The following is a 62,757-nucleotide window of genomic DNA, read 5'->3' on the forward strand; positions in this document are numbered from 1 at the left end:
CTAGGCATGTCTGCAGATCTAGGAAACTCTGCCATTAGCCACTTTGAAAGTATTGGAACAGTGTGCCCACCTGCACTCCAAATTGGAGTATTCACAACATCAGCAGTCGACAACATTGACCATGACCCGACAGCAACAAGTGCGCATGGATCTTTCCATGGAACGGGCATCTCCTTGTGTCAGCACCCCGACACTGAAAATTGTGGGACTGAGCAAATGCGCATACCTTTCACAAAATCTGGCAAGAAGGTCATGAACTATGTACGGAGGCAATTCACAGGCTCTGTTTGCCGTGTTGATGTGGTATTTGATGTATACAGAGAAGATAGTCTGAAGGCCACCACAAGAAAGAAGAGAGGGAAGGGCATACGGATAAGAGTGGAAGGAAACAAGAAGCTGCCTGGAAACTGGTCACAATTCCTACGGGAAGATGGTAACAAGACAGAACTTTTTAATCTCCTGAGTCAACGAGTGACAAATGAAACATTTCCTGATATAGTGGTCATGACTCACAGAGAAGAGCTGCGTTGTTCAGAGACAATTGACTCAGACTGGTTGTCCCCTTCTACACAGGAGGAAGGAGACACAAGAATGCTGCTGCATGCAGCAGATGGGGCCAGGCAAGGTTGCAAGAACATCTTGCTTAGAACTGTTGACACAGATGTAGTTGTACTAGCCGTCAGTCTTGCTCACAAGCTTGACAGTGCACAGCTAACTGTAGCATTTGGAATGGGAAAATCGTTCCGTTACCTAGACTCAACTCACATGGCACAGACGCTGGGAAATGATAAGTGCAATGCAATACTTGCTTTTCATGCACTTACAGGGTGTGACACCACATCCAGTTTCACCGGCATAGGAAAAAGAACAGCCTGGTCATAATGGAATGCGTTTGTTGATGTCACGCCAGACTTGTGCAGACTTGCACAGACTCCAACAACAGCTAGCATAACCCAGCTTCTCCCAAACATCGAGAGGTACATTGTGCTTATGTACGACCGTGGAAGCTCTGATGATAATGTGAACATGGCATGGAAGACTCTGTTCACACAGAAAGGCAGGAGCATTGAAAACATACCTCCGACTCAAGATGTTCTCTATCAGCATCTACTTCGAGTTGGTTATCAGGCTGGCCATTTATGGGGTCAGGCCCTGTTAAAAGCACCTCACCTGCCCAGCCCAGCAGAGTTTGGATGGATGCGAAAGAACAATTTGGCCGAATGGGAAGTGATGTGGAGGAACCTGCCCCCTGCTGGTGCAGCATGCCGTGCTGTTATTAAGTGTGGCTGTATTAAAGGCTGCAGAGGAAGATGTAAATGTGCGGAAGAAAATCTACCCTGTACATTACTCTGCAAGTGCGGTGGTTGTGAGCGAGAAGGGTGACAAGAGAACGGTTGACATTGAAACATGAGTGTTCTTGGACGTTATTGTTCTATCTCATGCACACCAAAAAACTTTTGTACTACTACAGTGTAATTTTCTGAAGTGTTTTCCTAAATGAAAGGAAAATAACACTTTGTACAAATAAACTAGTTTATCGAAACCAGTTTGTGTTACTTTATTCCTGGAATTTTGCATTTTTCCCCTCCAAATGCCCTTAAAGTGACACATAGAGGTCCCCAAAACAATCAAAAATGAATATTTATGTTATCATATATAATCCTTGGTGATACTTTAGTGTGCAGATGATATTAAAATAACAATTTGATATTTTCTGATGTAATATAAATTTATTCGAGCTAAATAATGATTCTGACTAGCGGCCATTTTTAAAATGGCCGCCACGGGTGACACAGGACAGATCCAGAATGCCTCCAATCTTTAAAATGTTCCCCATAATGTCTAGTATTAGTGTACCAAGTTTCATGCTTTAATCATAAAATGCACGATTATTCACCTATCCGCTGGACTACCATCACCATGGCATCAGTAGGTTAGGTAGTTGGTAGTAGGTAGGTAGGTAGTTGGTAGTAGGTAGGTAGGTAGTTGGTAGTAGGTAGTTGTAGTAGGTACCGTACCTGGTAAGACTTGGTAAAAGAGAACAGCAGACAGTCCTCCCCAATGGCAATACCTGCTTGCAATACAATGAATGTCACAAGAAGCTTAAGGAAATAACTATACGATGTGCTAGCTTAAGGCCTATTTTTAACTGGGCTTAACATACGTTTTCACAGTAAGTGTGTAGTCTTCTAACTTCAGTCGCTGTCAGGCGCCAGGGCTGGTTCTCTGACTCTCCGGGCACGGCAGCTTCGTCCACCAGAAGACGTTAGCTTGCAGTGATTAATTCGGTGAATTCCATCTCAACTTCGGATATTTCCGGCCGTGAAAAACTATCCGTATTTCTAAACTAAATATGTAAACCGCTTATACCATATTTCTGGCCGTGAAAAACTATCCCGTACGGCCGCGGGATTTCTAAAAAATAATTCTTCGTCAATTTTAGAATATTTGACGCCATTTTCACCGTCCGAAACGCGTAATAATAATTGGTTCTGGTGTTTGATGACGATTTTCGTTGAAGATAACGAGGTTGGTCTTAACGTATTTTAATTACTAATGAGAGGTTTCATTAGATTATGCATCAAAGAACGACGGGTGAAACAAGCTCCGATTGAACTTTTTCGCAATTGTTTTATGCAAACTTCCGCATCCGGTCGATGGCGCCCATCATTGAGTGCTTTCATTTTAGACATATTTTTGCAAATGCTCGACTCTCATTGGGTCCGGTGTTTGGTGACGCGTTTTGTTGAAGATAACCAGGCCCGTGCGGGCCGATGTTGGTCTTAAATTATTTTATTAATACATCGGAGGTGCATAAGATTGTGAATCAAACGACGACGGGTGAAAGAAACTCCTAATGAACGTTTTAAATTTGTTATGCATACTTCCGCCCACGCAAGATGGCTGCGCCCACGGCGCTTCGGATTATCGAGCCAAGGCATAATCAGGTTTTCAACATAATACGTACTCGTTTATTGACAACACCGGCTTCGCCGGCTATAAGTATTATTACATATGTGTTGTTTTATTACGAAAAAGTAACTTTAAAAAAAATTGACCCCGTTTCACTCGTCGTCACCCGACACAATCCAAGATGGCTGCCCCCACGCTCGCGCTGGAAGATAGGTAATTCACAGTCTCACTCAGCACACGGTCGATTTTCCTGGCTCCCATAGATCGCATACTAGTACCCGACTGCAAAGCCGCAATGAGCCGGCGAAGCCAAAGCCTCTTGCCTCTATTTTACCCATCACTATGGCATAAATAGGTTAGGTAGTTGGTAGTAGGTAGGTGTAGTAGGTACTGGAGGGCAACGGGGGGCATGAGGCTCCACCACATTGTAAATCTTGAAGGTAAATATAATGCATTTACAATGTAGTGGAGCCTAATTCCCCCTGGAGCTTAATGCCCCCCTTTGTCCTACCTGGTAAGACTTGGTAAAAGAGAAGAGCAGACAGTCCTCCCCAATACCTACATACAATAAATGTCACAAGAAGCTTAAGGAAGTAACTATACGATGTGCTAGCTTAAGGCCTATTTTAAGAAATTTTAACTGGGCTTAACATACGTTTTCACAGTATGTGTGTAGTCTTCTAACTTCAGTCGCTGTCAGGGCTGGTTCTCTCTGGGCACTGCGGCTTCCTCCACCAGAAGAAGTTAGCTTGCAGTAAGATCAGTGCCGACAGATCAGACGATAGTGCCGTTTCAATGGCAATGTGTGACTCGTTAATCAAACCGAGCTTTCTTTCTTTATGTAAACCGCTTATACCGTTAGGTGCAGGACAACATCAAAAATCAGACAAACCTACTGAGCATGGGAGCATGGGATTGAAGCCGAATTCGGCTTTTTAGGTCCACCACTAAAGAAGAGAAAAATTTCGAAAATTCCCCAGAGTCGCGACTGTTGTCGCGAAGGGTGCTCTAACCGGAGGTTACGTAGTTCCGCTGGCGCCTATTGAACTATTTCGCAATTTTTTATGCATACTTCCGCATCCGCAAGATGGCGACCTCCATGGAGTGATTTGGTGCGTCAAAGCTTCGAAATTATCAAAGGATCCAGCAAAATCTGGCTTTTCAACACAAGATTGTGAATCAAAAAAAGACGGGTGAAACAAACTCCTATTGAACTTTTTCGCAATTTTTTATGCATACTTCCGCATCTGCAAAATGGCGGCCTCCATGGAGCGATTTGGTGCGTCAAAGCTCTGAAATTCTCAAAGGATCCAGCAAGATCTGGCTTTTCAACATAAGATTGTGAATCAAAAAAAGACGGGTGAAACAAACTCCTATTGAACTTTTTCGCAATTTTTTATGCATACTTCCGCATCCGCAAGATGGCGGCCTCCGTGGAGCGATTTGGTGCATCAAAGCTTCGAAATTCTCAAAGGATCCAGCAAAATCTGGCTTTTCAACATAAGATTGTGAATCAAAAAAGAGACGGCTGAAACAAACTCCGATTGAACTTTTTCGCAATTTTTTATGCATACTTCCGCAACCGCAAGATGGCGGCCTCCATGGAGCGATTTGGTGCGTCAAAGCTTCGAAATTCTCAAAGGATCCAGCAAAATCTGGCTTTTCAACATAAGATTGTGAATCAAAAAAAGACGGGTGAAACAAACTCCTCTTGAACTTTTTCGCAATTTTTTATGCACACTTCCACATCCGCAAGATGGCGGCCTCCATGGAGCCATTTGGTGCGTCAAAGCTTCGAAATTCTCAAAGGATCCAGCAAAATCTGGCTTTTCAACATAAGATTGTGAATCAAAAAAAGACGGGTGAAACAAACTCCTATTGAACTTTTTCGCAATTTTTTATGCATACTTCCGCATCCGCAAGATGGCGGCCTCCGTGGAGCGATTTGGTGCATCAAAGCTTCGAAATTCTCAAAGGATCCAGCAAAATCTGGCTTTTCAACATAAGATTGTGAATCAAAAAAGAGACGGCTGAAACAAACTCCGATTGAACTTTTTCGCAATTTTTTATGCATACTTCCGCAACCGCAAGATGGCGGCCTCCATGGAGCGATTTGGTGCGTCAAAGCTTCGAAATTCTCAAAGGATCCAGCAAAATCTGGCTTTTCAACATAAGATTGTGAATCAAAAAAAGACGGGTGAAACAAACTCCTCTTGAACTTTTTCGCAATTTTTTATGCACACTTCCACATCCGCAAGATGGCGGCCTCCATGGAGCCATTTGGTGCGTCAAAGCTTCGAAATTCTCAAAGGATCCAGCAAAATCTGGCTTTTCAACATAAGATTGTGAATCAAAAAAAGACGGGTGAAACAAACTCCTCTTGAACTTTTTCGCAATTTTTTATGCACACTTCCACATCCGCAAGATGGCGGCCTCCATGGAGTGATTTGGTGCGTCAAAGCTTCGAAATTCTCAAAGGATCCTGCAAAATCTGGCTTTTCAACATAATACGTACGCGTTCATTCACAACACCGGCTTTGCCGGCTATTAACGGGTTCCGAGTGTACCTCCGCCTGGTTTGCCCATATCTCCCAATGGTGAAGAATCACTTAAAAAATTATAGCAGCCGGATCCAGATCTTCACCAAAATTGAATAGATTCTTCTTTGTCACACACACAACCTGTCCAAGAAGTTTCGTCCAAATCCATCCATAACTTTTTGAGATATCCTGCTACATATCGTTTTTGGCCCAATCTCCCAATGGTGAAGAATGACTAAAAATCTAAAATCTATCTACCAAAATCTAATCATTTCGTCCTTGTCACATCCACTATCTCTCTGCCAAATTTCGTCTGAATCCGTCCGCAATTTTTTGAGATATCTTGTTCACAAACAAACGAACAAACAAACGGACAGACAGGGGTGGCGGAGGTAACTATATGTCAATAAAACTCAATTACAAAGCAATTGCCAAGGGTAAGCCTCCTCCAGCCTTACCTTTGGCCTAAATCCAATAATGCTTATTTTGTTTGGACTGCCACATGACCTTGGTCTTCAACATTTTGGTATAAAATGCAAATTAGGAGAATGTGTTCCCATCCACAATCTATCCATAAAACTTAACGTCGTGAAAAATCAGAGGAAAATTATTCAAGTTATGATCAAAAAGGTGTTTTTGTTAATTAGTTCACAATCCGTTATGCCCGCACACTGGCACGTTATGTCGGTGCTTTGAATTAATGTTTTCTTGACTACGATGATGTATTACGGCACCCAGACATTTTGGTCGGGAGATAACCGACGTTATGTGGATGACTAAAGCAGTCACTCAACACTCATCTATGCGGTCATGCCCCTTCTTCAACACAACATTTGGCAACGACGATGAGGGATGGTCTGGATTTTTCTCTCCTGTCAACTCCTCCCTTCCTCGCTTTGCCATGGACTCCCCAGATTCAGTCCTTTGAAACATATTAATATTATCACGCTTGGCTTGGAAGACCGGACCAATGCAAGCAAGAAATAGTCCAGTCAAATGGTCCCTTGACCCACCACTCATTGGAAAAGATTGTTTCTCTGTTGGATTCTCCTCTGATATACCCCAGGAATACCATATCAAAAATAGAGATGGGTGGGAGAGGTGGAAGGGGTCTATATATGCTAATTTATGTTAATTAGGTCCGAACATCAAAGGAACAAGATAAACAAGAAGAAATCTTGCATTTGTCTCAAGAATAATCAATTTAATGCTACCCAATTTCATCAATAGTGTTGTTAGAAATGATAGAAACTCAAATTAGGTACCTACTTGGATTATGACCTGATTATGTAATCATAATTATGCTAATTAAGTGTCGCCATTAATGAAAAACCTTCTTTTAAAAGAGTGAACCAAAAATTATTAGAATGGTGTCAAAACATGGGTTTTCATGGTCAAGGTGTTCAATGGTACAGGCCAGAACTTCATAAAGTTATTATTATTATGCAAGTTTTCCAAGTTATGCAAATAAGGCCCTCACCAAGAAACATTACAATAAAAGGTAATTGCTCATACCGGGTAAGACAAATGGAGGAGACAAACCTACATGTAAGTATCTAAAACACTTGTTTAGCTGTGTGGTCGTTCAGTCATCAATTTCAGCCTCAATAACTTGTGGGTCCATTGAATTAGTGCAACTTGTACCTTTGCACTCACCACAAGCAAATGTGCATTCAAGACCCCGCCTCCGACAAGTGCATTTCAGAGTGTTGCAGCCAGTTTTACAGTTACAGTGAATAACTTCAAGTAGGTAGTCAGGAGCCGGAGGCAGGTCTGTTTGTTCTGGAATGAATTTGCCATCCTTCGCCTTCCATCCCCAGTCAATGGCATTTAGTCTGGAACTTTCTGCTTTCCATTCATTGATTTGGTAAAAAAAACACGTCGGGAAGGGTACTTTGCCGCAGCTGAGGTTGGAGGCAAAACCTGTGCCTGAACCGCCTTTGAACACCTGACAACTTTTTCTTTAAACCGCTGGCAGCTACAACAACAACAACAACAACAACATGCATTTTAAGGCCATTTTCCCTGCAAGAGCGGGGGTTAGCCTTGCGGTCCCCATGACAATCTTCTCCATCTTGCCCTATTTTCTGCATCTCTCCTTGTTAACCCCCTTGCCCGCATTTCTTCTTCCACCATCTTTGGCCAAGTCTTTCTCGGTCTTCCCCGTCCTCTACTTCCTTCTGCATTCATTTCCATCACTCTTCTCAACCAGTCACTTTCATCCTTCCTCAACACATGACCAAACCATCTCAACCTGTTCCTCTTCACAACATCAATCACAGGCTCTATTCCCATCATTTTTCGCAATTCATTTGTCTTCCTCTCTCTCAACTATACTCCGCACATCCATCGAACCATTCGCATTTCCACCCTTTCCACAGTTCCAACTTTCGTTGCTGCTCTACGTTCATTACCCATGTCTCGCTCCCATAAATCATAACACTTCTCACACATGCAGCATACACCTTTCCCTCCAGCTTCAACGACACTCCCCTCCTCATCAGCATGCCACTCAGTTCCCGAAACTTCTTCCATGCACATCTCACTCTAGCAACCGTTGCCGAGTCTGATCCACCTTCTCCATTCAGCATGTCTCCGAGGTAGCAAAATGTTTTCACACCTTCCAGCTTCACGCCGTCTCCAAGGTCCAACTCAAAATTTCCTCCATCTGCAGGTCCCTCTGTGCACACCTTACATTTTAATGTAGCTGCCACACTGGTTAATGACCCTCTCAGACCACTACATTTTTGATGAACCCACTCAGCGCACATTGTACATTGAATGGAGTTCACTCCAACACCCTTCCTGCACACAGTACAGGGCCACTTTCCAATTCTTTCCACCTCACCACATGCTTTACCACTTGCCATCACCTTCGTCTTTCCGATATTAACCTTCAGACCTTTTGTCTCCATACATTCCTTCCACTTGTTCATCTTTTCCTTTAGTCCATCCATACTTTCCGCAATCAACACCAGATCATCTGCATACAACAACTCCCACGGTAAACCCTCCTTTACGTTCTGAGCCAGCACCTCCATCACAGCTACAAATAGTAGTGGACTTAGTACCGACACCTGATGCACTCCCACCTTCACTTCAAACTCACCACTGTTCCCGTCCTTCGTCCTTACAGCTGTGTGCGCTGTTTTGTACATTGCCATCACTGCTCTGATCAACCATTCCTCCACTCCTAACTTCCTCATTGCCCATGTCAATACTTTGCGTGGAACCCTATCGAATGCTTTCTCCAGATCAACAAACCCAAGAAACAACTTCATCCTCTTCTCCATGTACTTCTCCTGCAACTGCCTCACAATAAAAAGCGTGTCTGTCGTGCCTCTTCCTGGCATAAATCCAAACTGCATTTCGTCGATCTTCACTTTCTTCCTTAACCTCCTCTCCAACACCCTTTCCAATACCTTCATTCCATGCTCCAATAACTTTATCGCTCGGTACGAGCCACACTCTAGAGGGTCACCTTTCCCCTTGTATAGAGGGACGAGGGTACTCCGTTCCCAATCCACTGGAATGCGGCGTTCTTTCACCGCCAGATTACAGATCTCTGCCATTCTCTTCACACCCCAACTTCCTGCTGCCTTCAACATATCTCCCACAACTCCCGTCGGCCCTCCCGCTTTTCTACTCTTCATTGCTTTTATCGCTTCCTCAACTTCCTTCTCAGTTATCTTCTCTGCCGGTCCTAAAACTGGGTTACTCTCTATGTTGCCATCCCATTCATTCTCTGTATTCAACAGCATTTCCATATATCTTTTCCATCTTCCTTTAATTCCATCTGGGTCCACAACGATTTGTCCCACTTCATCCTTCAAGCAACTCACCCCCATCACATCACACCTCTCTTTCGCTATCTGCTTTGCAATCCTGAATACTGCTCTCTGACCCTCTTCCGAATCCAAGCGTTCTCCGAACATTTTCCTACATGCCTCCTGCGCCTTTGCTACCTATTTCTTTGCAGCCTTCTTGGCTGCCTTATAACTTTCATGCTCTGCTGTTTCTGCTCCCGTACCCTTCGCCTTCTGCCACACCTTGAACTTCTTCCTCTTCTCGTCAATCCTCTTTCCAACTTCATCATCCCACCCCATGTTTCCGAGTGCCTCGGTGGTCCTTTTGTCCATCCACATACCTCACCAACGGCTCCCAACAGACTAGCTTTCATTGACATCCAACCACTTTCAAGCTCAACCACATCAGCCTCTACCCTACTCAGCCTCTCTTTTAATGCCTCCCTTACTGTCACCTCTTTCAACCTCCACACCTTCATTCTCGGTTGGTACTTCACCCGCCGAGCTCTCCTCGCACCTTTCACCCTTATGTCGCAGACAACCAAGTGCTGCTGTGAAACAGCCTCCTCCCCCGGGATCACCTTTGTGTCCCGGAGGTGCCCCCTATCTCGCCTACGCACCATCAGGTCGTCAACGGTTGTCGTCGACCCACCTGACGTGTATGTAACAAACTTATTATCCTCTTTCTGGAACTGAGTATTACAAATCAACAAATCAGCTCCATCAGCAAACTCCAAAATCCTTTCACCTTCTCCATTTCTCACACCATATCCGTAACCCCCATGAACTCCCTCAAAACCATCCATACTCCTTCCCACATGTCCATTTAGGTCTCCTCCTACCACAACAACTTCCTCATCTTTCACGTTTTCCATCAGCTTCTCTATCGCACACCAGAACTTGTCCTTCTCTTCATCGCTCCGACCAACCTGCGGAGCATATCCCGAGATGACGTTCACCAAGAGCTTTCCAATCATCATTTTCACCATCATCAACCTATCAATCACTCTTGTCACACTCACCACACTGTCTACAAGCTCCTCAGAAAACAGGAACACCAACACCATTCACGCCCTCCAGGCACCCTTGCCACACAAACTTGTATTTCTGTCCCTGCCTACCCTTCACCATTCTCACACCACTTCCCTTCCATCTCGTCTCTTGCACACAACATATGTCCACTCTTCTTCTGACCAATACTTCCACCACTTCTCCTTATCTCCCTGTCATTGTCCCTACATTCCATATCCCAAACCTCAGAAACCGATCTCTACTTCGGGCTGTACCCTGCCCATATGTAGTTGTAATTGCCATGGTTATCTTTTTGAGGCAATGTTTTTATGGCCGGATGCCCTTCCTGACGCCAACCCATTAGTCGTCTCTTACGACACGCAGGGATACGGTGTACCTATTCTAATCCAGGGTAAACACTGGGAAACGTTTAAAACATGGAAATTCGGGGGGGGGGGGGGGGGGGGGGCATCACGGCTGCGGGGGCCTGGTCAGCACCACGGCGGCCCGGTCAGCACCACACCCTTGGAAAGGACTTCGATGCATGTCGGCCCGGTCGGCCCAGAGCCTGGCGCGTAGTCCAAGGACATCTACAGTCACATAGGACATCCTGTAGGACATCTACAGGCATCGACAGTCACGTGAAAAAGTAAGTACACCCCCTGTAAAGTTTTGACTTTTTCAACATATTTCAACATCCAGCTATTCGATCTTCATTTCCACAATATTGATAGATAAAGTTGATATAATATAACAAATATAATGAAACATTTACATTTTGTAGTCCATTGTATAATTTAAATAAACATAAATGCAAATTTCGCATGTGGAAAAAGTAAGTACACCCTACATTTATCACTACTTCAAACACCTAAAATTAGAATCAGGTGCACCAGCTCAGGTGCAATTGATTAGTACATCGTTAGAGAGGACCTTGGAGGAACCTGTCTTATTTAAACCTCAGACATTTAGTTTGGTTTGCTCTTTGTTGTTGAAGTGTGCGGCATCACCATGCCTAGATCAAAAGAGCTCTCTGAGGCCTTCAGAAAGAAGGTTATAGATGCCTACGAGTCTGGGAAGGGATTTAAAAAGATCTCCAAACAATTTGAAATCGATCATTCGACTGTCCAGAAGATCATCTACAAGTGGAGAAGAATCCAAACAACTGCCAACTTGTTCAGGTCAGGCGGCCCCAGCAAGTTCAGCCCAAAAGCAGACCGCAAGATGCTGAAAGAAGTCTTTAAGAACCCCAGAATGTCATCACGTGACCCACAGGTAGCTCTTGCCACTGTTGATGTCAAAGTGCACGATTTTAGAAAGAGGCTGCGCAAATTTGATCTACATGGGAGGTGTGCCAGGAGGAAACCTTTGCTGTCCAGAAAGAACATCAGGGCAAGACTAAAGCTTGCCAATGAACACCTCGGCAAAGACCAGCACTTCTGGAACAATGTGCTCTGGACAGATGAGTCAAATGTAGAGCTATTTGGCCACAGTACCAGAAGACATGTTTGGCTAAAACCAAAGACAGCATTTGACCACAACAACCTGATACCAACTCTAAAGCATGGTGGTGGAAATATTATGGTTTGGGGCAGCTTTGCTGCATCAGGGCCTGGGCAGCTCACCATCATAGAATCCACTATGAATTCTTCATTGTACCAGAGGGTGCTTGAGGATAATGTGAGGCTATCTGTCGGAAAGTTGAAGCTCAACCAAAGGTGTTCCTTGCAACATGACAATGACCCTAAACATACCAGTAAATCCACCAAGGAATCGCTGAAAAGAAAGAAATAGAGGGTTCTGGAATGGTCAAGTCAAAGTCCAGATCTAAATCCCATCGACATGTTGTGGGGGGGGGGGGGGGGGGGGATTTGAAAGGAGCTGTGCATGCAAGAAACCCCTCAAACCGCACAGCTGAAAGAATTCTGCATGGAGAAGTGGGCAAAAATTTCTCCCAGTCGATGTCAGAGACTGTTAGACAGTTATAAGAAACGCCTACTTGAGGTTGTTTCTGCCAGAGGGGGCAATACCACCGATTAGAGCCAAGGGTGTACTTACTTTTTCCACATGCAAAATTTGCATTTATGTTTATTTAAATTATACAATGGACTACAAAATGTAAATGTTTCATGATATTTGTTATATTATATCACCTTTATCTATCAATATTGTTGAAATGAAGATAAAATAGCTGTATGTTGAAATATGTTGCAAAAGTCAAAACTTTACATGGGGTGTACTTACTTTTTCACGTGACTGTAAGTGTGTCCTGGCTGTCATTTTCCCCTCCATTGTAGAGGCACACAAGTGCATTCTCACCAGCTTCAATAATTTGATTATGCGGGGTATCTGGACCAGCCAAAAAGATTTCTGCGTGCTTCCTGAACTTCTAATTGTTAAGCAGCTTTTTGAACGCAAGTGGTTTTCCAACCCCAAACAGTCCAGAAGTTGTGTCGCAACCTGAAATGGCATATTCCTGCTTCGTCTTCGGTGTGCCATCATCAAAATCTGAGATCTTCTTGTCTTGACACACCAGAGGAATTTAATAAAAAGTGCACAAACCGTGTCCGCTTTTTATTTCGGCCAGCAGGGCCAGCTTAGGTGGTCCGACTGCATGGCATCGTGGCACATAAACACAGTGGTCCGCAGGGCAAGGTAATGTTTGCCGCGATTGTCTGCCCAGCAAAGGTGCCAGGCCACAGAATGTGTGGTCCATATGGTGTACCGGTGCAGGCAGCAGGCAGCAGGGTGCAGCCCAAAGGTGCAGCCGCACCGCTCAGGACACCTGCACACTCCCCTCAACAAAAGGTAATGGGTCCGTGGGTGGGGAGGAAAGACAAGCAGAGGTTGGCAGGGGCAAGGGCACAAGGGTACACACAATGCAATGTAATGCGACATGAGGGGCGCGGGGGAGCGAGCGGAGAAAGCTCGTCCCTAGCCGTACGTGACCCCCCATATCAATCTACACTACCCTTGCCCTTCCCCGTATTTACACAATTTACAAATTCCGTCGACCGTCTTGTCTCCCATATCTCCCCCGAAACCAAATTCGTCATCCAATCCCTCTAGAAGGAAGAGATGGAATCACACACAATGTCTCACCCACGTCATGATGCGTCTTTCATTCCAAATCATTTGCAAAAACCTGGTGTGGAGACCTGTCACCTTGGTGAGTGGACGTGGATGGTGCGAAGAGATTTCATCCGAGATATCCTCGAATTGACATTAACTCTTAAACTACCCGGAGTCTTGCCCTGCCAATCCAATTGGCCACTTTACACAATGTGGTTCTAAAAACCAATTCCCATTGACCATCCTGTGGTGCTCTTCCAATTTGGGGTCTCACTCCCCCCATTTTTCAATCTGTGCCTTCGCACAATTTCGGGGCTGGGTCGTGTGGCTCTACCAGCAGGTCTACCTACCTGCGCACCTCCGCCACTGACGTCGCCACCCGAGCTTGCCTAGCTCCTCAACTACCCTAACCTGGGGAAGGCACTCCTTGCTCTCTCACCCCACTAATGCCCTCTCTGGCATTGGGCTACCCGGGTCCTCTCCTCGGATCCTCGGGCCCCACTGAACTCTACACTGACCCTAACTGGCTCCCATAGCCTACCTGCGGCCTCACCTGGCCGACAGACTACCAGTGGCGGAGTGCTCATTTAACCATACTTACCAATTAAGCCCACACGCCCAGCCGTCTCCACAGACTCATGCACCCCTCAAAGCAACAACTTGCTACTACTCGCACCACAGATGTCAATATCCAAATAATTTACCTGCTCCCTCTACCTAACTTTAAACTACCCTCCCCGGGTATTCGTGAAGGGGTCCATCTTCCCCCATCCACTCCTTCACACCATTTATTCCACACCACTCGGTATTCTCACTTGCACCCCATGCAAGCCAATCACTCAATACACTTACACTTGTCCACAATACACTACTCATACACCACGCACACACACACACACACACACACACACACACACACACACACACACACACACACACACACACACACACACACATCATTCTCGACCATTGCCTCATTTGCTCACTCTCACCACAAAGACTCTCATTCTCAATTCCTCATTTTTCGCCTAAAGCGCATCCTTATACTCACACACATAGCATCATCTAACTAACTCCTTCCCTCTAATACTGGTGCTTTCCCCGTCTTCCCTTATACTAAGCCCATCCCTCGGCATTATCATCCATGTAATCTGACTACGTCCCCACTACTTGTATAATGTCTCTACTTACATCTCAAGTCTCCTATGGTCACTTCTAAATCCCTATCAATTATCCTAGCCCGCTCTCGGCTAGCTTTCACTGCCAAACCCCATACTCTATAGCTCATGTGCCCCAATAAGTGAATGGTAAACTACCATTCGCCATCACTATCGCTGTTTGTCCACTATACTTGAGCCTCTCGGGGTGGAAATGCATTTTCACAGCTCGGCTTCGCAAAGCCGAGCAATGCATATGGGTGGTCAGTCTCCTGTTGGTTGGGTCCGTCCAGCATTTTCGATTCTGGGGAGGAGGCATACTCAGACCGAAGTTTCAGGCACCATCCCTGCGCGGAGCCCTTCGGTCTCCGGCACGATGACCCAACCTCCCCCGGTCGGAGCACCGCTCCCGCCAGGGGGCGAAGGTCCGACCTGGCCTACCTCCCCCCAAACCGTGCCGTTCGCCTTTTTCGTCAAAGCGCGGCACCGACCATACAGGGCGGGGCCGGCACGAATCGTGCATGGCGCTCCTTGCGAGAGCGCCTCGTCAATGATCCCCGCCGGCTCCCGCAGCACACAAAGCGCACCACGCCCCAAGAGCTCGCGTCGGCTATCCGTCGGCCTAAATGCTGCCCCAGTCTGCGTCGATGCTTGAGTCGCATTCTCACACCCACACGCGACCTGTTCTATATGCACACAACCCGGCGCTCCAGTGCCTCCCAAACACTCCATGCATTCTACTCCTGTACTCTCTCCCGTTCCACACTCAGGTGCACACCACTCGCTGCTCACACACTCCATTACACACTTCTCTCGCGCACATCCTGGCGCACTCATCCTACTCGCACACTCCGTTACAGCCTCTGTAACTACCATGGGTGTGCACTCCTGCATACACCCACTCAGCGCACACCTACCCATGGGTGTGCAATCTCCCGCTGCACACCCAATCATGCGCTCTGGTGTGCACTCCTGCACACTCTCGCCAACACGCTCTGGTGTGCATTCTCGCACACTCTCGCCAACATGCTCTGGTGTGCATTCTCGCACACTCTCTTCAACACGCTCTGGTGTGCATTCTCGCACACTCTCTTCAACACGCTCTGGTGTGCATTCTCGCACACTCTCTTCATCCAACCCACACTCTGTGTCGCACTCCGTTCCACATTCCGTTTCAACACACTCTTCCCACATACACTCCATTGTGCACTCACTCTCACACTCTCCTGTTACACACCCACACTTCGGTGCACACTTTTTTCTCACACGCGCGTCATTCGCTTTCACACAGCGCACCACAGACCTTCCACAAGCGCCCGGGTGACGTCAGGATCCCAAGCGCGCGAAAGATCCTTTTGCGCCAAACACTTTCGCGCCAAACCTTTTCGCGCCATACACAATCCTGATTACCTTCGGGATCCTTTTCTTTTCTAACCGTATCTGCAAACTTTCATTTTGGTTAGGAAGCACGACATCACAATGTGAATACAGACTTTGATGGCATTCCATATTTTCCTCCCATTCAATTCCTATCTCTGCCGTCTCCTTAACCCCGATTTCAACTATAATTATTTCATTTTCTTTTTCCTCGACGACCGCTGGCGCTAATAAAATTTTCTCTTCTACTTCGGCGGTCGTCGGCTTTTCCACACCCCGTGTCGCGATTTCTACCCCGGTCCACCCGGCTGCGCTTGGCTCAACCTTGCTTTCCCCGTGCTTCTCAAATCGCGCTACCCCGTCGCGTACCAGTGTGCCTTTCCCGCTCGATCTGCGGTCTATGTCCTTCCCCAACTTTGTTATTTGGCCACCTATTCTATTACCACACCCTTTGCACCCATCTTTCATCCCTTTCATTCGATTCTCTTGGGTGCCCATCCTGTTTTCCAACCCCGTTAACCCCTCGTTCATTTCTCACATTTGGCCCCCTACGTCCTTCAATTGGCCCCCCAATTTGCTTTCTAATCCCCCCAATTTGCTTTCTAATCCCCCCAATTTGCTTTCTAATCCCCCAATTTGATTTCCCATATCATTTTTCAATCCCTCAATTTGGTTTCCCAATTGCTCTCTCATTTTCTCACTCCGAGCATTCATCCTATGCTCCGACTCTATCATACAAGCCCTGAATTGTGCCATAAAGACTTGCAGGTCCACAACCCCTACTTGCGCAGCAGGCGGAGCCCTCGTCGCCACGTGCGAGGCGCCGCCATTTTGTTCGCCTGCCACCCCAACTGCTGCACCCTCATCAATGTTCTCTTCCATTTCTCCCAATTGTCCCATTTCTTCCCGGGGGTCCTGGGTCGATTCTACCTCTTCCTCTACCTCCTCATTCACCCCCATCGGCATCCGACCGCCTTGGCTATCCATGGCACGATTCAATTTAGATGTTTATACAATTTCGGCCGCTCGTAATTTTGAGTGCGTTAGGCACACTTCGGGTCAAATCCCACTTCCCTGACACCAATTGTTGCGGACCTCCAACGTCGGCCTTCCCCTTACCAAGGGGGGATGAATCCCCTTGTCTTTTTGCTAGCCGACACGATCCGGGGCTATCACGTTCCTTCTGGTCGGTGTTAAATAGGGTTGTAAGCCGAATTAGTCTTATTACCTAAGGACTAACACCGGCCATGAAGCAAGGAAATAACCCCACCCAAACCACGGTTTCAGTGGACACGCCGAGCGAAAGTGAGCCGCGAATAGGGCTGTTAACGGGAACTAACCCGATTGGAGCGGTTCCTGATCGTGCCACGCTTACCCAATGGAGAAAACACGAAGACGGTCGAATTAAGAGGAAAACAGGAAGAACAAGGAATTTATTACACACTTTGTACAAATAATAAGAGGAAGAGAAAGAGCAGTGTACAGTGAAGAGGAAGAAGCAGATACACAGGGCAGCCTTATACGGTCTTATACTTATCCCTGGACACGGGCCCGTTCGCACTCAGACTCACTCTCAGACTCACTCACACGGGGTTTGTAGATGGTCGGGTTGAGGGTCCACCGATGGCGTCCACAGCTCGCTCCGGTCCCCGACTCGTACCACGAAGCAGATGGTGATGGTAGATGGCAGGCAAGATCGCCCCGCGTCGGTGGCGCGGATAGGACAATTATACTGGGGGGGGGGGTGGGGCGGGGTGATCGGTGAGCTGGCGATTATACTGGCATACATAACAGTTGTACCGGCGCCTTATACACGCTCCCGGTATAGCTCGGTACAATGCGCCACTTCCCCAAGTCCTCTGCAATGCGCCGCTCCGGCAATGCTTTCCCAATGATGTCACCAAAGCGCCTTTCTCAATCGACCCTGCACAACAATGCAATGCGCTCCAACCAAGTCCAAGTTCTTTGCCACTGCCGTATGTACGGAGTCCTTCTCATATATCGAGTGCCGTTCAGTCCTCTTGGTAAAACGCAATCGTGCAAGTCCTCTCAATATTCGAGCGCCTGCCTCTCCCTTCTCATAACTGAGGTGGGGGCCTCGCGCAAAGGGTTTTATTGCCACGCCAAGCGAACCCTCTGGAACCTCTAGCCACACCCCGTCAGGCGATGTCGCCTCAGCCCTGTTTGGTTGTTGGGGTCTTACCGGCTCCGCCCTTGATGGCTGCCTGATGTGGCCACACCCCCACCATTGCGCTCCGCCCCCTTTTCGGGCCTTACCTCGTGGCATTTAGGTGGAGCGAGCAACTGGCAGCTAACGCTGCCGGCCCAACGCGTAACAAACTGCGAGCATCCTAATGCGAGGGGCAATGGGGTGCAGACTGGATGGTGTAAGAGTCGGTTGGAGGGAGGGCTGCAGAATGAACGGGGCCTACTCTTATTTGTTTTACACAACGCAGATGATAACTATTGGAAATGGCCTTATCTCACATATACTAAGAAATAACTAACGTTCTAAGGTGACCTACGTGTTGCTTGTGGCCTAACTATGGGGTGCAACCTTTAACCTCGAATGATGTTACCTGTGTGGGTTCTCAAACCCGCAACAATATATATAAAAAGAGGGAGCGGTAGACAAGATGGGGAGAGAAGGGGAAGCACACAAACACAACATTTAAGAGCAGGAACATCGGGAGATGTGTGGGAGGGAGAGGGCTTGGGGGGAGGAGGCGTGGGAAGGGAGAAGTATAAAACACAAGGACACCAAGGCCTTCCAGGAAAGAAGTTGGTATTTCAAAAAAGTGGATTTGGGGTGAAATTAGCGGGGGTAGAAAAGATCAAGGTTTTGGATGGGGGAAGATAAGAGATGGTGGTGGACAGCTGTTTTAAATACCTGGAGGGAGGAGTGGGATTGAAGGGAGTGAGGGAGTTTGTTCCAGAGGTGGGAGAAAAGAGGAATGAAGGAGTGAAGGTGAGCAGAGAGTCTTGATTTTGGCAGTTTAACCATAAGAGGGTTGCAGGCAGATCTTGTGCGACCTGGAGGAATATTTGGGGGACAGAGCCCAGAGAGAGTTGGGGGTGGGGAGGCAAGGCCGGAGACGAGTCGGTAGAAGACGGAAAGACCACCAACCTGCCTGCGGTGAGTGAGTGAAAGGCCCTTGGAGTTAGCTTCATCGCGGGAGATTCCAATGATTCTGAACGCTTTGGTTTCAACAGCGTGAAGACGAGCTAGGTGTGAGGCAGGAGCACCAGCCCAGAGGGGAGAGCAGTATTCCATTGAGCTGCAGATGAAAGCCTTGTATGTGGTGAGGAGCTCAGGTGTGCCAAGGAAGGACTTCGCACGACCGAGGATGCCCAGTCCGTGACTGGCTTTGGAGGCCAATGTTAAAATGTGGTTTGCCCAAGCAAGATCATGGCTGATAGGGAGACCCAAAAGCTTGAGTGACAGAACTTCTTGGAGAGGATTATTCAGAAAGTGGATGGGAGGGTTGTCCAGTCGGTCTTTTCGGAGAGACATCGTAACAGTGTGAGATTTGTCAGGATTGAAAGACATGGTCCACTTGTTTGACCAGTCTGTGATTTTGTCCAGGTCTGCAGAGAGTGAGGAGGCTGCAGACTGCCGATCTGAGGGATGAGGAATGGAGCGACAGAGTAGAGTCATCAGCAAAGAGATAGAGAGGATTTTCAAGAGAGTCAGAGAGATCATTGATGAAGACCAGAAAAAGCACAGGGCCCAGAACACTGCCTTGGGGAACTCCAGCCTGAACAGGAAGAGGAGATGAGAGAAACCCATTCAGGGCCACACGTTGACTTTGACTAGAGAGGAAGTCCACCAGCCATGCGTGGAGATTTCCATGGATACCAAAGGAGGAGAGTTTGGTGAGCAGAGCGGGGTGCCAGACCGTATCGAAGGCACGTGATATGTCAAGGGAGACAGCTCTAACCTCCTGTTTGGCATTGAGGACCTCCATCCATTGTTGAGAAAGCAGAAGCAGCATGTCCAGAGTCGAGTGACCAGGTCTGAAACCAAATTGATCATCAGAGATCAAGCCATTGGAGAAGAGGAAAGATTTCATATCTGAGGCAATGATGGATTCCATGACTTTGCTGATAATTGGGAGAAGGCTGGTTGGTCTGTAGTTGCTACTGTAGTCTGTGGTCTGTAGTCGGCCATGTGACTTGGGTTTCATCAAGTTGGGGTGGTGAAGGTAACCTAATGTTGTCGTATGCTGATTCAGGCTCTATCTAGAATGGATGGCTGGTATGCTACACGGCTTGTTCCCAGATGTATTCACACGTGCACTCAGCAATGTCCTGTTGAGTTAGCGGATCGCTATCCCTGTTGCTGAGCACCTCACCCTCCAGTTATACTGCTGCCTCCAACACTTCAGCCTGAGCCATTTCTGCGGCTGCCTCTCTCGGAAGATTTAATGCATCTAATTTGGCATAAAATTTAGCTTTTTCCATCTTCATTCTCGCATCTGATTCAGCACTTTCCACCTTCATTCTCGCATCTGATTCAGCATTTTCCACCTTCATTATCACCTCTCTCTCCACAAATGATACGCGGACACATGCTGCCTCTGCTCACGGGCTGTAGCTGCTGCCGCTGCGCGCACCAGTGATCTGGATGAATGTGAGACACTTGACCTGGTCTCAGATGCTCTGTCTCTTTCAGTCTGCTTATCTTCCATGTTACAGGATCAACTGCATTTTACTGAGGTATACTGCTGTAGTTGTTGTTGTGCCAGCTTGTCACTTGCCTTTTTACTGTGCTGTCCTCCATACGCGTAACTGTACGTAATTTGACAGCCAGACAGACTCCATTCATGAACGACATGGGAGTCAGAGAATATCCTCCAAGCTCCGAGTGTTTTTAATGCATGTAGTCAATGAACAAGGAGGAAAACTGAAAAGGATATTAAATATAAGACATTTACTAACAAGGCTTCCGGTTACTAACAAGGCTTGATAGCGTCTTCCGGTTTAGCGATCGAGGTGCCGACTTTTGTTCTCTCCCGGCATCCAAAGTTGTTATTTTTCCATTCGTGTGTTTGTCAAATTTCCACTCGTTATTTTATCGTCTTTGCGTTATTGTTTGTTTCTCGTTCGTTTTGGTTTGAATTTCCTGTAACTCGTAATAAATTAATCGTTTTCTGTTTGTTCCGCATGTGCGGCCTTGTAGCCTGAGGCTTCCCCCGTCAAAGTTTGTTCACTTAAGTTCCTTCCTTCGCTGTTTTTGCTTGGTTCTTAGATTTTTCCCTTCTACCCCGGACTTTCCCGAACATCTACTCTTTGTCTAACGTTTTAACCCCCCCCCCTTGCCTTTTTTAACCCCCCCACCCAAAAAAAACAAAAACCCCAAAAAAACATGAATTTCCCTTTCTCCATGTGTGCTGTTGTCGAATCGTGTGCTTCTGTCCTCGTGCGCTGTCTCGCCCCGCCCCCATTATCCCCATGCCTTCCACCTTTTGCCCTGTTCACGTGACTTGTGGTTGTCCCTCTCGGCCCTCTCCCCGTTGGTATTTTTGTGAATATAAGATTGTTCTTCACGGTTCTGTTTAAATATGTTTAAACTTTCCACTGCAGTGTTTTATTCAGTGGTATATTACAACACGCTGTTTTCTTCCTATTTAAATGGCTCTTTTCAATTTCCTCTTCAACTCATTCCACTTCAAAAAAATAATTCAATCTATTTAATTAAAACAGTTTGTGTGTGTGTGTGTGTGTGTGTGTGTGTGTGTATATGTTACCAATAGACTCCTAAACGGAGAGGCTCACGTGCTTGATATTTGGCATAGACATGGCCATTGAGCCTGGGGAGGACATGGCCTACCTAAAAATATTTGACGAGATCCATATTTTTTATTCATATTTACCTCAGCGCATTTCAGCGAGGAACATTATACACGGAATTTCAGCCGGTGCCAGAGCAGCTCGCTGATTCGCTCAGAGCGATCACGTGATGTTCCATCCTCGCTGCCAGATCACTGAACGGAAAATATATAGAATGACCATTGCCATTCACACCACATAGGTGGAGATGCAGCTACCGGGCGCCATCTTGGTTGGCACTCGATGCTGGGCGATGGTGATTTCCGTCACGCGTTTGCACGTAATTCAGAGCGAAAAGCGATTGCGTTTTTTCACCTTTTGTGCGATCGTGTTTTGGGTCGATTTTGTGCGATATGAATTAAACATCTTTGCAACAGCTGTGAAACGTCTTTCCACAACCCTTCCTTAACCGATTGAGGCAGTTTATTGCAGCACAAAATGGCATTTTAACAGTTGTCTCGCTTTTAAAATCTGGGACACGTTCAAAACAAACGAGATCCGCGAAGCGAGTTGGTCGAGTCGTGTTAACCAAGATGGCGACACGGCGGCTACACTTTTCACGGAGTATGAGCGTTCTATATATTTTCAATAAAGTGCACCAGACTAGCTCACACACTTGATTTGTGGCATAGACATGGCCATTGGGCCTTCACGGTGTAATTTGTGCGAGGCTTTTGTCCGAGTGAGCTTGAGTCGAGAGGGCCAATGTACGGGTTGGGAATGTACGGGTCTCCCTTCCCCCGCCCGGCAACGCCGGTACTAGAGGGCGTCACAGGATCAGTGAGTCTCCAAAATCCGCTTCGTGCTGTTGTTGCGAAGATGCAGGACGATGTCACGATTCTTGTGCTGCTCTCCTCCCATGAGAACTGCAACGTCATTGTTGACTGGCCCTCCCATTCCTCCCCTCCACTTCCCCCTCCCCCCTCTCCCTCCCCTCCCGCTCCCCTCCCCCCTCCCTTCTCCCCTCCCCCTCCCCTTCCCCCCCTTCCCCGCCCTCCCCTCCCCCTACCCTTCCCCCCTCCCCCTTACCCTTCCCCCTCCGCCCTCCCCCCTCTCCTCCCCTCCCCCCATTCCCCTCCCCTCCACTTCCCACTCCCCTCCCCCGCCCGGCAATGCCGGGTACTTCTGCTAGTCTCTTATAATTCTTCCTCACAACATGCTCTAAATTCACATTCATTCCACCCCTCCTCCATCGTTCTTAAACGGATCACTAACTTGAAAATCACAATAAACACAATTTGTTATAAATGTTCGTCTTTCATTAATCATCCACTTTCTAAACTCCCCCCTTGCCCCTCCCCTCCAAATCTCCCCTTGCCCCTCCCGCCCTAAACTCCCCCCTTGCCCCTCCCCTCCTAAACTCCCCCCTCCCCCGCCCCTTCAAAACTCTCCCCCAACCCCTCCCCTTCAAATCTCCCCCCCTACCACCTCCTCCTCCTCAAAGCTGCCTCCTCCCCACTTCGTCTCCCTTCTATCTCATACCTCCACCTCCGCCAACCTTCCACTTTCCTCTGCCCCCCCCTCAAACAACACCTCACTGTGCCTCATCCCACCACCATCAAACCTTTCATCCTCCTCATCCTTCCCTTTCTTGTAACTCTTCTGTCATATCTGACACACTATCAACTGCTCTCCCTACCTCCCCCTCTCATCCTTCATCTGACCCAACCCCTCCCCTCCCCTGTCCTGCACCCGATGCTCCTCCTCTCTCCTCATTAACGGTATGGACCTCAAACATCCGGGGCCTTCGCTCAAACCTGATTGATCTCTCCATTCAGGTTGCTCCTGAAAATCCAGACTTGATCTGCTTAGCAGAAACTTTCCTCCTTCAAGATGTCTCTGATTCCTTAATATCTCTTCCTGGTTACTCCCTCCTCTGGTATGATAGACCTGAGCCTCGTCCTGGTGGTGGGGTTGCTATCTTTATCAAAAACTCTCTTCCTCACTCTCCTTGCACTGCCCTCTCTCCAACCCACCCCCCAGGAGTACCTCTGGCGATGGCTTCCTCTCCACTCCCACCTTTTGTTCATATGTGTTCTGTACCGTCCTCCAAACAGTGATGACTCCATTTACATTTCGCTGTCGGACAACATGGACCAACTTCGATCAGCTCATCCAAACTCTCTCTTCCTCACATGTGGCGACTTCAACTGTGATCATGCCAGCTGGCTGGGTGTGGGTTCCTCTCTCATCAGCCAGTGTGCCTCAGCAAAGGACTTCTGCGACTCATTGGGACTGACACAATCTGTCAATTTCCCGACCCGGATCTCAGTAAATGGAGTATCTCCTCTTCTAGACTTGGTTATGACAAACTTCCCTGCAAATGTCTGTTGCTCTTCTTCTGCTCCAATCAGTTCTTCTGATCATATGCTTGTAAAAGTGGACATCTCTCTGGCCATTCTCAGAGAGCCTCCTCAGTGCCAATGAGTCTGACATTTCACTCAGGCTGACTGGCATGGTCTGCAAGCAGCCATCAATCATCTGGACTGGTCTCCCATCTCGACTGCCTCTGACATCAACTCATCCTGGGAATTTTTCCAAAGCAAACTGCTCTCTCTCTCTCATGCACAGATTTATCCCATCTCGTCTTCAGTTGTCTTACCCTTCCTCCCATCTATGGTACACTGAATCTTGTGGTGAGGCAGTTGCCCTGAAACAACTTGCCTTTGCCTCTTGGAAGGCAAATCCAACTGAAGGCAATCTCAGTTCCTTCCACCAAGCGTGGAACAAGTGTGTGTCTACCCTCAGGAGTGCCAGGAAGCACTGTCTCTCCACACTTAAGAATGAACTCTCAAACCTGTCTCCTTCCTCCAAATCCTGGTGGCGTCTGGTCAAATCCGTTTCTGGTGTTTGTTCCTTCTCCATCCCCTCCCTTACCTTAAATGGCTACACAGTTGACAACGCACGTGACAAAGCCGAATGCCTCAACTCGGTGTTTGCCTCAAAATCTTGTGTTCCAAACCGATCGCTCTCTGTTACCACCTTACCCAGTCGAACCCAACTAATCCTGGACTCTGTGTCCTTCTCTCCTGACAAGGTGGAGAAGTTTTTGTCAAACCTCGACTCTGATTCTGCAACTGGACCAGACGGCATCAGCCCACTGTTCCTAAAATCCTGCTCTGCCACTCCATCTCACCCTCTCTCTGTTCTTTTCACCCTCTCTTTTGCTCAAGGTCATCTGCCAACATCTTGGAAATCAGGAAACATTACCGCTTTACACAAACAAGGTGCAAAAACAGATCCTTCCAACTACAGACCAATCAGCCTGCTCCCAATTATAAGCAAAGTCATGGAATCCATCATTGCTTCACATATCAAATCCTTCCTCTTCTCCAATGGCTTGATCTCTGATCATCAATTTGGATTCAGACCAGGTCATTCTACTCTGGACATGTTGCTTCTGCTGTCTCAACAATGGATGGAGGTCCTCAATGCCAAACAGGAAATTAGAGCTGTGTCCCTTGACATATCACGTGCCTTCGATACGGTCTGGCACCCAGCTCTGCTCACCAAACTCTCCTCCTGTGGTATCCATGGAAATCTCCACGCATGGCTTGCGGACTTCCTCTCTGGTCGTATTCAACGTGTGGCCCTGAATGGATTTCTCTCATCTCCCCATCCTGTTCTGGCTGGAGTTCCCCAAGGTAGTCTTCTCGGCCCTGTGCTTTTTCTGGTCTTCATCAATGATCTGTCCGACTCTTTGGAAAATCCTCTCTATCTCTTTGCTGATAACTCCACTCTCTGCCACTCCATTCCTCATCCCTCAGATCGGCAGTCTGCAGCCTCCCCACTCTCTGCAGAACTGGACAAAATCACAGACTGGTCAAACAAGTGGAACATGTATTTCAATCCTGACAAATCTCACACTCTTATTATGTCTCTCCGAAAAGACCGATTGGAAAACCCTCCCATCTACTTTCTCAACAATCCTCTCCAAGAAGTTCTGTCGCTCAAGCTTTTGGGTCTCACTGTCTGCCATGATCTTTCTTGGGAAAACCACATTTCCAAGCTGGCCTCCAAAGCCAGTCGCCGACTGGGCATCCTCAATCGTGTGTAGTCCTTCCTTGGCACATCTGAGCTCCTCACCACATACAAGGCTTCCATCCACAGCTTAATGGAATACTGTTCCCCCCTCAGGGCCGGTGCTCCTGCCTCACACCTAGCTCGGCTTCACGCTGTTGAAACCAAAGCTTTCAGAATCATTGGAAGCTCTTGCGATGAAGCTAACTCCGAGGGCCTTTCACTCACTCACCGCAGGCAGGTTGGTAGTCTTTCTGTCTTCTACCGACTCCTCTTCGGCCTTGCTCCCCCAGCTCTCTCTGTGCTCTGTCCCCCCAATATTCCTTCAGGTCGCACAAGATCTGCCTGCAACCCTCTTATGGTTAAACTGCCAAAATCTAGGGTCACTGCTCACTTTCACTCTTTCATTCCCCTTTTCTCCCGCTTCTGGAACAAACTCCCCCACTCCCTTCAATCCCACTTCTCCCTCCAGGTCTTTTGAACAGCTGTTCACCACCATCTCTTATCTTCCCCATCCAAAACCTTAACCTTTTCTACCCCCGCTAATTCACTCCAGATACACTATTTTGAAATTCCAACTTCTTGAAATTCCAATTCCAACTACATATTTTATACCTCTCCCACCTCTCCCCAAGTCCTCTCACTCCCACAGTTCTCTCGATGTCCCTGCTCTCAAATGTTGTGTTTGTGTCCTTCCCCCTCTCTCCCCATCTTGTCTACCGCTCCCCTTATTTTGTGTTTTATGTGTCGGTTTGACTTTTGTGTGATTTATGTTAGCTCTTTCACGAGCCTCGATCTTATGTACAAAAAAATTAAAAATAAAAATAAAGGCACCATGCAGTTTAATTACAACAATTTCCTTGACAGTAATTACAACAAAAGCACTCTGCCAATGTGAAAGAGAAAGCCACTAACATAATAATAGTGTCAACTCGTGCTTGATGATCCTGGGTACCTGACCAAGCCAACTGAGCCATCAAATGCAAACTCAGCACACAATAACGTTTCGTTTGCTGTACAGTATATGCAAAATTCGTCCTGACATAAGATGTACTGCCAAATGACCCCCTTGTTCTTACAGGCAATGATTTTAAAGGAGTAACAATGGAGGATTGTGAGGGATAAACTCAGATACAAGTTATGGAAGGCTCAGAGACGGCACTTCCTGTCACAATCTGTTACATTAACACAAATGGGCAGCAGGGGACGCCAGCACACAAAGGTGCACAAAATATGTGTCCGAGGGGCAGAATATGCCAGCAGAGGGCTCCACCCAAAATGTACAAAACATATGCATAAAGGGCGGAACAGTGATTGGATGGAAAATGCGGGCGGCGTTCCTGAAGGTGTTTTCTGCAGGCGTGGGTCGCAGGGTGTTTCACGTAATGGGAATAATGAATCGACCTCGATCTTGCTTTGCTCGGCCTCGGCCGAATTACGAGGTTCTCAGGACTGGATTCAAACTCGAACAAAATGGGAAACAAGTACAAATACATTCAAAGTACACCGCCCCATGCCAAATAATTAAATATGCTGCAGCGCGGCATTGCCGGGGCGCCTCAGGCGCCCGGCAATACCGCAGTGCAGCTCATTGAGGCTGCATTGGGAGGGAGACGTGTACACTAATTGATTGATTAATTGTATAATTAAAATCAATAAAAGATTATCACAAAATATTTTCATAATCAATTGGCTAATCGCATAACTAAACCACTAGTGCTTCATCCGAAGATGTATCTTTTAGAAATTTAATTAAATAAGTCATTTATAAAAAATTAAATAATTAATTGATTACTCAATAAATAATTAATCGATTAATCAATAAATAATTAATAGATGAAATGATTAATCAATAAATCAAAAATATCCTTGATAGCCACATCACTTGGTCACTCATGTCCAAATATTAGCTTCCCAGCTCAAAAGGTGCCTGAGATATTGGCCAAATGAGAAAGAAAATAAATAAATGATTAATAATGAAAATAAATAAATAATAATCATAAAAAAATTAAATTATTAATCAATTTGGTCAGAGAACACATAAACTACCACTATTTCATCAGAATCTGTAACTTAAAAAAAAAAATTTTTTTTGTCATTAATCGAATAATTAAATAATTAATCGATTAATTGATTAATTAATAAATCAAAAATATCCTTTGCAGCCAAATCACCTGGTCATTGGCATGTCCAAATATCAGCTTCCTAACTCAAAAGGTGCCTGAGTTAATAATGGTCAGAAGAGAAATGAAATTTAATTAATTAAATAAGTACTTAATTAAACGCTAATAATTAAATAACTCCTCAATTAATTGATTATTCAAAAAACAAAAAATACCGTATTTGACAAAGGACTTGCTCACTACTGTGCCGAAATTTCAGCTTCCTAGCTCAAAGGATGGCTGAGATATCGTCCGGACAACCAAGAAAACAAACAAACAAGAAAGAAACCAGAGTGAAAACTGAGTACTCTCTTTCAGCGTGCGTCACTGCCGAGCCCCCTTTGGTGCCCGGCAATGACGATTTGCAATGCCTGGAGATGGCATAGGAAAGGAGCGGTGTACAATTATCATTGATTCCCCTCCTTAAACACAGCATGGAGACTTCAATTGATTTCTGTTTGAAAACCCATCACGATGACATTTCTCTCAATAATTTTTCTCAACTTCAAATAGATAGAGGAAGGAAAAGAGTAACATGACGTGTCAGAAAAAAACCGAGTGGAAATAAACCCGCCAGACTTCCCTCGTCTCGAACCACTCCGCAAGTTCTGGTTTTAACAAATCTTTCTCACCCCAAACACAGAACACACAGTGTAGAGTCCATCAAGGTCGACCGGACAACACACCGTGAAGGGTCCACCAAGGCCGCCCGGACAACACACCGGGAAGGGTCCACCAAGGTCGCCCGTACAACACAACGTGAAGGGTCCACCAAGGTCGCCCGGACAACACACCGTGAAGGGTCCACCAAGGCCGCCCGGACAACACACCGGGAAGGGTCCACCAAGGTCGCCCGTACAACACAACGTGAAGGATCCACCAAAGGGTGCCCGGACAACACACCGTGAAGGGTCCACCAAGGTTGCCCGGACAACACACCGTGAAGGGTCCACCAAGGTCACCCGGACAACACAACGTGAAGGGTCCACCAAGGTCGCCTGGACAACACACCGTGAAGGGTCCACTGAGTTCGCCCGGACAGAAGGAGACCCCGTTGATCTGCGACTACCACAGGTGAGTCTTTGGATCTGCAATCAGAATATAAACAAATTGTTATGAAATTATTTGTGGGGAAAATACAATCGATTATTATGAATTAATTATAATAACAAGTGACCATTGATTTCAAACTTGTAATTGTACGTTTATCTTCATTTCACATCATATAAAATTATTACTCGCTTACCTGCACAAGGTACAGTGATCACCTTTTTTGAGGGTCGATGGAACTTTATGTACCTTCCTGTGTGTTCGTGAAGGTTACTGTTCGTTTTGAAGACCTTGTGAAGGACTGAAGTGGATTTGAGGGTGGGAAGAATGTCTGTGGCTGCGAACGTGAACCTGGATAGATCTCTCCGGGTCTTCATCACGGTTTTCTGCCTTTCCACACTTGTTGATGCAGGTGATTAAACTTGTTTATTCCAGATCGGGGTAACTCATCATCCCAAAATTACAAATCATAATATTCTCTGAGGTAGAAATACGTATATCCAACTTTTTTCATTTATTTATTATTCATTCGGGCTGAAAATGACACCTTATTTAAAATAGATGAGAGTAAATGAGGAATAAACGGAAGGTACCAGGAGTGATTTTCCTCTACTGGAAAATGATTGGAGGCATTTCTTTCGGAAGCTGCACTTATATGTACTGGAGAGTTCATAGAACACGATAACCTGCGCACTGTTCCAGTGTATACTTCAATTTTAATAAAGTAATGATTTTAAAGATCGGTTTTTTTTTTAAATCCAGAAGTTTAGCCCCACTAAAGCAGTCTTATACATCACACTTATACACTGTAATAAGACGTCGTTGAGTCACAGTTTAAAAAATGGAAGCTTTATTGATCACCATAGAACACGGGGTCAACTAGACCCGCATTCGGTAGAGCGCATACGTCCACCAGGCTGAACAGTTTACGTTTTGTGTCCCACTGATAGGCTCGGATCTGGATCTGGACCTGAACCAAAATCTAATCGGCTTGTTCTTGTCGCCTATCCAACTCATCAACCAAGTTTTGTCATAAGTCGTCCACAATTTTTTGAATATCAAGCTATGAATAGTTTTTGGCCCTATCTCTCAATGGTGAAGAATCACATAAAAATTCTCCGATCAAGATCGGGATCCGGATCTTCACCAAAATCGAATCATTCCGTCCTTGTCACACTCCCAACATGTCCACCAAATTTCGTCCATATGCGTCCACAACTTTTTGAGATATCCTGTGCACAAACAGACAGGGAAGAAAACATAACGTCCATTTACCTTTGGTGGTGGAGGTAATCAGCATCGACGTGGGCATGTCGCCAACCTCTTCTTCACCCTCTCATATGCCACGCCCTCTCATGCTATATATCGATATCGAGCATGGTTCTTGGAGGTATTACGATGGATGCGAAACTTTAAGCAAAAGAGGGATTCCCTATGGAGAATATTTTATTGCTAATATGACGTCATAGGTCACATGATATGGCAGCCACATTGGATTACAGGAAAAATTATGGATTTAATTTTCTCCAAAACCGCTCAACGAAAAAAAATCGAAATTTGGCATATGTCATCAACTCCCCATAGTGAATATAGGGTGATAACGATTAAGTCATCATTGAAGTTGTATTCCAGCCATAATTGGTTAAATTGAGATCTTTATCCCAAAAAAATAAATCAGAAACTTCATATATCTAACCAATAATGACCTGATACGAGGGAAGACTTAAATTTATAACGTACTTTCGACGTAATAACGTTAACGTAATTTATTCACGTAATTTATTCACGTAATTTATTCACGTAATTTATTCACGTAATTTATTCACGTAATTTATTCACGTAATTCATTCACGTATTCACGTATTTATTCACATAATTCATTTAATGTAATTCGTTAACGTAATTTATAACGTAACGAAATCCCTTTCAGTTCTATTTTAATTTAATGCCATTTTATTACCCTCGCCTGATGAGAGGGTATTGCATTTGAGTCCATTGGTCTGTCTCTTTGCTTGTCTGTCTGTCTCTTTGTTTGCCTCTTTGTCCGCACAGAATAAATATGATTTTCTCTGCAACCGTTGGTCCGATTGACAGGAAAATTTCACCATAGGTGCAACTCCACCTTTAGAATGTTTTAATGATAATTATGACGTCATTGGTCACGTGGTGCGGCCGCCATCGTGGAAAACCCAAAAAATTTGCACCTCTATATCTCCGAAAGCGCTGAATAGAAAAAATTGAGACATGGCTCATTGTAAAGAACTCTCCATGGGGAATAACATCTGTTAATGTTGATGTCCTAGGTGCCTCTATTATGACGTCATAATTTGACAAGTACAAAACTTCATTCGATCAAGATGAAATTTCTTGAGCATCATATGGGAATAAATTGGTGGAGAAAAAATAATAATGATGACATCGGTCACGTCGTTCGGCCGCCATATTTGTTTTAACACAAAAGCCTTAAAAACCACTGAAAATACATCTTGGCGAGGGTTTGCAATCTCTTATTGCTCTTTTTCTTGTTTTAATGGCAATAGATCCCCTATTAAAGAAAGAGTGACTTTGCAGATTATCTTTCTTTCAGAGGATCATTTACCATTTAGGGTATTTACTTCTTATTTGGTTTGAATTATCTTGCTGCCCACGCATTAAGCTATTTTTGTGCTGAAATTATCGATTACATTCCAAGTAGAATCGGGAGTTGTACCAAGTGACATCCTATGTTGTGATAATACTATATAGCTTCTTCTTCTTCTACATTAACTGGCCACCATTATCCCATCTTTCTTGTATGGTCGGTTGGGGAAATCTTGGCCCGACTCTTCACGAACCGGCTGGCCAGGCCTGACGTTTGACTAGTTAGGAATTTTTTGGCCATGGTCCCAGCAATAGCTCGCCTACTCTTTGCAAAGGATACCGTGGGATATTTAACGTCCACCAGTGAATGCTGGCAGACGGGACGCCCATTTAATGTCCATCGGAGGGATGGCACACACATTGATGAATGATCACACTTCCTGTGAAACAATGGGACGATTGTTTAAATTGGGTCAAGATTCGAACCCAGGCGAGACAGCTTAGAGGCGAGGTATCTCGACGCCATCCTGTCAGCCCACTATGATTATACGATCTTATAATGGGCAATCTCTTGTTACCTCCGCCACTGAAGGCGAATGGAGGTCATGTTTCCACCCCTGTCTGGCTGTCTGTTTGTCTGTCTGTCTGTCTGTCTGTTTGTTTGTTTGTCTGTTTGTGAACAAGATATCTCAAAAAGTTGTGGACGGATTCGGACGAGATTTGGCAGAGAGTTAGCATATGTGAAAAAGACAAAATCATTAGATTTTGGTGAAGATCCAGATCCGGCTAGTATAATTTTTGAAGTGATTCTTCACCATTGGGAGATCGGGCCAAAAACTATACAGAGCAGGATATCTCAAAGAGTTGTGGATGGATTTGGACGAAACTTGGTGGACCGGTTGGGTGTCTGTCAAGGACGATTTGATTCGATTTAATAATGAATTATTTAATTATTTAAATAATTATTTAATTATTATCGATTAATTAAGTACTTATTTATTTCCTCTCTCATCTGGGCATTATCTCAGGCACCTTTTGAGTTAGGAAGCTGTTATTTGGACATGCCAATGACAAAGTGATTTGGCTGTAAAGGCTATTTTTGATTTATTGATTAATCATTTAATCGATTAATTATTTATTGATTAATAAATTAATTATTTAATTTTTTTATTAATGACATGTAATTAAATTTCTAAAAGTTACATCTTTGGATGAAGCATTAGTGGTTTAGTTATGCTATTAGCCAATTGATTAAGAAATTATTTTACGATGTAAGCGCCTTTGGGCTTCATGAAAAGCGCTATACAAAATAAATGAATTATTATTATTATTATTATTTATTAATTTTAATTACGCAATTAATCAATCAACTATTGTACACCTCTCCCTCCCAATACAGTCTCAATGAGCTGCACGGCGGGATCGCCGGGCGCCCCAGCAATGCCGCGCTGGAGTGTATTTATTTATTTGGCATGGGGGCGGTGTACTTTGAATGCATCTGTAGTTGCATGTTTATGTATTGGATTAATGTACAGCATTATTGGTATTATCGGAAAAAAGGAAAACAGCATAAATGCATGCTATAAACCAGAACGGTGCTCGATAGAGCGCATACCTCCACCAGGCTGAACAGTTTACATTTTGTATCCCGATACATTTTGTATACGGTCGGATCTGGATCTGGACCTGAACTAAAATCAATTTGGCTTGTTCTTGTCACCTAACCAACTCATCAATCAAGTTTTCTCATTAGTTGTCCACCACTTTTTGAAACATCAAGCTATATATCATTTTTGGCCCTTTCACTCAATGGTGAAGAATCACTTAAAAATTCTCGAATTCAGATTTGGATTCGGAGCGTCATCAAAATCGAATCATTTTGTCACATACCCAACCTCTCAACTTAATTTCACCCAAATCCGTCCAATCTTTTGAGATATCCTGTTCACAAACAAACACAGACAGACAGACAAACGAATGAAAAATCACTCATAGAGTGACACTTGGCAAAAGAGAACAAAGTAGCATGGCACTCAGTGGAGCATCCTTTTGACCTCAAAAATAATTAGTGGTTGAATTCAGTGACCTGATATGCAAACCATCTTCAAAGTATAAGTTAATCGGATGAAAATTGACAATTTTAGAAATTCGGCCTATGTTGAAATTTTGGCCTACGTTGACCTCAAAATTTGTTGGTGGTTGCTTTTAGTAAGGTGTTTGATGAAAATCCTTTTCAAATTTCACGCCAATCGGATGAAAATTGAGGATTTTAGGAATTTGAAAAAAGTGGTTGACCTTTGGACTATGTTGACCTAATGACCGATGTTGATCTTAAAAATAGTTAGTGGTTGAATTCAGTTCGCTGATATGAAAATCCTATTCAAATTCCAAGTCAATCAGATGAAAATTGAGGATTTTAGAAATTTGAAAAAAGTGGTTGACCTTAGGCCGATGCTGATCTCAAAAATAGTTGTTGGTTGAATTCAGTTAACTGATATGTAAATTCCATTCAAATTTCAAGTGAATCGGATGAAAATTGAGGATTTTAGAAATTTGAAATTGTTGATGACCTTTCGCCTATGTTGCTCTTTTGGCCAAAGGTGATCTCAAAAATAGTGGGTAGTTGAAGTCAGTTGGCTGAAATGAAAATCCTATGCAAATTTCAAGTCAATCGGATTAAAACTGAGGATTTTAGACATTTAAAAAAAAGTGTTTGACATTTGGCCTATGTTGACCTTTTGGCCTACGCTGATCTCAAAAATTGTTGTTGGTTGAATTCAGTTAGCCGATATGAAAATCACATTCAAATTCCAAGTCAATCAGATGAAAATTGAGGATTTTAGAAATCTGAAATTGTTGTTGACCTTTGGCCTATGCTGATCTTTTGGCCAATGATGATCTCAAAAATAGTTAGTGGTTGAATTCAGTTTGCCGATGTTTGAATCCTTTTCAAATTTCAAGTCAATCGGATGAAAATTAAGGATTTTAGAAATTTGAAATTGTTGTTGACCTTTGGCATATGTTGACCTTTTGGCCTATGCTGATCTCAAAAATAGTTGGTGGTTGAATTCAGTTTGCTGACTGTTAAGGATTCGTCACTTCCATCGTTGTGGTTTTCATCCAATGTGAACATTTTTGATTCCATGTACTATTGTTGTCGTTTAAGGGAAAATGGAGATTATTATTTCCAAAAGGTACAAAGTTAATGTTTTAAATGAAACCGGAACTGGACGACGACGACGAGGAAGAGGAGGAAAGAAAGGCGGAGCGAGTAAGTCGGAGAAGAAGCCTAGGTTTTTTTTTTTGTTTTGTTTTTTGTATACTGAACCGAGGCTCGTGAAAGAGCTAACATTTATTACACAAACAAATCAACCAGACAAACAAAATATATAAAAAGAGGGAGCGGAAGACAAGATGGGGAGAGAAGGGGAAGCACACAAACACAACATTTGAGAGCAGGGAGATGTGTGGGAGGGAGAGGGCTTGGGGGGAGGAGGCGTGGGAAGGGGGGGGGGGAGGAGGCGTGGGAAGGGGGGGGGGGGGAGAAGTATAAAACACAAGGACACCAAGGACTTCCAGGACAGAAGTTGGTATTTCAGAAAAGTGGATTTGGGTGAAATTAGCGGGGGTAGAAAAGATCAAGGTTTTGGATGGGGGAAGATAAGAGATGGTGGTGAACAGCTGTTTTAAAGACCTGGAGGGTGGAGTGGGATTGAAGAGAGTGAGGGAATTTGTTCCAGAGGTGGGAGAAAAGAGGAATGAAGGAGTGAAGGTGAGCAGAGAGTCTTGATTTTGGCAGTTTAACCATAAGAGGGTTGCAGGCAGATCTTGTGCGACCTGCAGGAATATTTGGGGGACAGAGCCCAGAGAGTGCTGGGGAGGCAAGGCCAGAGAGGAGTCAGTAGAAGACGGAAAGACCACCAACCTGCCTGCGGTGAGCGAGTGAAAGGCCCTTGGAGGTAGCTTCATCGAGGGAGATTCCAATGATTCTGAACGCTTTGGTTTCAACAGCGTGAAGACGAGCTAGGTGTGAGGCAGGAGCACCAGCCCAGAGGGGAGAGCAGCATTCCATTGAGCTGCGGATGAAAGCCTTGTATGTGGTGAGGAGCTCAGGTGTGCCAAGGAAGGACATCGCATGACGGAGGATGCCCAGTCGGCAACTGGCTTTGGAGGCCAGCTTGGAAATGTGGTTTTCCCAGGAAAGATCATGGCAGATAGTGAGACCCAAAAGCTTGAGTGACAGAACTTCTTGGAGAGGAATATTCAGAAAGTGGATGGGAGGGTTGTCCAGTCGGTCTTTTCGGAGAGACATCGTAAGAGTGTGAGATTTGTCAGGATTGAAAGACATGTTCCACTTGTTTGCCGAGTCTGTGATTTTGTCCAGGTCTGCAGAGAGTGAGGAGGCTGCAGACTGCCGATCTGAGGGATGGGGAATGGAGCGACAGAGAGTAGAGTCATCAGCAAAGAGATAGAGAAGATTTTCAACAGAGTCAGAGACATCATTGATGAAGACCAGAAAAAGCACAGGGCCTAGAACATTGCCTTGGGGAACTCCAGCCTGAACAGGAAGAGGAGATGAGAGAAACCCATTCAGGGCCACACGGTGACTATGACTAGAGAGGAAGTCCGCCAGCCATGCATGGAGATTTCCATGGATACCAAAGGAGGAGGGTTTGGTGAGCAGAGCGGGGGTGCCAGACCCTATCGAAGGCATGTGATATGTCAAGGGAGACAGCTCTAATTTCCTGTTTGGCATTGAGGACCTCCATCCATTGTTGAGAAAGCAGAAGCAGCATGTCCAGAGTAGAGTGACCAGGTCTGAAACCAAATTGATGATCAGAGATCAAGCCATTGGAGAAGAGGAAAGATTTCATATCTGAAGCAATGATGGAATCCATGACTTTGCTGATAATTGGGAGAAGGCTGATTGGTCTGTAGTTGCTAGGATCTGTTTTTGCACCTTTTTTGTGCAAAGCGGTGATGTTGGCTGATTTCCAAGCAGATGGCAGATGACCTTGAGCAAAAGAGAGGGTGAAGAGAACAGAGAGAGGGAGCGAAAGAGCGGAAGAACAGGATTTTAGGACCCGTGGGCTGATGCCGTCAGGTCCAGTTGCAGAATCAGAGTCGAGGGTTGACAGAAACGTTTCCACCTTGTCAGGAGGAAAGGACACAGAGTCCAGGAGCAGCTGGGTAGTGGGTACGGCTGGGTATGTTGGGTACAGAGAGGGATGGGTTTGGGACACAAGATTTAGAGGCAAACACAGAGTTGAGGCATTCAGCTTTTTCACGTGCGGAGTCGGCCGTGTAGCCGTTTGAGGTGAGGGAGGGGATGGAGGGGGAACAAACACCAGAAACAGATTTGACCAGACGCCACCAGGATTTGGAAGAGGGAGACAGATAAGAGAGTTCGGGCTTGAGAACGGAGAGATATTGTTTCCTGGCTCTCCTGAGGGTGGACACACACTTGTTTCGGGCTTTGTGAAAGGAAATGAGATTTCCTTCCGTTGGATTTGCTTTCCAGGAGACGAAAGCAAGTTGTTTCTGGGCAACAGCCTCACAACAAGATTCCATGTACCATGGACGGGAGGAAGGGTATGACAACTGAAGACGAGATGGGATAAATCTGTGCATATGAGAGAGAGCAATTTACTTTGGAAGAATTCCCAGGATGAGTTGATGTCAGAGGCGGTAGAGATGGGAGACCAGTCCAGATGATTGATGGCTGCTTGAAGACCGTGCCAGTTGGCCTGATTGAAATGCCAGACTCGTCGACACTGAGGAGGCTCTCTGAGAATGGTCAGAGAGATGTCCACTTTAACAAGCACATGATCAGATGAGCCGATTGGAGCAGAAGAAGAGCAGCAGACATTTTCAGGGAAGTTAGTCATAACCAAGTCCAGAAGAGAAGATGCTATGTTGACTGAGATCCGGGTCGGGAAATTGACAGATTGTGTCAGTCCCAGTGAGTCGCAGAAGTCCTTTGCTGAAGAGCCATGGCTGGTGTAAGAGGAACCCACACCCAGCCAGCTGGCATAATGACGGTTGAAGTCACCACATATGAGGAAGAGAGAGTTGGGATGAGTGGATAAAAGTTGGTCCATGTTGTCAGACAGGGAGATGTAAATGGAGTCATCACTGTTTGGAGGATGGTACAGAACACATATGAACAAAAGTTGAGAGTGGATAGGAAGCCATAGCCAGAGGTACTCCTGGGGGTGGGGTGGAGAGAGGGCAGTGCAAGGAGAGTGAGGAAGAGAGTTTTTGATAAAGATAGCAACCCCACCTCCAGGACGAGGCTCAGGTCTATCATGCCGGAGGAGGGAGTAACCAGAGGTGCGTGCGATTTGCACTTCTGGAAGCAGAAGAGCTCCCTTTCCGATCTCTTCCGGTCGTTCGGTTTGGACTCTTCTCTTCTCGGAAGCTCTTCTGCCTCTTCCTGTTATCCAGCGGAAGAGGAGGAGGAAGAAGAGGCGGAAGAGGCGGAAGAGGCGGAAGAGTAGAGGTTATACTTACGCAGCAAAACTTGCAAGTGAAAACACAATCTGGATATTTGCATCAACTTGTGAGGTAGTGTCATCTTTGTCTAAATCTTCCATCATGAGCGCGGGTAATACATGTTTGGCCGCCATCTTGCTTCTCTTCTGCCTGTTCGGCGCAAAGCAATCTTCCAGAAGAGGCTTCTGTCTTCGGAAGAGACCAAATCGCACGCGCCTCAGGAAGAGGTATTAAAGAATCAGAGATATCTTGAAGGAGGAAAGTTTCTGTTGAGCAGATTACGTTTGATTTGTCAGAAGCAACCTGTATGGAGAGATCAGTCAGGTTTGAGCGAAGGCCCCGGATGTTTGAGGTCCATCCCGTTGAGGAAGAGGGAGGGGGAGCATCAGATACAAGAGAGGGGAGAGGTAGTGTAAGATGAGGGAGGAGAGGAGTAGGTAGGGAGAGCTGTTGCCAGTGTGTCAGAGATGGCAGAAGAGCTAGGAGAAAGGGAAGGATGAGGAAGACAAAAGGTTTGAAGGTGATGGGAAGAGGCACAGTAAGGTGTTGTTTGAGGAGGGGGGGGGGGGGGGGGGCAGAGCATAGTCGAAGGTTGGAGGAGGTGGAGGTATGTGATGGAAGGGAGAGGACGTGGGGAGGAGGCAGCTTTGAGGAGGAGGAGGTGGTAGGGGGGAGATTTGGAGAGGAATTGTAGGGGGAGGAGATTAGAAGGGTGGGGGAGGAGATTAGAAGGGTGGGCGAGGAGGGAGTTTTGAAGGGGAGGGGTGAGGGGGGAGTTTTTAAGCGGAGAGGTGAGGGGGAGTTTTGAAGGGGAGATGTGAGGCGGGAGTTTTGAAGGGGAGGGGTGAGGGGGGAGTTTTGAATGGGAGGGGTGAGGAGGGAGTTTCGGATGGGAGGGGTGAGGGGGGAGTTTAGAAAGTGGACGATTGATGAAAAACACATTTGTTATAACCTGGGTTTATTGTGATTTTCAAGTCAAAGATCCGTTTGAGAACCTCAGAGGAGGGGTGAAATGAAGGTGTTTCGAGAATATAGGGAGGAATGACTGTAAGAGATTGAATTTTTTTTTGAAGTGGATTGATTTGAAGAGGAAATTGAAAAAAGCCTTTTATATAGGAAGAAAAACAGCGTGTTGTAATAAACCACTGGATAAAACACTGCAGGGGAAAGTTTAAACATATTTAAACAAAACCGTGAAAACCAATCTGGGAAAAGGCCCTGAAGTCAGGGCATGGATCAGAGAATGGAGAAAGGGTTAAATGAGATGAAGGAAACTAGAATTGGAAGGGCGAGTTACGGCTGGAGATGGAAGAAAGAGGTGGAAGAGAAGGAGATAAAGGGGGTGGGGCGGGGAGAGAAGGAAATAATATTTTTTGGTTTGTTTGTTGTTGTTTTTTTTGTATATAGAACGTTAAACAAAGGATAGATGTTTGGGGAAGTTAGGGGGAGAAAAGTAAATCTAAGAAATAAGCAATACAGTGAAGGAAATAACTTAAATACACAAAAAACCGCCTGGGTGAGGGAAGCCTCAAGTTACCAGGCCGCACACGCTGTGTGAGCAGAAAACGATTTAGTTATACACTAGTTTGCAAATTGCAAACCAAGATTAACTCGAAAACACACAGTAACACATAAACCATGAAATAACGAGCGGAAATTTGACAAAGACACAAATTGGAAAAATACTTAAAACTTTGATGCCGTGCAGATGTCGAAGTCGCAACCTTGCTCAAGGGACCGGTAGCGGAATTTCCCTTTTCCCCCTTTTAAAATCATTGATTCTTTAAACACTTTAGACCCCTTTATGACCCGAAAAAAAACATTAACCGCCTTAGATAATTCGAAAATTTTTCTCCCAAAATCGGTTTTGACAACCTTTTCTGTGCACCATTTGTGTTGCATCACAAGTTGCGATGATGAATCTAAACTGATATCTCAAATTGAAACTGATGTTGAAACATGAAACTGAAACTACTGATCTATGGATCATTGAATGGGAAACCAGAATGAAACACTGTGGGAAATTGCTGAAAGCATAGCTATGGTGAATATTGAGAGAGGGGGAAGGTCGGAGCTGAAGAAACGATGTGGAGATAGATAGGTGTCTGGAAGTGGTTGGTTGGTATGGAAAGAACTTTGGTGATCTTCCTTCAGGCTGTAGGCCCAAAACATGCCTAAACCGTTTCCAGCTGAGCTTTCATAATATCACCTTCACTCCCGAGCAGTACTTCGGAGGTACAACAAGTATGGATTGGAAATCTTAGCTGATAGAATGTAATGAGGTTGTCGAGGTTACCAGCTGCACCCATTGCGACATTTGCTCATTGAATATTTACACTGAATTCCCATTTCTATCAATACACACTCCAAAGTAAATTGCTCTTTTCAGGTGAGACATTTATGCACCCCCCGTCATTGACGGGTACCTTTGCTAGTTATAAATAAACCCTTCTGCCCCCAGCCTTGCTGGCTCTCTTGCTCCCTCCTCCCTATCTCAGTTCCACACCCACCCCTACCCTGAGCAATGCCAGGTAAACCTGCTAGTTACCAATAACATCGTAGAGTGCTCGCCAAGTAGCTTAATCACTCAATCAAGCACTCCAACAAAACAATTGTAAGGAAAAGCTGGTTTGGCAAGCGATTAGCGATTCGTACTTATGAATATCAGGAATGCGGTAACGAGCGCTTGGAGTTCACTCGTCCCGTCATTGCTTTAAGCATTATAATTCTCAGCATTTTTTGCCTTCATATACTAGGAGATTTCCCCATGGAATACCCATGCTCGTTTGCAGAAGTCTTCATGTCGATCCTGCTGGTTTATTCATTGCAAGGGGGGAAATAAAATAGCACAACATTTTTAGCAGATGAAGCACCGTTTGAGGCACTGCATGTCGCACAACAGGCACGTGGAGTTCAAGTTTGAAGAAGAAGAATGATCAGAAACAGATTGTTTTTCCGTAATGTTTTCTGAGTTTGCAGAAACTAAATAAAGCTAGATGCACCGCACATTGCACCACAGACACATGGGGTATGAGAAAGAAGAAGAATTTTTTTAAAATCAGAAGCACATTGTTCCTCCAAAATGTTTTCCGAGTTTGTGGAAATTTAATAGAGGCACGAACGCAGGCGTTTATAAGCATTGCGATTTGTATTGAGGCACAACCAGGTAGCACAAGTAAATCGGGTTAATTCACCTGGGTATTGTGCAGCTCTTGGATCTTTACTTCCAGGTCACATGACAAATTTTCAGGACGATACCCTCACTCAGGAAAATGTTTGTCGATGGAATCCTTGGGAGAAGCATTGGTCAGTAAACAATGACAGGTATCGGAAGAAGAGATGGCACCTTAACTCATTATAATGAAGATGGCAGTTGATAAAGGAACGCAAAATAGAGAATTGATGATAGGGAAGATCTCGATTCTCACTGAATCCTGGAATTTGAATCAGAACCATCATTTAACAAACTCGATCTCTGCTTTCCCATAAGGGTATTTAACAAAGCCTGATAGGTTCCTCAAGCTCACATAAATCATCCATAAGGAAATATTTGAGGATTTACTTCAATATTGCCTGAAGTTTTCCCATAAGGACATCCTTAATTTGAGGATAGTTGCATATCAAAGTATTAATTAAGTTTGTCCTTAAAACCTTACTTAAACTCAGGGGAGCACACCCCTGTCCTTAAACACCAAACTTTGAGTTTACAATTGGCACTCTTCATTCATTGCAATTGGTCACGAAGACAGAACAATACTTCCGCAATTGAGAAATACTGTGTTCAAAAAGTATCCGACCTTTATTTTTCGTGCGTAAAAAAAAAGAAGCTAGGGAGGCGTTGATTGGTGCACGTATGTAGGCGATCCTAATGCACACGCGTGAATTTTTTCCCACCTGCAGAAGCCGTCATTCGACGGCAGACCGCCGATGAGTGAGGACATGTAAGTGAGCGCCGTCGGATTTTCGTTTTTGACAAAATGACGGAAAAACTTGAACAATGCTACTGCATCAAATTTTGTGTAAAGTTTGGCGATTCCCAAGTGGAAACGATCCGCAAGATTCAACACCGTTCATTCCATTATGAAGGAGGATTTGGGCTTCAGGAGAATCTCAGCGAAGTTCGTACCAAAGCTGCTAACGATTGAGCAGAAGCAACTCCGTTTGGAGATCGCACAGGACATGCTGGAGACTGTGAACAGTGATCCCAGCTTCCTCAACACAGTGATCACTGGCGATGAGTCCTGGGTTTATGGGTACGACCCAGAAACCAAGTTGCAGTCATCACAATGGAAGCATCCAACATCCCCGAGGCCAAAAAACACAAAATTTGATGCAGTAGTGTTGTTCAAGTTTTTCCGTCATTTTGTCAAAAACGAAAATCCGACGGCGCTCACTTACATGTCCTCACTCATCGGCGGTCTGCCGTCGAATGACAGCTTCTGCAGGTGGGAAAAAATTCACGCGTGTGCATTAGGATCGCCTACATACGTGCACCAATCAACGCCTCCCTAGATTCTTTTTTTTTACGCACGAAAAATAAAGGTCGGATACTTTTTGAACACACTACGTACATTGTTAAACACGCTTTAAGCAGCAGACAGGTGACTTGGATAACATTTTCATTCTTTCATGACATTCAGAATATTTTGCTTGTTGTTTTGCACTCGTATTTCATTTTCATAATTTCACACTTTCACCATTCTCGAAAAGTTTCCAAACATTTACTGCACACATTGATGCATTTTCAATAAAATGCTCAATGAGATTTGGATGAATTTTATACAAGAATCGTTTTATTCCTCCTTCATCCCGAATAACGTGTTCTCCATGCAACATATAACAAAGCCTGTATGTTGCAATATATCAAGCATCATTTAAAATCGTCACAAGCGTCACTTCACCGCCATCTTGCTTTTGGACGCCTCTTCCTATCTCTAATCGGATTGGTTGCCTGGCATAGCAACGGCTCCTAAATATTTTCTCAATCTTAAATAAATCTTTCCTTGAGGATTTCCTATGGGTTGTTTATGCAACAGCCCTTAAGGAAATCCTTAGTTAAGGAATCACAGTGTACTCGGGTGGTTCTTAAAAATGAAAGTTAGAAAAGTCATGCTCCTAACACTTACATGTTTTTGTATGTATGCAAACCCCCTTGTGGTGAAATTTTAAGCCATTTCTCCTAAATATAGGGGTTGCACACGGAGTTTGTAATTTCAGATATTTGGCTCGCATAAATGTTTGGAGTTGTTTATTTATTCTCCACTGCTATACTTGTGATTTTGACCATTACAGTTGACCTATGACGTTGCTATGTACTGCACATTTTCAAGTTGTTTTTAAGTTAATTGAATACAGTACAGCTGTACTCTGGAGTATGCAGTTGCTCTCATTGCAGAGTACAATCGTTTCCTGATGAGGGATGAACAGCAAACCCAGTATCTGCTTCAAGTTGTGACAGAACATCGCAAGAGGTTTCCCGATTGCAGGAAATCAACGCTTGTCGGGCACAAACATTGAGTGGCTGGCAACCACGAGTCACTGTGCAACCCCTAAAACTTGATGTATTCAAAAATTATTTCACGGGCAGAAGTGTTACCTCAATACCAAAACAATTAAAGGGCTAGGAGGAAAACAATTCAATATTTTTTTTTGGCCTTATGCAGCTAAGAACCACCCTACAGTGTACCTGAAGGTAATTTAGCTTTCCTAAAGGATAAGGGATTTTATGCAACTGAGCCATAAACCTTAAATAAAAACTGAAGCATCGACGCCATTACCAGAAGTAGTTTTCACATATATACGTTTTCTATTCTTGATAAACATTTTACCGTTTTCTTTCTCCCTCCACAGATCTCCCAACTTCCCGGTTCATACCAGAGTTCCCCATGGATGATGAAATCATTTCCTTCTCTTGTACCGTTCAGAGCCATTTCACCCTCTCTCTCTCTGCACAATGTTCGGGAATTGGAACAAAAGAGGGTGAAAGAGATGGAGAGCAAACAACTGCGGAACTTACATTCAAAGCTTCTGCCTCGTACAACGGAGCATCATGTTCCTGTGACGGGGATTTTGATGGGAAAATCTTCAAATCAGGAAAAAGAACCCTGTATGTACAATGTGAGTAACACAAACAGGTTAAGAGCCCGTACCTGGCGTTTATTACCTTGTTATGGACAAAAAGATCGTTCAGATGGAATGATTCGTGGTTGTTGTTTGTTTGAGATGAACCAGACCCTGTCAATCAAATACCCTCTGCACAAGCTCCAGCAGTTTCAGCAACTCTTCTTGTTAAACTCAGCATGGGATTCTTACTTTAGAAATAGAAAAAGAAGAACAACAACCATTTTTCAACTTTAATATAAAAGATTCAAGCCTCAGTTCAAATCTCGCCCCAGCTTCAACCTGCCATCCTGGTGTTATACAAAGGCAGTGTGATTGGACGATAAGCCAGGTGTCCTGCTCTATCGTACTTAGTCAAACGTCAAGCATGGCCAGTCGGTTCGTGAAAGTTCGTGAAAGCCAGCCCCACGAGGTGGAAATAATTTTGGCCATGATGGAACAACAAAGAATACAATCAAATTTTCACACACCTCTATTGGGGCCTAAAAAAGAGCTCTAACTTACTTGTATTGACATATCTAGATACTGATGGCTCGTTCAGGAAATGCAGATGAGATGCTAAAGCTGAAACAAACAGGGAACTTTATTTGTATTTAATATTCCACGATTTAAGTCTCATGTAGGAGCTTCAACATAAACCACATGCAGGAGAAGAACATTAGGAAACATTAAATATAGGATGGTTATGGTTCGTGTAAATGGGGGAAATCTATTTGCAGGACGTGTGTGCAATTGCATGATGGGAACCAAAACTAAGGAACATATTGATCAGGTGGGAGTGCAATTCAGGTAAACATGGTTCTGATTGATTATTCGCTAACAGGTGAAGAGCTTAAGCTCTCATACCATGCTTGCAGAATTGTTTTCTTCAAAACGATGAGACCATGTACACTCTTTGCCCCTACCTCCCCTGGTTGTTGGTTATCTCGGACATCTCAATTTGGAGAATGGCATCAACTTTATACAAGTGTGTCCAAGGAAATTGAAGCACAGAAGGGGGCGATCTGTCCCACCTTACCGGAGTTGTGTCCACGTTTATTTTTACACTTCCTTTTGTCTATATACTCCCAAGTCGGAGTTTGTTCTCGTATTGATCGGTTCCACAGCTCTGCTCCTTCAACCTGAATCAAAGTTCAGTTTTAAGAACGGAATCCATCGCGTTTTTATAATATTGATTTAATTAGCTGACTGGCAAAAGGACCCGTCGTTGCAGGACAACAAAGAGTCGCCTTGCGCTGGGAATATGAAGAGAGGTGGGAGCAGAGGGAAGGGAAGAGGGGAGGCAAGGGGGACGGAGGGGGAGGGGAGAGGGAGAAAGAAGGGGGGAGGCAAGGGGGAGGGTGGGGAGCGGGATGGGTGGGGGAGGGAAGAAGAGAGGGGGAGTGAAGGACGGAGGTGGGGGAAGGGTATGGGGGTGAAGGGGAAGGAGAGGGACAGGCGAGGAAGAGGGCAGGGGGAAGGGAAGGGGGAGTTTCTAATAAATAAAACTCATCGGATGTCTGTCTGTTCGCGTTTTTGCAAAGACCGCTGGGGCAGCAACCAACAAATTTGACGCACAGACAAAGTCAGACCCGGGGATTGTCCACAAGAGCGTTCACTGCCTGTCCTTTGGTCAATACAGGTACGATGGCGCTGGCCAAGCCGTGCGGTCCAGGCAGTGTCGGGACCTCGATAGGAGCAGGTCGAGGCTCGCACATTGAAGTGATTCCGGCCAGCGTCGTTCGGGAATGCCGCGCGGCAGACTTCGAAGAAATGTCCTTTCCAGGCACATGCGTGGTATGTGGCATCTCGTGCCGGGCACACAGATCTGGGATGGTTCTGATTTCCGCAGAAGAAGCACTTAGCATTACCCCCGGCCGAGGCGGTCGCCACCAGACTCGTACCTTCGGCTCCGAGGGCTTCCGTCGGCCCCGACTCCAACGGAATATCAGCAGCAGGTCGCTCCACAGTAGCGACGTTCTCCAGGGGTCTCTCCCCGGCGAGACCAGCTGTGACATAAGGGTGACCATACTCCTCCGATCGAGTTTGGGCCTGATGGAGTACGAGAGCCAGGTCGTAAGCCTGTTGTAGTCAGTGTCAGCTTCTCCAGCAAGTGTTGACGTATCGTCGGGGAGTAAATCCTAGACACGAACGTGTCTCGCAGGAGATCGTCACACACCTGCTCGTGCGTTCGGACCTCGCGAGAGCAATCCTTGCCCAGACGACGAAGTTCTTGAACGAAATGGTCGAGGGGTTCCGAAGGATCCTGCCTCCTCGTAGCAAGCTTGTATCGAGTATACACGACACTCCGAGACTTGATGTAGATCCCTGTCAGTGCCGCTATTGCGTCGTTGTATGTCCCAGGGTAGCCGCCCAGCAAGCTCAGCCAATGCGTGAGTTGGCTCGGTGCGTCCACCGACTGAGGATGTCCCCCGAAGGTGGGTAGTTGCAGGAGCTTGTGCATCATCTCGATTCAGAACGATGACAGGAGAGGATTTCGATTAAGTGTTGTAAAAATCAGAGTATACAACAGTGTCTCCAATCTGAGTTTAATCGAAATCAATCTCAGACAGCATCGAAAAGGGAAACCAGCAAACATGGTGTTAGTAACACTGCAGGTGGATACAGGTGATATCGATGCAAGCAAGCAAGCAACACACAATGTAATACCCTTACCATTCTAGTTAGGCATGTGGATGCCATAGGATTAAATGTCACAGGACTGCCCTCCACTCTAAGCGGGCAAGCTCTTATAGGAGCCACGTAGTGGACAGGAGATGGAATAACACCTGGGTTGTAACTTAGATGACAATTTCACTTCAACCATCATTTAACAAACTCGAACAATCATTTAACAAACTCGAACCATCATTTCACAAACTCGATCCCTGCTTTCCCACGAGGGTATTTAACAAAGTTTGATAGGTTCCTTAAGCTCACATATATCATCCTTCAGGAAATATTGCCTGAAATTTTCCCATAAGGACATCCTTAATTTGAGGATAGTTGCATATCAAAATATTAATTCAGTTTGTCCTTAAAACCTTACTTAAACTCAGGGGAGCACACCACTGTCCTTAAACACCAAACTTTGAGTTTGCAATTGGCACTCTTCATTCTTTGCAATTGGTCACGAAGACAGAACAATACTTCCGCAATTGAGAAATGATTGTACATTGTTAAACACACTTTAAGCAGCAGACAGGTGACTTCGATAACATTTTCATTCTTTCATGACATTCAGAATATTTTGCTTGTTGTTTTGCACTCGTATTTCACTTTCATAATTTCACCATTCTCCAAAAGTTTCCAAACATTTACTGCACACATTAATGCATTTACAATTAAATGCTCAATGAGATTTGAATGAATTTTATACAAGAATCGTTTTATTCCTCCTTCATCCTGAAGAACGTGTTCTCCATGCAACATATAACAAGCATGTATGTCGCATTATATTGCTACGTTTATGGGGGGGTAGGCAATGCAATACCTTAGGGCCAGGTTTAATTGTATAGGATAGTGTGCTCCGAATGTCGCGATGAAGAATAAGAACCACACGCACCATAAGTAGGGATCCGTTAGACCGGATGTCGTGTAAGAGTGTATCTTTGTACCCATGACGAGGGGTGGGATTAATGGTAAATCCCCTGTATGTAAACCCCTCTGTCGTTCCCCTCTGTTCCTTATGACACTGCAGTACACACACCACAGAACCAAGCCCAGCAATCGGCGTGCATTATAATGCAAAATAAAATAACCAAGACATTGAACAATACCGCTGGCGCCGCCATCTGCCACATCGCAACACCAAGCAGGCAGGTCCGTGAGGCCACAACCCGAGGGGTGGTGATTGGTTCGAGCAAGGACTGCTGAGATGGGACTCTTGTATTGGAGATACGCAGATACGTAGATACGCAGACGTCATCGGATGAGATAAGAGCCCTGGAAACAAAGGATTTGGAGTCCCGACATTTTGTCCTCTTGAGCTGAGACCTTGAAGGTGAACAGTCACAGCTACAGTTCTTACAGTAAGAGTAAGTAAGAGTCACTACAGTAAGAGTCACAGCTCTTACGTTGGGGCAGTCATCGCGAACAGCCGCATATATATCTCTCGCTTCTGGATTTCATTACGAACGGCTGCATATATTTTCTTCTCCTTCCGACTTTGATAGCGAACAGTGGGAGGTTTCGTGGTCCTTGGCTTTCATCGGTTCGCGCGGCTGCATTGTCCTTTCACTGGTTTGTGGTGCTGTGTGAAGCGGACAACGAGGATGGAGCCAGCCTGCTCATTTCGCGCTCGATGGCTGGAGTGAACGAACTGCGCCCAGGGCCTGCCTTCCCGTGCACGCACACCAGGGGACCCATGCTGCGGCTGAGGTGAACGAGCTGTGCACCGAGGCCTGTATTCCCGAGCACGGACTTCGCGCCAACCAGTGTGCTTTCCCGCACAGGGATGCGGGGCCTGTGACAATCCCGGACGATCAAGGGGACCAGAGCTAAGTCACAAACACTACATCTTTACTTTCGTCTATTTTATCATCCCCTTGTGTTGTATGTGAGTCTGTCTTGGGGTGCTCCATTTAGGATATTAGTTTTGTTGTGCATTTTCTTGTTTGCTGGCATTTATTTTAGTAAACATTTTTTAATTGTACATTTTAATTCCGTGCCGGGTTGAGTTGGTTAACAGGGTCGAAGATGTCCGGTAGAGTCCGTTCCGGTAAAAGCTTCACTACCCTTCGCTGCCTCAGCACCCACGCGTATTAACACCGCCTTGGAGTCTAATGCTCTTTCGGCTATCCGTTTCCTTGGAGGATTTTAATCACCAGGAACACGACAATATCAAGCATCATTTAAAATCGTCACAAGCGTCACTTCACCGCCACCTTGCTTTCAGACGCCTCTTCCTATCTCTAATCTGATTGGTTGCCTGGCATAGCAATGGCCCCTAAAGATTTTCTCAATCTTAAGGAAATCCTTCCTTGAGGATGTCGTAAGGGTTGTTTATGCAACAGCCCTTAAGGAAACCCTTAAGCTAAGGAATCAAAGTGTACCTTAAGGTAATTTATCTTTTCTTAAGGATAAGGGATTTTATGCAACTGGACCGTAAATCTTAAATAAAAACTGAACCATTGATGCCATTACCAGAAGTAGTTTTCACAGATATTAGTTTTCTATTCTTGATAAACATTTTAATGTTTTCTCTCTCCCTGCACAGGTTTCTCAACTTCCCGGTTGGTACCAGAGATCCCCATGGATGGTGAAACCGTTTCCTTCGTTTGTACCGTTCAGAGCCATTTTACCCTCTCTCTCTCTGCACGATGTTCGGGAATTGGAACAAAAAGGGTTGAAAGAGACGGAGAGCGAACAACTGCAAAACTTCTATTCACAGCTTCTACCTCGAACAATGGAGCATCATGTTGCTGTGCCATGGAATATGGCGGGAAAATCTTCAAATCAGGAGAAAGACCCCTGTATGTACAAGGTGAGTTACACAAACCAGTTAATAGCTTGTTAAGAGCCCATTCCCGGTGTTTATTACCTTGTCATGGACACAAAGATCGTTTTTATGGAATGATTCGTGGATGTTGTTTGTGTTGTTGTGGACCTGTGTCGATCTGTGCCAAGAAGATGATTAAAGGAACTCCAGAGCTGGACTCAAATTGACATCTCTGATCCGAGATGGTGATAGAAGGAACACCAAAGCGGGACACCGAACTGGTGAGGAATGCATGGGCACAGTGCATGGGCACATAAAAGGAACACCAAAGCGGGACACCGAACCGGTGAGGAATGCATGGGCACAGTCTTCTGTCATCATGGTAACCATGGGTATTGCCTTGGGCTATCGCATAAGCCATCAACGAATCCACGCATGTGAAGAGGCATCAAAATCCTCGTGAAGGTGGCTGGGGGTCCACAACGTCGATGTGGACATGATCAAAATGATCTGTTGGCTCATAAAGGGTTGGAAAGGAGCTGCCACATGGTGGTGTATTTTGGAGGTTTCACAAGCAAGACATGAATGTGTCCACGTCTGCATATCTTTGTACCTGTGGCTCCATTCAAAATGTGTCGAGATGAGGCAGTGTGTTTCACGCATCCATGGGTGTGACAGTTTCTGGAGGATGTCAAAAATAGTTTGGTGGGAAAGCTATGGGCACGATCGGCACGATGGCCCCTCTGGAAACGTCAACAAGGAGGGCGAGTTCAATACTTGAGAAAGGAACATCTGCTAGTTTCATGGTGTTGTTTGCTGTCTGCAATGCCTGGACCGTGTCGTTGTTTGGTTGTGCCAATGCTATCTGCCACATGCCAATGGTATCCACAACTGCATTGACGTGACAACATAACAGAGCATCTGCCACCACATTTTCATGGCCTCCAATATGTTGGACATCCGACTTGAACTCTGCGATGAAGGACATACACTACATGGCCAAAAGTACGTGGACACCCGAACATCACACCCGTATGCGCTCGTCGAACATCTCATTCCAAAATCATAGGCATTAACATGGAGTTGGTCCCCCCCCCCCCCCCTTTGCTGCTATAACAGCCTCCACTCTTCTGCGATGGCTTTCCACTAGATGTTGGAACATTGCTGCAGGGATTTGTTTCCATTCAGCCACAAGAGCATTAGTGAGGTCGGGCACTGATGTTGGGCGCTTAGGCCTGGCTCGCAGTTGGCATTACAATTCATACCAAAGGTGTTTGATTGGGTTGAGGTCAGGGCTCTGTGCAGGCCAGTCAAGTTATTCCACGCCGATCTCGCCAAACCATTTCGGTATGGACTTCGCTTTGTACACTGGCATTGTCATTCTGAAACAGGAAAGGGCCTTCCCCAAACTGTTGCCACAAAGTTGGAAGCACACAATCGTCTGGAATGTCATTGTATGCTGCATCGTTAAGATTTCCCTTCACTGGAACTAAGGGGCCTAACCGGGACCATGAAGGTCCTGTATGTACAAGGTGAGTTACACAAACAAGTTAATAGCTTGTTAAGAGCCCATTCCCGGTGTTTATTTGGCAGGCGTTGTTAAGAGCCCATTCCCGGTATTCCGGCATTGGAAGCCGACAGCCCCAGACCATTATTCCTCCTCCACCAAACTTTACAGTTGGCACTATGCATTCGGGCAGGTAGCGTTCTCCTGGCATCTGCCAAACCCAGATTCGTCCGTCGGACTGCCAGATGGTGAAGCGTGATTCATAACTCCAAAGAACGCGTTTGCACTGCTCCAGAGTCCAATCGCGGCGAGCTTTACACAACTCCAGTCGACGCTTGCCATTGCACATGGTGATCTTCGGCTTGTGTGCGGCTGCTCAACCATGGAAACCCATTTCATGAAGCTCCCGATGAACAGTTGTTGTGCTGACGTTGCTTCCAGAGGCAGTTTGGAACTTGGTAGTGAGTGTTGCAACCGAGGACAGATGACTTTTACGCGGTAACACTCGGCGGTCCCGTTCTGTGAGCTTGTGTGGCCTACCATTTCGCAGCTGAGCTGTTGTTGCTCCTGGACGTTTCCACTTCACAATAACAGCACCTACAGTTTACCAGGACAGCTCCAGCAGGGCAGAAATTTGACGAACTGACTTGTGGGAAAGGCGGCATCCTATGACGGTGCCCCGTTGAAAGTCATTGAGCCCTTCAGTACGGCCCATTCTACTGCTAATGTTTGTCTATGGAGATTGCATGGTTGTGTGCTTGATTATATATACCTGTCAGCTATGGGTGTGGCTGAAACAGCCGAATCGACGAATTAGAAGGGGTGTCCACATACTTTTAGCCATGTAGTGTATGTCGAGCCTGATTTGGCGCGTATTCTTTGCTACTGTACAATCTTCCGGTAAGTGGCTTGTGATCCGTAAACACAAAGATATCTCGACCTTCAACAAAATACCGGAAGTGTTTCACAGCTGGGTATATGGTGAGCAGTTCTTCATCAAGGTGCTGTAGCAAGTCTCGGCAGGCATAAGCTTGTGGAAGAAGAATGCTATCCAAGAAAATGGACAGGATGCAGACTTAAATCCATGCCTTACCTCTATCGGCTATACACATCATGGGTACCCAATCAGACCATCCGTGGAGGGAGATAGAACAGAAAGAGCAGAGAAATAATGAGGTCACGGCTTTTTGCTCCCCGGGTGAAAGCTGTCGTGCTTCTGCTTCCGTGACCCAAATGCTAAATAGGAGTGGGGGGTTGAGGGGGAGGGGCGGGAGCGGAGTTCGAGAGTTGAAATACTTTGGGTGTCTAGGGTGGGTGACTGTAGAGAGAGCAGTGTGTGAAATGCGGGTGGTGCAAAATAAACTGCGAAGGTGAAGGTGCGTTATCAGTGGTTGTCACTCAGATGAGGAGTCGAGCTGCGGCATCGCCGCCAATAGTTGATGCCCTCTTTAGGGATGGTAAGTCTGCGTTCAAGGGAGAATGCTAAAATGGAAAGATAGCTGAGAAAGGAATGCATGAAAGAAATAACAGACTGTGTGAGAATTATAAGATATATGTGTCAGCGTGACTTGGTCTGGCCCTAATCGGTGTGCTTGCTCCGTCCACCCCAAGGCTTGGCTGTGTTGGCTCCCAGTTCGACCATCAAGTGAGCAGCACCTCTCTCCACGATCATTCTCTCTTAAGCACCACGAAGCAAGCACAGGACCAAAAAGCGAAAAACAACGGAAGGACCAGAGCCATAACCAACGCCTGCCGAGTATCTGCCCTCTGGCTCTTTTATAAATCCTGAATGAGGGCGAAGCCTAAAAGTGTATCAACAATGGATCCATGCATGGCTGGCGGACTTCCTCTCTAGTCTCAGTCAACGTGTGGCCCTGAATGGGTTTCTCTCATCTCCTCTTCCTGTTCAGGCTGGAGTTCCCCAAGGCAGTGTTCTGGGCCCTGTGCTTTTTCTGGTCTTCATCAATGATCTCTCTGACTCTCTTGAAAATCCTCTCTATCTCTCTGCTGATGACTCCACTCTCTGCCACTCCATTCCTCATCCCTCAGATCGGCAGTCTGCAGCCTCCTCACTCTCTGCAGACCTGGACAAAATCACAGACTGGGCAAACAAGTGGAACATGTCTTTCAATCCTGACAAATCTCACACTCTTACGATGTCTCTCCGAAAAGACCGACTGGACAACCCTCCCATTCACTTTCTGAATAATCCTCTCCAGGAAGTTCTGTCTCTCAAGCTTTTGGGTCTCACTATCTGCCTGCCATGATCTTTCTTGGGAAAACCACATTTCCAAGCTGGCCTCCAAAGCCAGTCGCCGACTGGGCATCCTCCGTCGTGCAAAGTCCTTCCTTTGCACACGTGAGCTACACACCACATACAAGGCTTTCATCCGCATCTCAATGGAGTACTGCTCTCCCCTCTGGGCTGGTGCTCCTGCCTCACACCTTGCTCGTCTTCACGCTGTTGAAACCAAAGCGTTCAGAATCATTGGAATCTCCCACGATGAAGCTATCTCCGAGGGCCTTTCACTTACTCACCGCAGGCAGGTTGGTGGTCTTTCCGTCTTCTACAGACTCCTCTCTGGCCTTGCCCCCCCAGCCCTCTCTGGGCTCTGCCCCCCCAAATATTCCTACAGGTCGCACAAGATCTGCCTGCAACCCTCTTATGGTTAAACTGCCAAAATCAAGACTTTCTGCTCACCTTCACTCCTTCATTCCTCTTTTCTCCCACCTCTGGAACAAACTCCCTCACTCTCTTCAATCCCACTCCACCCTCCAGGTCTTTAAAACAGCTGTTCACCACCATCTCTTATCCTCCCCCATCCAAAACCTTGATCTTTTCTACCCCCGCTAATTTCGGTCCCCTTGTGTTTTATACTTCTCCCCCCCCCCCCCCCCCTCCCCATCCCACGCCTCCTGCCCCCAAGCCCTCTCCCTCCCACACTTCTCCCTGCTCTCAAATGTTGTGGTTGTGTGCTTCCCCTTCTCTCCCCATCTTGTCTTCCGCTCCCTCTTTTTGTATATTTTGCTTGTCTGGTTGATTTGTTTGTGAAATAAATGTTAGCTCTTTCACGAGCCTCGATTCAGTATACAAAAAAAACAACAAACAAACAAAAAAAAAAACAGGTTTCCCGATTGCAGGAAATCAACGCTTGTCGGGCACAAACATTGAGTGGCTGGCAACCACGAGTCACTGTGCAACCTCTAAAACTTGATGTATTCAAAAATTATTTCACGGGCAGAAGTGTTACCTCAATACCAAAACAATTAAAGGGTTAGGAGGAAAACAATTCAATTTTTTTTTTGGCCTTATGCAGCTAAGAACCACCCTACAGTGTACCTGAAGGTAATTTAGCTTTCCTAAAGGATAAGGGATTTTATGCAACTGAGCCATAAACCCTAAATAAAAACTGAAGCATCGACGCCATTACCAGAAGTTGTTTTCACATATTTCCGTTTTCTATTCTTGATAAACATTTTACCGTTTTCTTTCTCCCTCCACAGATCTCCCAACCTCCACAGATCTCCCAACTTCCCGGTTCATACCAGAGTTCCCCATGGATGATGAAATCATTTCCTTCTCTTGTACCGTTCAGAGCCATTTCACCCTCTCTCTCTCTGCACAATGTTCGGGAATTGGAACAAAAGAGGGTGAAAGAGATGGAGAGCAAACAACTGCGGAACTTACATTCAAAGCTTCTGCCTCGTACAACGGAGCATCATGTTCCTGTGACGGGGATTTTGATGGGAAAATCTTCAAATCAGGAAAAAGAACCCTGTATGTACAATGTGAGTAACACAAACAAGTTAAGAGCCCGTACCTGGCGTTTATTACCTTGTTATGGACACAAAGATCGTTCAGATGGAATGATTCGTGGTTGTTGTTTGTTTGAGATGAACCAGACCCTGTCAATCAAATACCCTCTGCACAAGCTCCAGCAGTTTCAGCAACTCTTCTTGTTTTACTCAGCATGGGATTCTTACTTTAGAAATAGAAAAAGAAGAACAACAACCATTTTTCAACTTTAATATAAAAGATTCAAGCCTCAGTTCAAATCTCGCCCCAGCTTCAACCTGCCATCCTGGTGTTATACAAAGGCAGTGTGATTGGACGATAAGCCAGGTGTCCTGCTCTATCGTACTTAGTCAAACGTCAAGCATGGCCAGTCGGTTCGTGAAAGTTCGTGAAAGCCAGCCCCACGAGGTGGAAATAATTTTGGCCATGATGGAAAAACAAAGAATACAATCAATTTTTCACACACCTCTATTGGGGCCTAAAAAAGAGCTCTAACTTACTTGTATTGACATATCTAGATACTGATGGCTCGTTCAGGAAATGCAGATGAGATGCTAAACCTGAAACAAACAGGGAACTTTATTTGTATTTAATATTCCACGATTTAAGTCTCATGTAGGAGCTTCAACATAAACCACATGCAGGAGAAGAACATTAGGAAACATTAATTATAGGATGGTTATGGTTCGTGTAAATGGGGGAAATCTATTTGCAGGACGTGTGTGCAATTGCATGATGGGAACCAAAACTAAGGAACATATTGATCAGGTGGGAGTGCAATTCAGGTAAACATGGTTCTGATTGATTATTCGCTAACAGGTGAAGAGCTCAAGCTCTCATACCATGCTTGCAGAATTGTTTTCTTCAAAACGATGAGACCATGTACACTCTTTGCCCCTACCTCCCCTGGTTGTTGGTTATCTAGGACATCTCAATTTGGAGAATGGCATCAACTTTATACAAGTGTGTCCAAGGAAATTGAAGCACAGAAGGGGGCGATCTGTCCCACCTTACCAGAGTTGTGTCCACGTTAATTTTTACACTTCCTTTTGTCTATATACTCCCAAGTCGGAGTGTGTTCTCGTATTGGTCGGTTCCACAGCTCTGCTCCTTCAACCTGAATCAAAGTTCAATTTTAAGAACGGAATCCATCGCGTTTTTATAATATTGATTTAATTAGCTGACTGGCAAAAGGACCCGTCGTTGCAGGACAACAAAGAGTCGCCTTGCGCTGGGAATATGAAGAGAGGTGGGAGCAGAGGGAAGGGAAGAGGGGAGGCAAGGGGGACGGAGGGGGAGGGGAGAGGGAGAAAGAAGGGGGGAGGCAAGGGGGAGGGTGGGGAGCGGGATGGGCGGGAGAGGGAAGAAGAGAGGGGGAGTGAAGGACGGAGGTGGGGGAAGGGTATGGGGGTGAAGGGGAAGGAGAGGGACAGGCGAGGAAGAGGGCAGGGGGAAGGGAAGGGGGAGTTTCTAATAAATAAAACTCATCGGATGTCTGTCTGTTCGCGTTTTTGCAAAGACCGCTGGGGCAACAACCAACAAATTTGACGCACAGACAAAGTCCGACCCGGGGATTGTCCACAAGAGCGTTCACTGCCTGTCCTTTGGTCAATACAGGTACGATGGCGCTGGCCAAGCCGTGCGGTCCAGGCAGTGTCGGGACCTCGATAGGAGCAGGTCGAGGCTCGCACATTGAAGTGATTCCGGCCAGCGTCGTTCGGGAATGCCGGCCTCGTGAGACGCGGCAGACTTTTGAGAAATGTCCTTTCCGGGCACATGCGTGGTATGTGGCATCTCGTGCCGGGCACGCAGATCTGGGATGGTTCTGATTTCCGCAGAAGAAGCACTTCGCATTACCCCCGGCCGAGGCGGTCGCCACCAGACTCGTACCTTCGGCTCCGAGGGCTTCCGTCGGCCCCGACTCCAACGGAATATCAGCAGCAGGTCGCTCCACAGTAGCCACGTTCTCCAGGGGTCTCTCCCCGGCGAGACCAACCGTGACATAAGGGTGACCATACTCGTCCGATTGAGTTTGGGCCTGATGGAGTACGAGAGCCAGGTAAGCCTGTTGTAGTCAGTGTCAGCTTCTCCAGCAAGTGTTGATGTATCGTCGGGGAGTAAATCCTAGACACGAACGCGTCTTGCAGGAGATCGTCACACACCTGCTCGTGCGTTCGGACCTCGCGAGAGCAATCCTTGCCCAGACGACGAAGTTCTTGAACGAAATGGTCGAGGTGTTCCGAAGGATCCTGCCTCCTCGTAGCAAGCTTGTATCGAGTATACACGACACTCCGAGGCTTGATGTAGATCCCTGTCAGTGCCGCTATTGCGTCGTTGTATGTCCCAGGGTAGCCGCCCAGCAAGCTCAGCCAATGCGTGAGTTGGCTCGGTGCGTCCACCGACTGAGGATGTCCCCCGAAGGTGGGTAGTTGCAGGAGCTTGTGCATCATCTCGATTCAGAACGATGACAGGAGAGGATTTCGATTAAGTGTTGTAAAAATCAGAGTATACAACACTACAACAGTGTCTCCAATCTGAGTTTAATCGAAATCAATCTCAGACAGCATCGAAAAGGGAAACCAGCAATCATGGTGTTAGTAACACTGCAGGTGGATACAGGTGATATCGATGCAAGCAAGCAAGCAACACGCAATGTAATACCCTTACCATTCTAGTTAGGCATGTGGATTCCATAGGATTAAATGTCACAGGACTGCCCTCCACTCTAAGCGGGCAAGCTCTTATAGGAGCCACGTAGTGGACAGGAGATGGAATAACACCTGGGTTGTAACTTAGATGACAATTTCACTACAACCATTATTTAACAAACTCGAACAATCATTTAACAAACTCGAACCATCATTTCACAAACTCGATCCCTGCTTTCCCACGAGGGTATTTAACAAAGTTTGATAGGTTCCTTAAGCTCACATATATCATCCTTCAGGAAATATTGCCTGAAATTTTCCCATAAGGACATCCTTAATTTGAGGATAGTTGCATATCAAAATATTAATTAAGTTTGTCCTTAAAACCTTACTTAAACTCAGGGGAGCACACCACTGTCCTTAAACACCAAACTTTGAGTTTGCAATTGGCACTCTTCATTCTTTGCAATTGGTCACGAAGACAGAACAATACTTCCGCAATTGAGAAATGATTGTACATTGTTAAACACACTTTAAGCAGCAGACAGGTGACTTGGATAACATTTTCATTCTTTCATGACATTCAGAATATTTTGCTTGTTGTTTTGCACTCGTATTTCACTTTCATAATTTCACCATTCTCCAAAAGTTTCCAAACATTTACTGCACACATTAATGCATTTACAATTAAATGCTCAATGAGATTTGAATGAATTTTATACAAGAGTCGTTTTATTCCTCCTTCATCCTGAAGAACGTGTTCTCCATGCAACATATAACAAGCATGTATGTAGCATTATATTGCTACGTTTATGGGGGGTAGGCAATGCAATACCTTAGGGCCAGGTTTAATTGTATAGGATAGTGTGCTCCGAATGTCGCGATGAAGAATAAGAACCACATGCACCATAAGTAGGGATCCGTTAGACCGGATGTCGTGTAAGAGTGTATCTTTGTACCCATGACGAGGGGTGGGGTTATGTTTATTAGTTAGGGATTAATGGTAAATCCCCTGTATGTAAACCCCTCTGTACTTCCCCTCTGTTCCTTATGACACTGCAGTACACACACCACAGAACCAAGCCCAGCAATCGGCGTGCATTATAATGCTAAATAAAATAACCAAGACATTGAACAATACCGCTGGCGCCACCATCTGCCACATCGCAACACCAAGCAGGCAGGTCCGTGAGGGCACAACCCGAGGGGTGGTGATTGGTTCGAGCAAGGACTGCTGAGATAGGACTCTTGCATTGGAGGACACGCAGACGTCATCGGATGAGATAAGAGCCCTGGAAACAAAAGATTTGGAGTCCCGACATTTTGTCCTCTTGAGCTGAGACCTTGAAGGTGAACAGTCACAGCTACAACTCTCTTACGTTGGGGGCAGTCATCGCGAACAGCCGCATATATATCTCTCGCTTCTGGATTTCATTACGAACGGCTGCATATATTTTCTTCTCCTTCCGACTTTGATAGCGAACAGTGGGAGGTTTCGTGGTCCTTGGCTTTCATCGGTTCGAGCGGCCGCATTGTCCTTTCACTGGCTTGTGGTGCTGTGTGAAGCGGACAACGAGGATGGAGCCAGCCTGCTCATTTCGCGCTCGATGGCTGGAGTGAATGAACTGCGCCCAGGGCCAGTCTTCCCGTGCACGCACACCAGGGGACCCATGCTGCGGCTGAGGTGAACGAGCTGTGCACCGAGGCCTGTATTCCCGAGCACGGACTTCGCGCCAACCAGTGTGCTTTCCCGCACAGGGATGCGGGGCCTGTGACAATCCCGGACGATCAAGGGGACCAGAGCTAAGTCACAAACACTACATCTTTACTTTCGTCTATTTTATCATCCCCTTGTGTTGTATGTGAGTCTGTCTTGGGGCGCTCCATTTAGGATATTAGTTTTGTTGTGCATTTTCTTGTTTGCTGGCATTTATTTTAGTAAACATTTTTTAATTGTACATTTTAATTCCGTGCCGGGTTGAGTTGGTTAACAGGGTCGAAGATGTCCGGTAGAGTCCGTACAGGTAAAAGCTTCACTACCCTTCGCTGCCTCACCACCCACGCGTATTAACACCGCCTTGGAGTGTAATGCTCTTTCGGCTATCCGTTTCCTTGGAGGATTTTAATCACCAGGAACACGACAATATCAAGCATCATTTAAAATCGTCACAAGCGTCACTTCACCGCCACCTTGCTTTCAGACGCCTCTTCCTATCTCTAATCTGATTGGTTGCCTGGCATAGCAACGGCCCCTAAAGATTTTCCCAATCTTAAGGAAATCCTTCCTTGAGGATGTCGTAAGGGTTGTTTATGCAACAGCCCTTAAGGAAATCCTTAAGCTAAGGAATCAAAGTGTACCTTAAGGTAATTTATCTTTTCTTAAGGATAAGGGATTTTATGCAACTGGACCGTAAATCTTAAATAAAAACTGAACCATTGATGCCATTACCAGAAGTAGTTTTCACAGATATTAGTTTTCTATTCTTGATAAACATTTTACTGTTTTCTCTCTCCCTGCACAGGTTTCTCAACTTCCCGGTTGGTACCAGAGATCCCCATGGATGGTGAAACCGTTTCCTTCGTTTGTACCGTTCAGAGCCATTTTACCCTCTCTCTCTCTGCACGATGTTCGGGAATTGGAACAAAAAGGGTTGAAAGAGACGGAGAGCGAACAACTGCAAAACTTCTATTCACAGCTTCTACCTCGAACAATGGAGCATCATGTTGCTGTGCCATGGAATATGGCGGGAAAATCTTCAAATCAGGAGAAAGACCCCTGTATGTACAAGGTGAGTTACACAAACAAGTTAATAGCTTGTTAAGAGCCCATTCCCGGTGTTTATTACCTTGTCATGGACACAAAGATAGTTTTGATGGAATGATTCGTGGATGTTGTTTGTGTTGTTGTGGACCTGTGTCGATCTGTGCCAAGAAGATGATTAAAGGAACTCCAGAGCTGGACTCAAATTGACATCTCTGATCCGGGATGGTGAAAGAAGGAACACCAAAGCGGGACACCGAACTGGTGAGGAATGCATGGGCACAGTGCATGGGCACATAAAAGGAACACCAAAGCGGGACACCGAACCGGTGAGGAATGCATGGGCACAGTCTTCTGTCATCATGGTAACCATGGGTATTGCCTTGGGCTATCGCATAAGCCATAAACGAATCCACGCATGTGAAGAGGCATCAAAATCCTCGTGAAGGTGGCTGGGGGTCCACAACGTCGATGTGGACATGATCAAAATGATCTGATGGCTCATAAAGGGTTGGAAAGGAGCTGCCACATGGTGGTGTATTTTGGAGGTTTCACAAGCAAGACATGAATGTGTCCACGTCTGCATATCTTTGTACCTGTGGCTCCATTCAAAATGTGTCGAGATGAGGCATTGTGTTTCACGCATCCATGGGTGTGACAGTTTCTGGAGGATGTCAAAAATAGTTTGGTGGGAAAGCTATGGGCACGATCGGCACGATGGCCCCTCTGGAAACGTCAACAAGGAGGGCGAGTTCAATACTTGAGAAAGGAACATCTGCTAGTTTCATGGTGTTGTTTGCTGTCTGCAATGCCTGGACCGTGTCGTTGTTTGGTTGTGCCAATGCTATCTGCCACATGCCAATGGTATCCACAACTGCATTGACGTGACAACATAACAGAGCATCTGCCACCACATTTTCATGGCCTCCAATATGTTGGACATCCGACTTGAACTCTGCGATGAAGGACATACACTACATGGCCAAAAGTACGTGGACACCCGAACATCACACCCGTATGCACTCGTCGAACATCTCATTCCAAAATCATAGGCATTAACATGGAGTTGGTCCACCCCACCCCCCCCCCCCCCCCCTTTGCTGCTATAACAGCCTCCACTCTTCTGCGATGGCTTTCCACTAGATGTTGGAACATTGCTGCAGGGATTTGTTTCCATTCAGCCACAAGAGCATTAGTGAGGTCGGGCACTGATGTTGGGCGCTTAGGCCTGGCTCGCAGTTGGCATTACAATTCATACCAAAGGTGTTTGATTGGGTTGAGGTCAGGGCTCTGTGCAGGCCAGTCAAGTTATTCCACGCCGATCTCGACAAACCATTTCGGTATGGACTTCGCTTTGTACACTGGCATTGTCATTCTGAAACAGGAAAGGGCCTTCCCCAAACTGTTGCCACAAAGTTGGAAGCACACAATCGTCTGGAATGTCATTGTATGCTGCATCGTTAAGATTTCCCTTCACTGGAACTAAGGGGCCTAACCGGGACCATGAAGGTCCTGTATGTACAAGGTGAGTTACACAAACAAGTTAATAGCTTGTTAAGAGCCCATTCCCGGTGTTTATTCGGCAGGCGTTGTTAAGAGCCCATTCCCGGTATTCCGGCATTGGAAGCCGACAGCCCCAGACCATTATTCCTCCTCCACCAAACTTTACAGTTGGCACTATGCATTCGGGCAGGTAGCGTTCTCCTGGCATCCGCCAAACCCAGATTCGTCCGTCGGACTGCCAGATGGTGAAGCGTGATTCATAACTCCAAAGAACGCGTTTGCACTGCTCCAGAGTCCAATCGCGGTGAGCTTTACACAACTCCAGCCGACGCTTGCCATTGCACATGGTGATCTTCGGCTTGTGTGCGGCTGCTCAACCATGGAAACCCATTTCATGAAGCTCCCGATGAACAGTTGTTGTGCTGACGTTGCTTCCAGAGGCAGTTTGGAACTTGGTAGTGAGTGTTGCAACCGAGGACAGATGACTTTTACGCGGTACGCGCTTCAGCACTCGGCGGTCCCGTTCTGTGAGCTTGTGTGGCCTACCACTTCGCAGCTGAGCTGTTGTTGCTCCTGGACGTTTCCACTTCACAATAACAGCACCTACAGTTTACCAGGACAGCTCCAGCAGGGCAGAAATTTGACGAACTGACTTGTGGGAAAGGCGGCATCCTATGAAGGTGCCCCGTTGAAAGTCATTGAGCCCTTCAGTACGGCCCATTCTACTGCCAATGTTTGTCTATGGAGATTGCATGGTTGTGTGCTTGATTATATACTGAAACGCAAAAGAAACTTACCACCTTTGAAACCTTTAAATATCAACAATAACACTGCGTGTAGTAAATGTGTGAACTTATTTGTGGACAATAGTGTCCTCACTGCCAGACAAAACGGTCACGTTTGGTCACTTGAACCTTCAATGGTCACTTCATAGCACAGCTGTTGAACAGCCGTTTTGACTGTCAGTGATTAGCCAAGGGGTACGGGA

The 62,757-nt window shown here is 45.8% G+C and overlaps 1 protein-coding gene across 1 annotated transcript; it reads left to right on the forward strand.

Annotated features, from left to right (window-relative positions):
* Nucleotides 1–28,520: 28,520 nt before the first annotated feature.
* On the forward strand, nt 28,521–60,327 carry LOC144893391 (uncharacterized). The gene is made up of 6 exons (XM_078783982.1): nt 28,521–28,964; nt 29,210–29,352; nt 43,940–44,132; nt 49,333–49,599; nt 54,566–54,850; nt 60,028–60,327. Exons 3-6 carry the CDS (start codon nt 44,004–44,006, stop codon nt 60,325–60,327), a joined length of 981 nt encoding a protein of 326 aa, XP_078640108.1. The 5' UTR covers nt 28,521–28,964; nt 29,210–29,352; nt 43,940–44,003.
* The last annotated feature ends 2,430 nt before the right edge of the window (nt 60,328–62,757 follow it).

The sequence above is a fragment of the Myxine glutinosa genome, chromosome 8 (genome assembly GCF_964187855.1).
Source record: "Myxine glutinosa chromosome 8, kmMyxGlut1.1, whole genome shotgun sequence".
In the NCBI taxonomy this organism is placed as follows: Eukaryota; Metazoa; Chordata; class Myxini; order Myxiniformes; family Myxinidae; genus Myxine; species Myxine glutinosa.

What these genes read in the sequence shown, in the direction of transcription:
- LOC144893391 (XM_078783982.1), top strand. Translation starts at nt 44,004, where the DNA reads ATGGAGAGCAAACAACTGCGGAACTTACATTCAAAGCTTCTGCCTCGT. An exon ending in AAGAACCCTGTATGTACAAT is followed by an intron (nt 44,133 to 49,332) that starts GTGAGTAACACA and finishes CTCCCTGCACAG; the next exon opens with GTTTCTCAACTTCCCGGTTG. An exon ending in AAGAACCCTGTATGTACAAT is followed by an intron (nt 54,851 to 60,027) that starts GTGAGTAACACA and finishes CTCCCTGCACAG; the next exon opens with GTTTCTCAACTTCCCGGTTG.